The sequence below is a fragment of the Hibiscus syriacus genome, unplaced genomic scaffold (assembly GCF_006381635.1).
Source record: "Hibiscus syriacus cultivar Baekdansim isolate YM2019G1 unplaced genomic scaffold, ASM638163v2 tig00110984_pilon, whole genome shotgun sequence".
Classification (NCBI taxonomy): domain Eukaryota; kingdom Viridiplantae; phylum Streptophyta; class Magnoliopsida; order Malvales; family Malvaceae; genus Hibiscus; species Hibiscus syriacus.
This window is the reverse complement of record NW_024062938.1, coordinates 1,041,541-1,113,629: the sequence shown is the minus strand read 5'-3', so window position 1 is coordinate 1,113,629 and position 72,089 is coordinate 1,041,541. Positions and strand designations below refer to the sequence as shown.

At 34.7% G+C, this 72,089-nt stretch overlaps 2 protein-coding genes and 2 pseudogenes across 4 annotated transcripts; all 4 read left to right on the top strand.

The window, feature by feature from the left end:
* The first annotated feature begins 3,048 nt into the window (after window positions 1-3,048).
* LOC120148642 lies at window positions 3,049-6,300 on the top strand (annotated as a pseudogene).
* A 901-nt stretch (window positions 6,301-7,201) lies between these two features.
* LOC120148702 (CAX-interacting protein 4-like) lies at window positions 7,202-9,688 on the top strand. The gene is made up of 3 exons (XM_039161742.1): window positions 7,202-7,297; window positions 7,396-8,448; window positions 9,393-9,688. The coding sequence occupies exons 2-3, from the start codon at window positions 7,468-7,470 to the stop codon at window positions 9,495-9,497; spliced, it is 1,086 nt and encodes a 361-aa protein (XP_039017673.1). The 5' UTR covers window positions 7,202-7,297; window positions 7,396-7,467; the 3' UTR covers window positions 9,498-9,688.
* A 28,971-nt stretch (window positions 9,689-38,659) lies between these two features.
* On the top strand, window positions 38,660-42,806 carry LOC120148648 (annotated as a pseudogene).
* A 19,302-nt stretch (window positions 42,807-62,108) lies between these two features.
* LOC120148692 (myb-related protein 2-like) lies at window positions 62,109-63,919 on the top strand. Of its 3 annotated transcripts, none has more exons than XM_039161733.1 (5): window positions 62,109-62,384; window positions 62,481-62,557; window positions 62,659-62,714; window positions 62,782-62,880; window positions 63,002-63,919. In XM_039161733.1, the coding sequence occupies exons 1-5, from the start codon at window positions 62,213-62,215 to the stop codon at window positions 63,696-63,698; spliced, it is 1,101 nt and encodes a 366-aa protein (XP_039017664.1). In that variant the 5' UTR covers window positions 62,109-62,212; the 3' UTR covers window positions 63,699-63,919. The 3 variants fall into 3 exon arrangements, with proteins under 3 accessions (XP_039017664.1, XP_039017666.1, XP_039017665.1); XM_039161735.1 differs by having other exon boundaries at window positions 62,113-62,384; window positions 62,659-62,716; window positions 62,814-62,880; XM_039161734.1 differs by having other exon boundaries at window positions 62,142-62,384; window positions 62,659-62,716; window positions 62,796-62,880; window positions 63,002-63,910.
* Window positions 63,920-72,089: the final 8,170 nt, after the last annotated feature.

Sequence of the window (72,089 nt, the reverse complement as noted above, 5' to 3'; positions counted from 1 at the left end):
TATCAAATGAAAGTCCTAATCTAATTTTTTTTATGACGAATCCACTTAATCACTTTTTTAATAGTCTAGCATTATTACAAGATAATATATTGTTTGAAATATTTATTTGTCATTGACAAGGCATACACATCTATAGATACAGTTGTTTAAATCCGAATTCTCTAAAGAGAATAATATCTTTTACCACTGAAACCACTCAATGATGTCAACTCATGCAATAATTTTTTTTAAAATGAGTTGAATCTTCCTGTATGCAACCCTTTACCATATCTCATTTAAAAAGTAGAAGATAAATCTGTGTCAAACCAGGGGCTTCCTGTAAAGTTACAGTAGCTTGTTTCGTCACCTGGTATTTGCAATGACTAATCCTTTTTCTAACGCCTGAAAAAGACTGTAACATCAAAGGTCTAAAAAGAAAATCAGCCCATAGTATTGTCTTGTAAGCAAGCACTATTAACGTGAAGTTTTCCAGATGCTTACATATGTGAAAAAGAAAGGTGGACCCTAAACCAGTTGCCTGGCCTTTGCTAATTGTTAACAAGAAGAAAAAAAACATTTGTTGGTTATCTTGAAACGTTGGGAACCGACTAAATACATTTCTGCTTGAAATTTCATTGACCTTGTTGATGGCTATATGATTAGGTTTATTGACCCACCTTTGATGTCTAATATGAACACCTCTTTGTTTGTAATTACCTGATGTCAAATCCTAATTAACTGTGTATTTGTCAAATTCAGTAGGTTAGGTTGTTGAATATAAAGCACGAGCCCTCCTTAAAAAGAGAAACAATGCCGTGCCTGGACCTGTATATATACAGAACCACCCCGAATATTTTCAAAGCTCCGAATAAAAACTCAAAAATAAACTCTCGTAGATTAAAACTAGTTTATATTAGGGTAAAGTACATAAATGGTCCTAACAAAACAATGTCATATAGTCAAAAATAAACTCTCGTAATTTTTTAACGAAAAAGGACGAGTTTGGAACATATGAATAGTCGGATGACCATTTTATAACTTTTAATAGTAGGGAGACTCGACAAAGCAACGCCCTATAATCGAGAGACCACTTTGTAACTTTTAATAGTCAGAAGACTCAACAAAGTAGTACCATATAGTTGAGGACCATTTGTATATTTTACCCATTATATTACTACAGGCTAGGGATGGCAACGGGCCGGGTTCGGGCCCCCGTCCCCGTCCCCGTTTAAAAAACCGGTACCCGTCCCCGTTTAAAAAACCGCGGGGATTTAAACAGGGATCCCCGTCGGGTAATCGGGGAAAACCGCGGGGAAACGGGTATCCCCGTTTAGCATAAACGGTTATTTAAACGGGTATTGGGCCGGGTATTGGGTCGGGTATTGGGCCGAGAATCGGGTCGGGTATATATATATATATATTTAAATTAAATATATAAATATATATTTTTTATTTAAATTAAATTTATTAATATTATATATATATATAAATAATTATTTTTAATATTTATCGGGTCGGGTATCGGGGCGGGTAATCGGGGCGGGTAATCGGGTAATCGGGGCGGGGATTACCAAACCCGTCCCCGTCCCCGTCCCCGTTTAAAATAAATGGGTTTTCCCCGTCCCCGTCCCCGTCCCCGTTTATCATCCCCGAACCCGACCCGTTTAATTCGGTTTTCGGTTTTCCCCGTCGGGTTCGGGTTTTTTTGCCATCCCTACTACAGGCAATCAATTTAATATTTTATTAAATAAATAATACAAATATAATTAAATTTTGTGAAACTCATTATTTTTTATTATTTTATTAAAAAATTTAAATACAACTAAAACAATAATGGACAATCACTAACTTTCAAATATATTATTTTTATTATTTTATGAAGATAAAAGGTGGAAATAGGGATGGCATAGGACCTAAACCCAATGGTTTTTGACCCGATCCGATCCGATTGAGTCAGATTTTAAAAAAAAATTTAGTTCGGGTTGGATTGAGTCAGGTTTTTTTTAAGGTTATGTTAGGGTCGGGTCTAGTTCAGGTTTAGAGTGAAAAATACATAACCCAACCCAAAAAATTATAATTTTATTTTATATATTTAAAGATAATTACAATAAAATCCATATATATATTATTTTCTTTCAATTAAATCATGTTTTTATTGAATAAATAATATTTTTTAATAAATATATTATTTCGAGTCAGGTTTGGTCGGTTTGAATTTTATCTAAAAAACCCAGGCGGGGTTTGGGTCAGACGAAAAGTGTATATTTTTTGAGGTTGGGTTTGGGTCGGATGGAAGATTTATAATTTTCGGATCGGGTTGAGTAGACCGAAATTCCGACCCGACCATGCTCATCCCTAGGTGGAAACTTGAACGAGAGTACTCCTCCTCATAGTCCCTGTTTCTATATATTTTCAATACACTTTAGAATATGATGGCTGGCGAGTTGAATTATAAAATAATTACTTTCTTACATGTCTGCCATATAATTAATTCAGCTCTCACTTTGAACTTTAAAGGTAAAATTCAGATGGAGAATATAGCATCTGTAAATTCCAAATAATTGACAACCAAAAGTTGAATAAGCTTCGTGGAAATGGAAAAAGTAAAGGAAATTTTTAGTTGGTCTTCTTCATGTGATCTCATATGTTTTAGACTTGCATTGTTATCATCGATTTCTATATGAGCCATTAACTTTCGGCTCATAATATGAAAATCAACTGGTTTTCTCGAGAAATATTAATAAATAATATATGAAGTTAATCAATGAACATTGAATTAAGAATTAATTCATCATAATTAATGAAGCACAACATAGGATCAACAAGTAAATACCACTGTTTTGATCTGATCTCTCTTCGTTGTAAATTCTGGTTTCTATGCAACCTTATCCATAGCATGACGTTAAAGCACTTGTAAATGGAGCACATTGGTTAATGACAGTGACATAACTCAAAACTGCTAATCAAAACAACCCGTTAACGAAACCCAAGGTTTAGAAGAATCTAATAAGTTTGTCCCATCTGTCGTTCAAAAACAACCGGTCTATATATTTTCCATTGAGTTCTCCAGAACCGCGGCCTTTTTAATCAATTCTTCAAAACTCACATGCTACTTTTTGTTTGCCGAGAAACCAAGTGAGATTGTGTGGAGATGAGTGCCTTGACAGAGGGTCTAACCCAAATTCTGATACTTGTAGCTGCCTTGCTGGGCATTGGTTTTTCTTTGCTTCAATGGTTTTTTGGTCTCCAGGGTGAAACTCACATCAAATGATTCAAGCAATGGAGTTATACAAAAACTGATCGAATCCGATGAAGAAGAGGAGGGCGTTAACCAGCTTGAGATGTCCATCAAGTGTGCTGAGATTCAACATGCCATCTCTGTTGGTGAGCTTCCTTTCCTGTTACTTGTAAACTTTACAGGTTTTCATTTACTTTTCTTCGACTTATTTTCCCTTCTGCTGAATCTTTTAATCTAAAAACATTGATGAGATCGATACCATACCGTCTGTTGCTATGTTCCCAGGTGCAACCTCCTTCCTGTATACTGAATACAAGTACCTTGGTATCTTCATGGGTGTATTTGCTGCAATCATTTTCCTCTTCCTTGGTTCAGTCAGGGGATTCAGCACCAAAAGTGAACCGTGCGCATACAACCAGGGAAATACTTGCAAACCGGCCCTGGCGAATGCCTTGTTTAGCACGGTTGCTTTCTTGCTGGGGGCTCTTACTTCGGTCCTCTCAGGTTTTCTAGGGATGAAGATTGCAACTTATGCCAATGCCAGAACAACTCTAGGCGCAAGGAAAGGAATTGGTAAGGCATTTATAACAGCATTTCGTGCCGGTGCGGTCATGGGTTTTCTTCTCGCTGCTAATGGCCTTTTGGTGCTATTTGTATCCATCAATCTGTTTAAACTGTACTATGGTGATGACTGGGAGGGACTGTATGAATCTATTACTGGTTATGGTCTTGGTGGTTCTTCTATGGCCCTCTTTGGAAGAGTTGGGGGAGGAATATATACGAAAGCAGCTGATGTCGGTGCTGATCTTGTCGGTAAAGTCGAACAAAACATCCCTGAAGATGATCCGCGAAACCCAGCTGTAAGTTGCCACACTAGCTGAATATTTTAGGCTTCTTCATAAGAACAATGGTAGATACTTCTCGAACTCTAACACTGCATTTAAACAGGTTATTGCTGATAATGTGGGCGATAATGTAGGAGACATTGCCGGAATGGGATCTGATCTATTCGGATCTTATGCCGAATCATCATGTGCAGCTCTTTTTGTTGCATCCATATCATCCTTTGGAGTCAGGCATGAGTTCACGGCAATGTCTTATCCCTTGCTCATTAGCTCAATGGGAATTGTGGTATGCTTGATAACTACACTCTTTGCAACTGATCTCTTTGAGATTAAGAATGTAAGTGAAATCGAACCATCCTTGAAACGACAACTTCTTATCTCCACCGTTCTCATGACTGCCGGGATCGCCGTGGTTAGTTTCTTTGCATTGCCATCGGAATTCACTCTGTTCAATTTCGGAACCGAAAAGGCAGTGAAAAATTGGTGTGCAACCTGTAAACTGTTTTCTCTTCATTTGAAGGTCGCCTTCCCTTTGCTTTGTTTAACAAGTCTTGTTGATCATGTATAATGCAGGCACCTTTTCTTCTGTGTTGCTACTGGCTTGTGGGCTGGACTTGTTATTGGTTATATTACAGAATATTACACTAGCAATGCTTACAGGTAATGATGTTTCAGAGTCTTCTTCGGTGTTGTAATCGTTAGACTAAACTCATAGAAAGCCTTTGGATCTTTCATTCTCTATTTCCCATGCTTATCACCCTCTTCGGATATGTTTGCAGTCCGGTGCAGGATGTGGCAGATGCTTGCAGGACAGGAGCTGCAACAAATGTGATTTTTGGGTTGGCTCTGGGATACAAATCTGTCATCATTCCCATATTTGCCATTGCCATCGCTATTTACGTGAGCTTTCGCTTAGCTGCAATGTATGGAATCGCAGTCGCCGCTTTGGGAATGCTCAGTACTATAGCTACCAGCCTTGCAATTGATGCTTATGGTCCCATAAGTGACAATGCTGGTGGTATTGCAGAAATGGCTGGAATGAGTCACAAGATACGCGAAAGAACCGATGCTTTAGATGCTGCAGGAAACACCACTGCAGCTATTGGCAAGGTAAATTTTATGTTAATCCATTGATCTTTTTATTCCAATTCATTGTTGGTCCTTCCGCTGAAAAGAATGCCATGCTGTGCCCTTTTCGTTTCAGGGTTTCGCAATCGGATCAGCAGCCCTTGTTTCGCTTGCTTTATTTGGTGCATATGTTAGCAGAGCAGGCATCAATTCCGTCAACGTACTGACACCAAAGGCTTTCATTGGGCTCATAGTAGGAGCTATGCTCCCTTACTGGTTTTCAGCCATGACAATGAAGAGCGTGGGAACTGCAGCTCTCAAAATGGTCGAAGAGGTTCGTCGGCAATTCAAAACTATTCCAGGACTAATGGAAGGCAGGACCAAACCAGATTATGCAAATTGTGTCAAGATTTCAACCGATGCCTCACTCCGTGAAATGATCCCTCCTGGCGCGCTAGTTATGCTTACTCCGCTTATAGTCGGAACCCTTTTTGGAGTTGAAACTCTCGCTGGGGTTCTAGCCGGCTCACTAGTTTCTGGTGTCCAGGTACCAAATCTATCATCACTTTTTATCAGCCTTACTTCATCTGAACAACATTGTGATCATCAAGTGTCTCCATAGGTTGCCATCTCAGCTTCAAACACAGGAGGAGCGTGGGATAATGCCAAGAAATACATTGAGGTAATGCAAACGTTGTTTAGCTTTTGTAATCTTTGTTGATGTAAGTGTTCAGTGATGAACTGATGGACAGAGAGACGGTCGTCCCTGAAAATTTTAAATTCTCATGTATTTTAAATATATATATTTTGTGTTTGTAAAGGCGGGGGTCGGCGAACATGCAAAGTCATTGGGTCCAAAGGGTTCGGAATGTCACAAGGCAGCAGTGATAGGTGACACAATAGGAGATCCACTCAAAGACACTTCGGGTCCATCACTCAACATACTCATCAAGCTCATGGCTGTTGAGTCTTTGGTTTTTGCCCCTTTCTTCGCCGCTCATGGAGGCTTGCTCTTCAAATTCATCTGAATTTCAAAACCTACCCTTCTTTTACATACAAGGTACCTGTACATGTATAAAAATAAAATATTGTGCCAATAGTAGAGATGTAAATTAAGGAAATGGTGGAAGTTTTGTGTAAGAATAAGATGGACAATTTTTTCCCAAGTGACCCCTAATTATCATTGTTAATTTTTTAACCGTGGATGAAAAAAATGAAACCAAAATGTAATGTTAACTATGATTCTGAAAGAAAGAATAGTTGACTGATCAAAACGAAATAAAAGTGATAGTTGGGTACTAAATATATAATTTACCCAAAACATTATGTGTTTTTCCTCGTCGAATCCCATTCTTTACTTTATCTCATGAGTAAATTTCATCACATGTCCCGAACTATGACCTTAATTTTAATTTGACCCTTAAATATTTAATATTTCAATTTCATCCTCAAACTATTATTCATTCTAAATTAGTCATTAAACCTTTGAGCACTTCAAATTCATCCTCAAACTATGACTCTCATTTTAAATTGGCCCCTAAACTTTTAAATCTTCCAATTTCATCCCTGAAGTCATCCAAATATGTAATTAGTTTCAACCATAGTTTAACCTAAATTTTACTTTTTAAAACAAAATAATATGAATTACCCTAATGATTTTATTATCAAGAGATGTGATTAGTATATACATATAGTTTAGGATGAAATTGAAATATTTAAAAAGTTTAGAGACTAATTTAGAATAAAAGTTAGAGTTTAGGGATAGAATTGAAATATTTAAAATTTTAAGGACTAATTTAAAATAATAGTCGTAGTTTAGGGGATAAATTAAGATGTTTAAAAGATTATGGGTTGATTTAAACTAATGATCATAATTCGAGGACATGTAATGCAATTGACTCATATTCTTATTGATTTCTTTTCTATAATATTAAAATTAATTAATTATTTGATTAAATATTATAATTTTTTTAATTAATTTAGTTTATTTATAATATTAAAAATGGAATTTTGAATCTAATTTGATCGTTAGTGGGTTATTTTAACCATGAAATAAACGAATATAAAAAACAAAGGTGGAGATAAAACCTTTCAAAGCATCCTCCTCAAAATCCAATCTCTCTCTTTCAATTGCCATCTCTTCGATCATCAAGTCCAAAGGTGTGAGGTAAGAATTCCAATTTCTATATTTATTTAAAATTTTCTAGTTTTAATTAAAAACTCTAACTTGTGTGGTGGGCTTTCTTTTTGTTTCGCAAATTGGAGATCAATTTCCCTGTTAACATCAGAAGAAATCCTTGATTCCATCAATTAGGGTATTATCTCAATCGCTTTAAGATGCCGGCCACCGCAGGGAGGGTTCGTATGCCGGCGAACAACCGGGTGCATAGCAGCGCCGCCTTACAAACCCACGGGATTTGGCAAAGTGCAATTGGGTATGACCCTTATGCGCCTAATAAAGATGATTCCAAAAATCAATCGACTCAGATGACTGCCGCTGCTGAACCTGATGGCGAAAACGCGTATGCTAGCTTTCAAGGGCTTTTAGCCCTTGCACGAATCACTGGTTCAAACGCCGATGAGGCTCGTGGAGCTTGTAAAAAATGTGGGCGTGTTGGGCACCTTACTTTTCAGTGTAAAAATCTCGTCAGTTTGAAGGAGAGTAAGGAGAAAGACCCTGAAGCGATCCAGGCTGCGGTTCTTAATGGACTGGATAAGTTGAAGGGAGGGAAAGTGAAAGAGAAGAAGGAGGTGGAGAGTGAGGACGATGACGAGGAGAGTGAGGATTCGGATTCTGATGTGGATTCGGAGATTGAGAGGATTATTGCTCAAAGATCTGGGCAGAAGGTTACCAGGAAAGGGAGGAAGTCTTCAAAGAAGAAGAAGGATAGTGATGCGGATGATAGTTCTGATTCGGATCATGGGGAGAGAAAGAAGAGAGGGAGGTCAAAGAAAAGGAGTAGTAGGAAGAGGGGAATTAGTGAATCGAATGACGAGGATGAAGGTAGGAGGAAGAGGAGGAAAGAGAAGAGAAAGAAGAGGAATGAATCTTCAGATGAGGAGGATGATCATCGTCGTCACAGGAAAAGAAAGAGTAGGAAGGAGAAGAGGAGAAGAAGAAGTCATAGGCATTCTGATGATTCTGAATCATCAGATGTATCTGATGGTTCTGGTAAACGGCATCGGAGAAACAGCCATAGGCATGAATCTCCCTTCGATTCTGATGTTAGTGGTTCTGACGATTCACGGGTTGGAAGGCGTGTAAAGAGGTCTGGAAGCCCCATCATGAAGACGATGAGTAGAGGCTTGTCAACCAAGGTAATACTTGTTCATCAGTCCTCAAAGATTTTGATGATTTCGTCTGTATTATCCCAACACTATGTTTACACATAATATTCTATTTAGTTAACTACTTAATATATTTTAAGGTGCATTTGAATTTTATGTAGTTTTTCCTGTGGTTTTTTGGTTTCTTCCAAGTGATTGTTAGCTTCCAAAAGTTGATATTGGGTCTGGTTTAAGATGAACTCGATAATGGTATTTTCAGTGCTATAGGTTCAATGATGGGGTTTTATGCATGAATGATTCCACAGTAGCCCATCAATTAGGTATAATCTATATTTTTATGTTGGAACGCTAAAACTTGTATGGCAACAAATTAGTAAATAGAAGAGATGAAGAAAACAGTGTGTTTGATTTAGGCTTTACTACTTATATTGAACTATTAATGTGAGTTTCAGTTGGGAAGGTCTCAAGCGAGAGGTATGAGCTTTGCCTTGCAAGATGTTGAAGGGAATTGAATTGCTTGGGGTTTTCATTTTCCCTTGAATGACCTCCAAATTTGTCTTTTTATTGGCTTTGAAAACATCAATGACTCACTGTCATCACTCCCACATATCTAGATCCTTTGTAAAGCTACTTTTATTTGTATTCCCCAGTTTGCCTGCTATCCTTTGCTTGGTAACATCCCTTGCTTCAAATAATGTTGAATATATCACTTGTTCCTTTTGTGCAATGGATTCCTTTGGTAAAATTTATAGATCAGCATGTGTTACTCTTTTCGTTGTGCTTGTTAAATGCCTATTAAGTTTCTTTCTTGCCAAGTAAGGTCAATGGTTGAAAAATCTTTGATCATATTGTTTATGATGTGATTTATCTATTTATCTCGCAATGAGTTGAGAATCATTCTTTCAAAACCAAGATACGTGCCACTTTTGAAAGGAATTCAACATCCTAAATTGTGCTTTTTGTCAATTTTGCAGGGATTTAAAAGAGTGGGCATAATGTTTGTGCAGAAGTTGCTGATATCTTGGTGGACAAGATTCTATAAGTTATCTGTTATCGTGTGTGATACATCGAACATGTAACTTTTCTTTGAAACAAGAAAAAAAAGATGTAAAAGAATTTGCAGAGGTGTTTTATGTCTTGTGTTCAATTGCCCTTTGAATAAGGCTGAGGAGGTGTTCGATCTCGTGTGTGTGTGTTGGGCATAAGATTGTCATGGACAATTGCTTGTTCCTTGAAGGTGTTGCTATTTAATTTGGCCATCATTTTGTCGTCTTTGTGTAGCAGTTGCTGGGAATTTTGAGAGGGACAATCTGACAGTAAGAGTTTGGAGTTTGAAAAATCGAATTACAATCGAGACATAAAATAATGAACAGTTAACATATAGCGACTAAAAGAGTGCAAGGGGCTTGTGAAGTCTTCTAAATCATAATGTAGGTTGATTATTACACCAACAATTTAATTTGCGGTTGTAATTGTGGTTTCGGTTGTGTTGTATTTCTCACGGACTATTGCAATAATTGTAGCTATTGCGATCATATAATAACAGTTTCGGACGATATTATTATTACTGTATAGCGGGTGTTATTATGAAAACATATTGCTATTTTAATCCTTGTTATAAAGCCCTTGCAACTTAACCCCAATCCCCCTTCCCATTTCTAATTAAATGAATAAAATAGTGTTATAATCATCACCATGTTGGCGGCAAAATGATCAAATGAGGTGTTGAAAAAAAGATTGACTCATATAAAGTAGTGGGGGTTTCGGGAGAATTCTTTTTTAAGATAGGATGATTGCTACAGTACTTGAAGAAGACGCACGGACCACCTAACGGTTTTGGGAAAGACACTACATCTTTTGTTTTGCTTAGCGTTTCAACTACATGGATTTTAAAAGAGATGCATTGTGGTCATCGTGTTTTTTTAAAGACGTATTATGCTCCTGATATTTTCCAGCTAACGTTATAACACATGGCATTACCATGAAAATTTTTGAAGGTATTATTAGAGGAAAATTTTTCCCCAAATTCCTATCTCATCGATTTTGCCCCATGTAGGCATTACCATGAACTATAGACGGAAACCAGCGGATCTCATAACGTAAACTTCTCCAATCCCTTTCGAATATAGCTTAACACATGGCATCAGATAATGACATATCTTAATAGTATTTAATTATTTTAATTTTTTTTCCAAAAAAAAGCTAGAGCATACGGATTTAATAATTTTTTACTCGATCCAATTTTAAAAAGTTAATTCTTTTATTAAAATTTAGATTTGAATGAAGGTGAATTTTAAAATAGGAGAATTGAGTCGAGATTAAAGTTTACCATTAAAACTAGTTGATAATCTGACTCAAAATATATATATTATTTAATCTATTTATAAAGTGCCAATATATATATACATATAAGGTTTCTTCCTTCTTCTTTATTATCATTTCTCTCCCTAATGTCCCTAATTTTTCTGTCTAATTTGTTTTTCAAATATTTTACTTTCCTCTGTTTTGTGTAACTAGATTTTATTCCTCTGTTTTGTGTAACTAGATTTTGTTCTTCTTCATTTCTTCTTGGCTTATTGAAAAATTAAGCAATTAAACTATATCTTTTGATAATTTTAAGTTATTCTTTTAGCTGTTTGGTCCATAACAGCTGTTGAAAAAACTAGTTAAATGACATTCATGTGTTGTATTTATATTTAAAAAAAATTAAAAATATTATTATTTTAAAAAACCTATTTTTTAAGAGTCTCAAAAGAAAAATCCAAATCTTTAAAATCCTTCCATTGTTGGTTGTCATCGTTGTTATTGTCATAATAGCCCCAAATCAATTGTATCATTGTGTGTCAAAATTTTTGTTTTTTTACGCTGATTTTATTACACTTTTCCATTGTCAAAATGCATCATCCTGATCCAAATTATAATTAGTAATTAAATTGAATTTTATAGTAAATGATTGAAGATTGATTTTATTTAATAAGTAAATGTTTATTTGAGGCAAGAATTCTTATGAAATATGCGTTTTCCCCACAATTTCTGTAATAGGATCCGTAATAGGTCATCACAAGTTCTAGCTGATATGGTTGCTATTTTTCCACAATTGCCAAAAATTGTCGAGAATAAAACAACCCACTCAACATTTTCGCACGAAGTTCTGTTAGTAAGGTTCTGCAAAAACCAGTCATCAAACGGACATCAAAGGAATTCAATTAAATTATCAGCTCGAACAACCCTTTTCCAAACAGACTCAACCAATCTACAACGTCGCAAAAACATGGTCAATATCTTCCGACCCTTGGTTACAAATTTGGCACCTATCCATGGCCGAAAAATGTCTCCTAGTTCTCTCGACGTTTGTGAGTAAGCGATCATGCATAACAAGCCATAAGAATGTTCGAATTCTTTGTGGAATCTCAAGTTTACAAATACTTTTCCAATTTATACTCGCCACCTCATGTTGACAGAAAGAGCTATTGGCCGACTTAGTGGTGAACTCCTTATCGGTTTCCCAACGCCAACCGGGCACGTCATCCCCCAAATCTGCTCAAGGAGGCCTAACTATCGCTATACGCTGCAATATACCTGTAACACCCTAAATTCGATTGGGCCTAAAGTACTACACTGGGCTGCCGAGGCTACCCTTGGATTTCAAAACATGTTATTTTTTTAAATATATTGAATGTTATCATAAATAACCATTATAAAAACATTTTACAAAACCGGAACACTATGACACATAATTTTATATAAAACAATACATCTTAAAGGTTACAACTCAAATACATAAGCAAGGTCCTATAAATACATATGCCCACTAAAGATACAATACAATACTCTGTCGGAGATGCTGGAAGTCCTGATACGATGGTGCTCCACGAATGGTCCAGACTAGAAACATGCTAACGAAAAACATCTGAAGGTTGAGCTTACAAAGCCCAACAGTATAATCGCTAATCTAAAACAGCACAAGAATTTATAAACAAAAGCATGCTGAAGACATGACACTAAGGAGTAGGTACATACATGATCTAGGTCAAGTGCTACCTACTTGGGCTTTACTGTTCTAACTCAGACGTAGGGGTCTCACGCTTCCCTTAGTCCTCTTCTAAGGGCCATACCATGAGTACACCTATAAAGGGTCTCTAACCCTAATGATTGAACATGATACACATTATTTGAATGTGAACCTGACATACTGAGAATTATTTGAATGCAAACATGACTAGTAGCTGGTCTAACATAGCTCTCAGACACTAACTACTGAGGGAACCCCGGTGTCACATAGCATCGGTATAATTCTCGTGCAAACTGGAGCATTGGCTCGGTCTCACACAACCTTAAAGCCAAGCTTAAAACAACATACATATCAGACTAATGGATCTATACATGCATGACTAACACACACAAACATGTGAAAGGTCTAGTGGTGTGGTCAGAGGAATTTACGTGCATATCGGAGTAACACCCCATCTTACCCTAAAATAAGAAATAACCTAGAGGTAAGAACCAACATTTACGTGCATCAAAAACTTACCCCACTGAACTGAACTAATGTAACTACCCATGCATATCTAAGGCCCATAGGCGATATAACACTGACATCGCTAACCCACTCCTTGTGAGTGTTTGGGTCCTGCACCCTAGTTAGCCCCTGAGGCGCCATATACATTGACAATGCCCCACTAAGGCAACTAAGGTAACTTGAGTACATCTTAACATAACTAGACTCACCGAAGCGAAGTCGACGTCATCTTGGCTGCTAACTCGTTCGTTCTTTCACCTAGAACGTTATGCGAAGGCTTACATATCATATGAGGAACTAACTAGCCTTTTATCTGGCTTGAGTTCATTTTTGAGTAGCGATACTATATTTGATATTATTGTACTTCCCTTCGAAACTTTTTGAAATGAAAAGGACAACTTACTTTTCATGGGTTCACTGACATTCTCTAAGCTTATACTTTTTGCAACCACTGAATCTAACATAATCATCGTACTTTTTATTAGATGTCTACTGTAACAATCCTCAGTACTAATTATTTGTATATGTCCTCGATCAGAGATATTTTGGCGTATTACGCTTAATATGGTTACACAGTTTCTTTATCACATTATTCGTATACTACACCACCTCGGTTACACGCATATCATTCACAACGATTCATCGTTCGCAAATATTCAATATACTCTCTTTTAAGGGCATTTTAGGGTTTCTTACTCACTAAGGGTATTTTGGTAATTTAGGCCACCTAGGGGGTATTTAGGTCATTTCATAATTTAGGACCCCTACCTAAGCTTATTTGTACATTTTATTGCAATCTATAAACATTCGGATACAACGAGCGATGTTTTGAATATTTTTGTATTGAAGAGTATTGATACTCTACTAAGCAATATGAGTATTCCAACAATATTGATATCGGTACTCTAAGAACAATATTGATACACGTATTGGTACTACAAGAACAATATTGATATTGTTACCCTGAGTATTGATATTGTTACCCTGAGTATCGATATTGTAGGGGCAGTATCGATACTCTCTTTGGCAGTATCGATACTCTCTTTGGCAGTATCGATACTCCAAGTCAAAATCCCTAATATTTACCCCAATTCATATATTATCAATACTGTTCATCCTAGTATCGATACTCTAACTCTAAAACTGATATTTTAGGCTCGATAATTCACCCAAAACCATCCTAAATGACTTGGTTTAGTTTAAACTTTAGTATGAAGTTCTAGTAAGTTGTTTGGGGTCCTAAGGTATTAATTTAGATAAAATTTGATTTAATTTGCCATTGTTTGGCTTGCTGAATTTAGTTTTATTATATATATTATAATTGCCTTTATCGGGCTAGCTGAATCTTATCCATAAAGCTGAGGCATTTAACTAATTGCTCTAGAAGGATAGTTCAAGCTTTATTGTATACATATATAATTACATTATGGGTATACGAATTCAATTTCTTAAGCTTGTCAAGAAGAACTTGTTATAGTCTAGGTGTTGTTGAAAGTAAAAAAATCTTATCTTTAGAGTTCAATTTCCAAGCAACTGACCTAAACTAGATTCACCTACTCGATCATTTCATCTGTGAAGATCATGATCATCATTTAACATCCTCAACAGAAGTGTGGTCTAGTCAGTTTTGTAATGTCATACACAAGAGATGGCCCATGTTTCCCAATCCTATGCATACATGAATACCAAGCCTCTTGTTTATTCCCTTATGAAAGTAGAAGGCTATATCAGTCCCTGCAAGAGAAGGGTATGATGTTTGAGTGTATCTTCTAGGGTAAGGTCAAGAGTCTTTGTTTCAATTTTCAATCTTTTCACCTTGTCAAAGATCTATAACTCTAATCATTTAAAGAGGTTTTAATTCAATTGATATTTAAATAATTTCAAATTACAAATTCGATTCAATGCTCGCCATCTTTAAAGTAGCATAAGTTCATTTAAAACATCCTTAAAAAACTGAGAAAGGACAAAAAACAAATTCAAACAAGATGCTACAAATATAAAGTGTGACTGTGGTGAAGCACGACATTCACTTATTAAGCCAGAATACCCTATTTCTGCTAGAATGGTGGGTGTCCAATTGGGTTAGGGCTATTATCCTCACTTGCTCCCCATTTCTCGATCATTTCTCTTGTCAGGACTCCTTTGGATGAACCCTCGGATGCATTGGTAAAATCTCACTTCCTTGTTATTCATCAGCATTTTCTTCACTGGTTGGAAATTAGACCAAAAATAATTCTCCTTGGTGATGATAGTTTTGGCCTGATTCTGAACGCATATTGTAGCTGTGATTGGCGTAATATTCGTCAGGCTCTCTAAACTGCCCAAAGCCCCACTTACCTTCAGGAAATCTGATATAGGTGTTTGAGGTGTATTTAAGGTTGCATTTTCCCAATTTATTCTTAAACATATGGGCCAGTCTCGGATTACATCCACAAGAGCCCTTTTACTTAGATTTCTTTTCCCATCCTCTTGCACCCTATGTTCGTCACAGGATTTAACTATATTACTCTCTATTGAAGCAACGATTTCTGAGCATTGAACCTTAACTCCTTTCTCTTCTACCTTGCACCTTTGAATTACTTGCTCTAAAGGATCCTTGAATTTTCCCTCAAGGTTGCTAGAAACCTTAGCTGAAAAATTTGGGGTTCCAGTCTGGTTTATCCAATGAATCTCCTTATAAGTCCACTTCTCATTCGGATGTCACTGTGGATGGACATATCGTAGTGTAATCAATCTGGCTTTGTAGCATTTTAGAATGCAATTTTCACACTAAAAGTGGAAGGGAGGGAACTGAAAACCTTGCACTTTCTTTTTCTTCTCATCTAATCCCCCTACTGAGAGACTACTTAGTGATAGCTTTAGAGGTAAAACTTGGTTATCTTAACTGGATGATTGCAAAGGGTTAGAACATCTAATCATGAGAGATTGACCCTTCTTAGCTTTCTTGATCAACATTCGACTCTCATTACTTCTTCATTCATTATTGGTCCAGTAGGACCCTCTACGACCATATCTAATTTATGGAGCTGGCTTGAGATATCCTGCTCCTTAACAGGTCCTCGATCACCTGTCACTGTCATTTTGGCTCCACCACTAACATTCATAATCCCATTCAAAGCCTTTATAACGGGATCTTCTAGTGGCTTCTCTCCATGGATCACAACATTCATCATCTCCATTAATTTGGTCATCTGTTCTCTTGATTCATTCTGGGACCTTTTTGCTTGATCGATCATCTCTTGTTAGGTCTTTACGAGTTGCTCCTGAATTCTCTCAATCCTACCAACACGCGCTAATATCTCATTCATTGCTTTCTATCTTTCCAGAAGCACACTTCGGATAACTTCAATTTTCTTTCAGAGCTTTTTTTCACAGTATTCTTCACGAGTTACTCTCATGTTTTCATGATTGATACATGTAAAAATGCTTAAATTAAAGCACTATGAATGCAAATATGGATGCCAAATGCAAATGTAAAAGGTGTTAATTCCATAAGTGACCACAATAGAACAACCTTCATTTAGACAACAAAATTTCATTATACCAGGTAGTCAAAATAAAATTGTGATTCTTCATTTCTTCATTCCTTGAACTATACTCTTCCTGGAATCTAACATTGCACCCAAAGTTGTCGGTGTATTTTATCACATTTGATGACGCTTGATGTCCTTAAATTATTTATGGTTGAATCTTGAGATCTCCATTTTTACTTCCAATGCGAAGTGGTCTTCATATCTTTGTGAAAGGTCTTCTCGTCCTTGGTATGACTGTATCTATCTCTTGAGGAAACATCTTGGCCTTGCGCCTTTAAAGAAAGTATTCTATCCTCTTCAATTTTTTTTCATTCATCGGATGTCCTTCTTTATGGATCATTTGAACATCTTTGGATCTCCTGATTTTGACTACATGGCTAAAAATTTCTTATCTCATTATGAACAACCTTCTTATTTAGTCAATCAGTTGCGAATTAACACCTTTGGATGACATGAAGATGCAAATGCAATAAAATCAAAATAAAATAGACACAAAACAAAAATAGGTTAGTACACATAAGATAAATAACAAGATAGTAAATACTATAAGCATCAAATAAAACCTACCCTCATAGGTTAACTACCCATACATGGTATGATAAATCCTACCCAAACATGCTTTCTACCCACATACTTTGTTATTCACAAAATATCCTAACCGCATGATATCTAATTCACATGCTTGTTTGAAAAATAAACCTAACCGCATGATTTCTAGTTCTCATACATTTATTCGGAAAGTAAAATTATACTACAAAAATTAAAAGACTCAAAAGAGCTTTTCCTTGTGTACTCTTCTCACGTGACCCTTAAGGTTTGGGTTGGGCTTTACCTAGGTTCGGGTTCTAGGTTCACTATATGTTGGGTTTGACTCTAATGTAACATGTTCTTAAATTATCCTTGTCGGGCCCCCTTGGGCTGCCAGACCCTCAATCCTGGTCCATCACAGGCTTTTGGATCGAGTTCAATTAGAGGGAACACACCTCCTTATGTCGGTGCGGAGGTGAATACCATCACGAGGACCATAAGGCGTGAGCTCCATGAGCGATTCACTATCCCATGCGGAGGTGAAAATCAGACGAGGGAGTAGTTTATCACTCCTACTTAAATTGGACGAAGCAGGGTTTTAGCTCATGTTATGATAATGCAAGTGTACAGTGTGTGAGGAAAAACGAACAACAATATACAACACACAAACTCATTCCTCAAATCCAAAAACACATAATTAATCTAGAAACATTAGCAAACAAATCAGTACAACTATTTAGTGATTAATCAAATTACAAACAAAAATTTATTTAAAACAAACAAGGGATCAAAAACCAAATTAGAATGAACCTGTAATTTTCATTTGCAAAGACAATTAATTAATTAACTATCGGCCCGACTCTCTAAAAAAGTCTCCAACAGAGTAGCCAAGCTGCTGAAATAATTTTTTCTTCGGGATTTTAAAAAATACACATTTTTTAATTATCTCTTTTGATTATTTTTAATTAAAAGTAATGTGATTTTAAAAAATCTCTCGCTTCGAAAAATTTGGGATTCCTTTTAAATAAAATAAAATACGGTTTGAGGAGTCGCCACTAATCATTAATTAGGGTGTGATTGGGCACCCAAAAATATTTTGTCATTTTAATAAAAAATATTAATTTTAATTAAAACGACAAATTTACGGTCTACATTACCAAAATTTGAGTTCGGGAGTCAGTTACGTGCGGGGAAGGATTATCACCCCTACAGTGCCCTAAATCGATACCTAGTCGATTAATTAATTGTCTTTGCAATGAAATTTACAAGTTCAAATTTAATTTAGTTTAAGATCCCTTAAAACAAAAATCTTGAATGTTAGAACAGAAACGAGTAATATTTAATTATTTCCTATCGAGAAAAATCGACCTCTCATACCTTGAGATAATCAATTTTTACTCTAATCGAAATAAAGAAATATTACGGTTTCATTGCAATATTCAAATGAACGAAATTAAACAAATTAAGTTAAAAATTATCAAGCCTTTTAGAAAGAAGAACAATATTTGATTATTTAAAGAAATTGAGATCATACCTTAGATAAGTTCTAACAATATTTCTCGAAGAATTTAAATGAACGAACATTTCTTGTTCTCTCATTCCCAATTTTTAGGTGTGGAATCTTTTTTTGGGTTTCACTGTTGGGATACACTTTCAGTTTAAAATCATCAGAAGTGACTTTCTAATAAGTCAAGACAGTCACTTCTCAACAACCTTAAAATGAAAATGTATTAACCTTAGTTGAATTATTTGAATCGAGTCGATTTATGCTCATGAGGACATCATACATATCATGCAAAAAATAATGTTATGCGATTCGTAAAAAAAATCACTCGCATACACAAACATATGTAAACATGTCAACATGCAAACATGCAAACAAAATATGAACTACTACTTAAAGAAGGCAATCCTAACAATGGACTAAAGTAAAGAAATATAGATTTAAGGACTTAATCTAAAAAATAAAGTAATCTAAATCTAAAGGTTCAATTTAATGTCAAAGTTCTAGGACCAAATTTAAAAATGATCATATAGCTCAAAATAGGGACTAAACCTAAACTAAGCTTCTAATTAAATCATAATTATTTAAAAGAGAAGCTATTTAACCTAGGGATCAATTCTAAATATCTAGTAACCATAAAAACATGACAAAACATACATAAATATATTAATTTATTTGAAACAATCTAAAAGGAAAAAAAAACTAATCTAATTAATTACCAGGCCATAAAAAACTACTTCTAATTAATATTTAATCAAATTAAATAATCAAGTGACTAAATCAGGAAAAACAAAACCAACCAGGGATTAGATTCAAATTATTCACAAGCTCAACTAAGGACTAAATTAAAATAAAGTGAAAATTAGACACACAAATCAAGAATTAAAACATGGATTTAAATGAAAAAACATGCATAAATATAAGAGACTTAAATATAAATAATACAAAACAATAACCAAGGTATAAAGTTGGAAAATAATGAAATCAGGACAAACAAAAAGGGAATAATTGAAAACATACCCTACAAGTGACTGTAATGTAAATAAGCGGTAAAAGTGGAGGAACCAAAACCTAATTTTACCTCTAAGCTTCGGTGACCAAGAGATAATTAACCCAAAATTCCTAATATATATTCTTAACCCTAATATTAAACTAACCCTAATCCCAAATTAAACCAACAACCATTCCTTTCTCATCTTATCATCTCAAACTCTCCACTTTCATCTTCTCATGGCTGAGAGCCTCAAAGGATATTCATTTCTTCACCGGCCACCGCTCAACGGTGGCAATCTCACCTCTAATCGATTTCTTTCCGGTTGAGAAATCAAAACAAAAACCTAAACAAACCTACCAACTTCTCCACTCTACCCTAGATTCATCACTCATGGCCAAAGATCGGTGATGTCACTACTTATCCCGACCACCACCTATTAGAGTATGCCCAAAGACCAATCATATGATGATTGTAATAATACTTTAATTTACCGATTTTATTGAATAAAGGCATTGCTGCTATTATTTTTATTTATATATATGTGTTTAACATAAACTGGAAGATAATAAAGTCCATATAATGACATAATTATTATTATTAAAAGATCCCTAGTCAAGTATTATTATGGGCATGGACAATAATAATACGCTTAAGACTAACATGTTATTGATTGATGACAACACATTGTCATTGACATAGAGATGTCAGATTTGATACATGATTATATTGTTAGAGAACAATGTATTGGATTGACCGACCATGAGCATATGTCTTGGATTATTATGTGACAGTCATAACATTGCTCATGGTGATGACTATATGTATGATCCTCAGACTTGAGATCAATACTATCCCAACATATATTGTTGTATGTTTTGATGTAGCTAAACAAGCTCCGTAACTGGTTGCTCTATAAAGACTGTTATTGAATATATCTCAATATATGTAGTGGGTGTGTATGATTAAGATAGGATTTGTCCTTCCTATATAATAGGAAATATATCACATGCCACTTGATTGAGTAAGACTAGAAACACATGGCCATACTCGAATAAGTTGATATGAGATATCATAAACTATTCATTAATTACAGTCTACTCTAGATATCAAGAAACAATAGATGGGATATACAAGTGTAATTATTCCAAGACTTGTGCCTATTCTAGATATAAAGGACATAAGGATGTAATACATAAAAGAGTTAATCACCAAGATGATATGTCGAATCATATTTTCTTGTAACTTAGGTGACAATGATATATTGCTAGATGTCACTCATTGTATGTAATATTAGAATTGTTCTAATAATTACTGCTAACGTTACAAGAACCTACAAGGTCACACCCTAGGATTGAAATGAGCAAAGATGTACAATTTGTTGTACGTTACTAAAATATATATATCTAGAGTTAATTAAATATATGTTTTAATAATCCCGAATATTTAATTTCAATTAATTAAATATATATATTTTAATTAATTTGAAATAATAAAATCCCTAATATGATTAGGGAAACTTGGATATAAAAGGATTATTAAATTCTAATTAATTAAATATAGATTTAATTAATTTGAAATAATAAAACCCTAATATGATTAGGGTAACTTGGCTATAAAAGGGTGTGTTAGGTCTAGCAACCATTTTTAGAACACACACACAAAACCTTCAGCCGTTTTTCTCTCAAAACTGTTTTGGGGAAGAAAAATATTGCTCTCAATCGGGTGAACTGAGTAAAGGCTGAGACGTGATTTCATGGAGGCTTACGATTCGAGCCGATCTACACCACCAGTATTCACTGTTGTCCTTGCTGTTTTTTAAGGAACCCGCTGTAAGTATTCGCATCCCTTCCTCCCGATTTCAGTTTTTTGTACTTGGATCGCTGGTGAGACCGTCGAGTTTTGTTTCCGCTGCACCATGGGGTACGCCAACAGTCCCAACACCACTAGTGGTGGTCGGATGACCTAGCTCTAACCAACTCCCAAACAAACCAAAACAAGCCAACTCTTTTCTATAACCTTTTATCTTATGACCGAATCCACATTGGCTATAAATCAACCCATGTTATGACATTTGATCGCCTCTATGCTCGTCTCCGGTGACGCCATACCAATGATGACAACAACTCCGGCAAAACCAGCTACAAAATCTGGTAACAAAAAATGACTCATTCTCTTTTATATTTCCTTTTGCTTTTGATTGCAACAAAGATTCACTCTTTTTTTTACATGCACAAACAGTGCACTAAAAGTAAAAAGGTAAAATGAAAATACTAAAAAAATCGTGTTGTTTGTTATTGCTAAAAAATATGGAATCGAAATTGAAGAAAATTTGTTCTTTTATTGCTCTGTGAAAATCGAAGGGGAAGAAGAATATGTATTGCTCTGTGTGAAAAAGAAAGGAGTAGAAGATCTGTTTACACTCTATTCCTCGAATATGGGGGAAGAACCCTCTACACTCCTTAAATCGAATAAAAAAATAGGGAGAAGAAGCCCCTGATTACATCCCTTTGTGGGTTTTTATAACTATTCCCTTGTATAAATCAAATAAAAAAACAATAACAAAACAACTCATAGTTTGTTTATTCTTCTGAGCATGCCCTCTATATGGGAAGTTCTGCTGTGCGGCGGTTAAAAAATGGCGTGACTGGTTAAACAAGTGATCAGTTATGTTGTATCATTTAACCGGAAATATCATCAAGTTCAATAACATATTAGGTAGCGCTTATATAATGTAATAGGTAGCTCTTATATAATAAAATAGGTATTTAACCGGAAATATTATGAAGTACAATAACATATTAGGTAGCGTTTATATAATGTATAGGTAGCGCTTATATTGACCTATTTTCTAACTAAATCGGTTTATTTATACCGATAACATTGCAAATTTACCTATTACATTATAATTATCGTTTTCGATGTTTTTGGGATCGATATAATTTTAAATGTATCGACACTTTATGCGTGCACCTCGTTGGGCATTCATTCTAGAAAAAAGTATCGACACATATTTAAAAAGTGTCGATACATTATGTTGATCTATTCTCTCATATAATCGGTATATTTATACCGGTTATATTGTAAATTTACCTATTACATCATAATTTTCGGTTTCGATGTTTTTAGGATCGATACTTTTAATAAATGTATCAGCACTTTATGTGTGCACCTCGTTTGGGCATTCATTCTGGACAATAAGTATCGACACAAATTCCAAAAGTGTCGATACATTATGTTTGCCTGTTTTGTAATTAACCGGTATATTTATACTGGTTACATTGTTAATATACCTATTACATTATAATTATTGGTTTCGATATTTTTGGGGTCGATACTTTTAGAAAATGTATCGATACATATTTTTACATATTCTTTCATTAAACCGGTATATTTTACTTATTACTTTATAATAATTGGCTTCGATGTTTTTAGGATCCATACTTACAATAAATGTATCGACCCACTTTTTTGGAAACTTTATGTTTGGGAACCATACTGGACAAAATGTTGGAAAAAATCTTTGTGTTTATTAATTTTGTCATTAAAAAAGTCCATTTTTACCACCTAAATTGTAAATTTACCTATTACTTTAAAGTTATTGAATTTTGTGGTTATTGTACATATCTAAATATGTCCTACGAATTTAATGTTGTACCCACCCTTTAACTACCACTACCAATACCACATCCTATTAAAAGCACAACTGAAACATGTTGTTCAATGAACCTTTACTTACATCTCCATCAACTCCTTTTAGGACCACTGAACTTTCACAACAAATTTTTTGCCACGGATCATACTGATGCAGACAATGTTAAGCCAACCGAGGAATGCCATGAAGTACATAATGTTGATGAATCTGACAGATTGGTTGGTCAGCTTTTCTCTTCACGTGATCAAGCTTGGTACTTTTACAAGGGATTCGCACGGGAACATGGGTTTAGTGCACGTCGGGGAATAACACGGCTTGACGTGGAAGGGAATGTGAAGACACAAGAATTTTGTTGTTCCAAAGAAGGGTTTCGAGTATCAAAAGTCAATACTGTTGATCGTCAACGTGCTCATACGTTACTAACAAGAACAGGATGCAAGGCTAGAGTCGTACTTACAACAACAAATACAAACGATCATTGGGTTATAAGTAAGTCTTATCAGAAACATAATCATACATTGTGTACACCTGCTATGACACCATTTATGCATTCTAATATGTAAGTAAGGCTGATATCGACGAGGCAACAATATTGAAAGAAGTCGATGTTGGCACATCACAAGTAATGAACTATTTAACGCAGTAGGCAAGGGCTATCATAATATTGGATTTATACATAAAGACCTCTACAATGCACTTCAAAGAGGTAAAGCAAAGAAAATCGTCGATGGGGATGTGAATGCGCTTATTGCTTACTTTGATTATAAGAAACGTGATGATCCCAGGGTTTTTATGACATACTCGGTAGACGAATCAGGGGCATTGCATAATCTTATCTAGTTGGATTCTACATCGAGATCAAATTATACATGCTTCGGTGATGTAATTGCATTCGACGCAACGTACAAAGATAATTTGTATGGTCGGCCAATTATGCCTATTGTCAGTGTCAATCATCACCATAACATAATTGTGTTTGCTACCACCATAATCGCTGACAATACGTCCCAATTGTTGAAAACATTTTTGTGTTTCGATATAAAAAATTAGTTTAAATGAATTTTAAGATTTTACAAATGATTTTCTAAGTATATTCGATTCAATTAATCGAATATCAAATTATTACTCCAAGTCTTTTAAGATCAATTTCAAACCTTACTAGATGTGTAAAATTGTGTTTTATACTTAATATATTTTTGAAATAATTTTCACAAAGTATTTTGAACCAAAATCAAGCCTAAAATCAATTTTTCAGAGTGATGCACTGATGCACAAATCCATGCATCGATGCACTATGAATTAAATTGAACATCGAATGCATTTCATGCATCGATGCACATACCATGCACCGATGCACTGAGGATTTTATGAAAACATCGAATGCATTTGATGCATCGATGCACTCTTAGTGCACCGATGCACTGAGATTCCAACGGTCAAAATATTTGAATTTACACTAATGCACCGATGCACCTAGGGTATGCATCGATGCACTGACGCTCCCAACTGCTTTAATTAATTGTTTTCACACTTAAACGGCTCTATTGACTCCACTAATCATCCCCAATGTTCAGAATCATTTGAAGGTGTATTTAAACAAGCTTAGAAGCCATTGATCAACAAAAAGAAACAACAAGCAACTAGAATCAAGAGAAAATCAAAGAAAAAGCATCAAACCTCAAGTTTGAGCATTTCAAGCCTATTTTTCATTCAATATTCATTTTGCTTTCAAGAACACTACTTGCACTCAATTGTATTCATTCTTGAGTGTTCTTTTCTTTGTTCTAGAATCGTGGAAACAATCTACCTTGTGAGGATTTCCTTGTAAGTTTGCAAATTTGTATTGTTCTCTTTGGGAGAGAGTGTTATCAAGAATTTGGGGTATAATTCTTGAGGGTTTGTAAGGTTACTCTTTGTCCTCAAAAGAAAGACAAATTAGTGAATTTGTGGAAAATCCTTAGTGTGGATAGCTAAAGTAGTGGACGTAGACTTTGGTTGAGAAAGTCGAACCACTCTTAATCGCTGTGCAATTACTTTCAATTTTCTGTAAAAGCTTCCACCAAATTTTTAATTGCCAATTCACTCCCCTCTTAGCCAATTCCGTCAATCGATTAACTCAACAATTGGTATCAGAGCCTAACTCATTTGAAGGTTTAATCAACTCTTGAGTCAATTCGGGAAGAGTTACATCGATAATCAAAGTCATCAATGGCCTCCACTTCAAACTTCGACTCCGGTCTCGATTCGATGCCTGTCAACAAGACTCCTTTCTTCATTGGGGCTAACTATGCCTATCGGAAAAATAAGATGATGTACTTCATTCAAGCAAGTGACATGGGAGCATGGAATGTTGTAGAAGACGGATATATCAAGCCTCTTAGTCATCCAAGAATGTGGAGTGAATGAGAGACAAGATTGTTCCAACTCAACTCTAAAGCCATCCATATCATATTTTGTGCTCTTGGACCAGATGAATACGGAATAGTTTCATCTTGTACAACCGCCAAAGAAATATGGGACAAGCTTCAAGTCACTCATGAAGGTACCGATGAGGTAAAAAAATCTAAAATTAGTATTCTAACGCATAACTATGAAAATTTCAAGATGAAACCAAATGAAGATATCAAAGCTATGACGGATAGATTCTCAACAATTTTCAATGGTCTCAAATCATATGGAGAGATCATTTCAAATGAAAAGCTTGTGAGGAAGTTACTTTACTCCCTTCCAAAATCATGGCAATCAAAGAAGACGGCAATCATCGAGTCTAAGGACCTAACGTCCTTAACTCTTGAAGAACTAATCGGTTCCCTCCTCACTCATGAAATGATGCTTGAAGATGAGCTGAGAGTGATTCGAATGAAGATGAAGATGACAAGGAAATGACATTGTTTGCCAAACGGTTCAAAAAAATGATGAGACCTTACCGAGGAAGAAAATTCAAACGAAATGAAGGCCTAAAAAATGAACCAAAAGAGAAGGACCTGATCATTTGCTATGAATACAAAAAGCAGTGGTATGTCAAATATGATTGCCTAAAATTGAAGAGAAAGGGTCAATCAAAGAATAAGCATAAGGCTCATGTGGTTACATGGAGTGATGAAGAAGGTTCTGATAAAGAGGAACAAGAAGTAGCAAACTTGTGCTTGATGGCATTCAGGGAAGATTCTAAGGTAACCTCTAACTCATCTGATTTTGATGATTTATCCTATGATGAGCTATTAGAGGAACATAATGGGTTGGCTTCGGATTATGAGAAATTGTTTTTAAAATATAAAAATGATGTTTCAAAATTGAAAAATGAAAACAAACTCATATCCAAAACCAACAACGATCTTGAAAGTAAAATCAAAGATTTGCAAATCAAACTAGAAGAGTTTGAAAAGAAAAATTTGGATTTACAAAATTTACTTTCAAATGTCAATGATGACCATCAAAAGAAAATTGATGATCTTAAAACTTCTTTTGATAAAGTTGGAACAAAACATTTTGAAAAAGGAGAAAATTCAAAATCCAACTTTGTTAGAAAAGATTTTAAAAACTACAATCATAGAGGTCCCCAAAGAACCTCTAATGGAAAATTTTTTAGAAGTATGTGGGTTCCTAAAGAACTCATTACTACTAAAGATAAAGATATCCTACACAAATGGATACCTAAGGGGACTAGGATTTTGGAAACTAATGAATATGGACCCAAAAGAATTTGGGTACCAAAAATCAAAAATTAATCTATGTTTGTAGTGAAAGGAGCATTGCTACAAGGCACGAGAAACAAATTCAAATTCATGGTACCTTGATAGTGGATGCTCGAGACACATGACCGGGGACAAAAATCGGTTCATAGAGCTTAACGCCAAAAATGGAGGAGAAGTGACTTTTGGTGATAATTCAAAAGGTCACATTGAAGATATAGGTACAATAGGTAATACCTCTTCCATACAAATTAAAAATGTTTTATATGTGAATGGATTAAAGCATAATCTTTTGAGTATTAGTCAATTTTGTGATGAAGGATTCAATGTCATGTTTGAAACTAATGGTTGTAAAGTTATTGACATTGCATCTAATCGGATTATGCTTATTGGTCATAGAATAGGAAAAATTTACATGGTGCATTTAGATTCTATTAATGTGACTAATTTATGCCTAGTTACAAAAGATGAGCATGATAGTTGGTTATGGCATAGGAGACTAGGACATGCTAGCATGAGTGTTTTGCAACAGTTAGTTCGAGGAGAATTGGTTCGAGGGCTGCCTAAACTAAAATTTGATAATGATAAAATCTGTAATGCTTGTGCTAAAGGAAAACAAAATCAAGTTTCTTTTAAATCCATTAATGATGTGTCAACTAGTAGAGTATTACAATTGATCCACTTAGATCTTTTTGGGCCATCTAGAACTACTAGCTTGGGTGGAAAACAATATGCATTTGTCTTGGTAGATGACTATTCTAGATATACTTGGGTTCTATTCTTAAGTACTAAAGATGAAGCATTAGAAAAATTCTTCATGTTTTCAAAAGTAATCCAAAACGAAAAAGGTTACTCTATAACTAGTGTTAGGAGTGATAATGGAACTGAGTTTGAAAATCTTGGATTTATTGAGTTTTGTAATTCTAATTGTATTAGCCATAATTTTCAGCACCTAGAACCCCTCAACAAAATGGAGTTGTTGAGAGGAAAAATCAAACTTTAGAAGAAATGGCTAGAACCATGCTTTGTGAAAATAATTTGCCAAAGTATTTTTGGGCGGAAGCCACAAATATCGCTTGTTATGTTATTAATCGAGTAATGATTAGGCCTATTTTAAAGAAAACTCCATATGAACTTTTCAAAAATAAAAAAGCCTAACATTAGTTATTTTCATCCTTTTGGATGTAAGTGTTTTGTTTTAAACAACGGTAAAGACAATCTTGGCAAATTTGATGCTAAAAGTGATGAAGGAATTTTTATGGGTTATTCCTTAAATTATAAAGCTTATCGAGTATTTAATGAAAGAACTTTGGTTGTAGAAGAGTCTATACATGTTGTTTTCAATGATAATCTCCTTCCGAGGAAGGATTCTTGTTTGAATGATGATGTAGGTATTATAAATACAAATGACGTTAGACATGACGTTGGAGAATCATCATCAAAGGAAGAAATGAAAGATGAGGAAACTCATGATCCTCTCGAGAATCCAACCATTGAAGAAAGGGAAGTATCTTATCCAATAGAGTACAACTATGTCAAGGATGGTGAGATTATAGGTGATCCATCCAAAGGGGTAACAACTAGATCTTCTCTTAAAAATATTTGTAATTATGTTGCATTTATCTCATGCATAGAGCCTAAGAATATTAAAGAAGCATTAAATGATGAACATTGGATTATGGCTATGCAAGAAGAGTTAAATCAATTTGAGAGAAGTAAAGTATGAACATTAGTTGAAAGGTCTAGTAATAAATCTACTGTAGGTACTAGATGGGTATTTAGGAATAAGCTTGATGAGAGTGGTAATATAGTGAGAAACAAGGCTATACTTGTTGCTCAAGGGTATACTCAAGAAGAGGGCATAGACTATGATGAAACATATGCTCCCGTAGCTAGGATGGAAGCAATTAGAATGTTATTAGCATTTGCATGTTTTCATGAATTTAACTTATATCAAATAGATGTTAAAAGTGCATTTTTAAATGGTTTTATAAAAGAAGAAGTGTATGTGGAACAACCTCCAGGTTTTGAAGATTTAAAATTTGTGGATCATTTTCTTAAATTGACAAAAGTACTTTATGGTTTAAAACAAGCTCCTAGAGCTTGGTATGAAAGATTGTCAAACTTTTTAATTGAAAAAGGTTTTTCAAAAGGGAAGGTTGACACTACATTGTTTTTAAAGCATAAAGGTAAAGATTTATTAGTAGTTCAAATTTATGTTAATGATATAATATTTGGTTTTACTAATGATGTTCTTTGCCAAGAATTTTCTAAGCTAATGCAAAGCGAATTCGAAATGAGCATGATGGGGGAGCTCTCATTTTTATTGGGACTCCAAATCAAGCAAAGAAAATATGGCATCTTCATCAATCAAGTTAAGTACGTCAAAGATATGCTCAAGAAATTTGGACTGGAAAATGGCAAGCCTCATGACACTCAATGAGCTCTTCAACAAAGCTTGACTTAGATGAAAGAGGTAAATGTGTAGATGTTAAATTATATAGGTCATTGATTGGATCTTTACTTTATCTAACTGCAAGTAGACCGGACATTATGTTTAGTGTTTGCTTATGTGCTAGATTTCAATCATGCCCTAAGGAATCACATTTACTAGCTGTTAAGAGAATCTTTAGATACCTTAAGGACACTCCTAGTTTAGGACTTTGGTATCCTAGAGACTCTAGCTTTAGCTTGCATGCCTTTTTTGATGCGGATTATGGAGGATGCAAATTAGATAGGAAAAGCACCTCTGGTACTTGTCAATTCCTTGGAAATATGTTGATTTCTTGGTTTTCAAAGAAACAAAATTGTGTTGCATTATCTACCACTGAAGCGGAATACATTTCAGTCGGTAGTTGTTGTGCACAAGTTTTATGGATGAAACAACAACTTTTTGATTATGGAATTGAAGTAGGTACTATTCCTATCAAGTGTGACAATACTAGTGCTATTTGTCTCACTAAAAATCCCATCCAACACTCTAGAACTAAGAACATTGAAATAAGACATCACTTCATTAGAGACCATGTCACTAAGGAAGATGTAGTTCTAGAATTTGTTGATACTTTGCATCAATTAGCAGATATCTTTACAAAGCCTTTAGACAAGGAAAGATTTTGGACACTTAGGAGAGAATTAGGTTTGGCCAACCTATCTTCACTTAGTGTTTAAAATAATTTTAGCACTTTTAAGAATAAATAAAAAATGCATATAATAGTAATTTTTTTATTACATATATTACTTTTATTTAGGGGGAGTTTATGATTTTTGGTGAAAATTAACTTTATGTTAAAATAATTTTTAATTATAAATTTGATTGATTGAACATGATTAATTTTCAATAAATGAGTTGCCAATACCACTAGAGAAAATTAATTTAGCATTTTGAGTATTTAAAAATCAAATTTTAGCATTTTAGTGCAGAGGGAATCGATACCCCCTTGAAGGGGAACCGATTCCCCCTTTGAAGGGGAACCGATTCCCCCTTGTAGGGGAATCGACACCCCTATTTGGTTTTTAGCACGGGCAGAACACCCAAAAACTCAAACCCTCATTTCTTCTCTTCACGCCGTTTCTCCTCTCTACACTCACCCTATCTCCATATTTCATCAAAACATCATTTTTAATCGGATCTCTCTTCAAATATCATCTCCTAAACCTGTTGAAATCATCAAAAACGTGCAAACTTCATCTAATCTCACTCAAATCCGAAATTCTTCAAGGTATTTTTCTAAAACCTCTATTTCATCAATTTTTGATTTTAGAACTAGTTTTAATTAGTTCTAGGGTGAACTTTAGATCGGCCATTGATTGTTTAGTGATTAGAAACTAGATTTTACAACTAATTTCATCAAAAACACAAGAATTTTCCAAAATTCTTTGAAATTTTTGAAAAAAAAATTGTTTTTTCAAATTATTGTGTTTTGATTGAATTACGTTGTTGTTATGAAAACTATACATATATTGATTTTCAAAACCTTATTTTTCAATAAGTTTTTCAAAAACTTTGCCCATTAGGATTGGTTTAGAGAACCTTGAAATATTGAGAACTCAATTGAGTTTTGGGATTGATTATTTTGCATACATATGTTTTTAAAAATGCAGGTTATCTTTCCATTCCGATTATCTTAAACCATGTCTCATAAACGTTCTAGGGCCTCCTCTAGTCGTTCTAGCCAACCTCCAAACTCACCTCCAAATCCTCCACCTATCCCACAAATTCCTATTCCTAATCCCGATGATCCAAACATGACCATTAGCAATTCTTGTTTCAATGAACCCGGTCGTAAACAAAATCTCTACCATAGGTTTTGTCAATACTTTGAGTCCTACAAAATCTGGGAAGAAATATCCCATCTCTTCAAGCCATGCTAGACATCAAATTTCGTCATCTTCCTACTCTTCATGAGTGGAAATTTGACAAACTCTTCGAGCTTGAACCAATTGTCTACCATCAACTTGTTCGTATCTTATACTCTAATGCTGTTTGCATTAAAAACCGAGAGGAAACCTTAACCATAAGGATCCGATCCTATCTTCTAGGACGATTCTTTCATCTTGACTCGGAATCCATTGCCAAAGCATTAGGATTAGATAATGAAGGGTTAGACAATGAAAAACTTACGGTAGGATCTCAGTATAAACGAAGGGATAGTGCAAGTGTTCTAGACCTTCATGACCGTTTTCTTCACCTAATGATCTCTTGGTGGTTTCGAGCATCCGGGGGCCGTTACTCTACTCTTCGCGCCTTAGATCTATTTTGGCTTCATTGTGTCCAAAATAATCACAAAATTAACCTTCCACAGATTATTTTTGTTGAACTTGTCGAAACCGTAAATCTTGTTCCCAATAAGAAATTATGTTCTTCTTTAGTTTACGGTTGTATTCTTATTATTCTGTTTAAGAATGATGGGATTAGAGTTGGTCTTGATGCTTTATTTCCCCTCAAAAACCAAATCAATCTATTCTCTTTAACTAAACAGGGATGAAAGATCAATGAAGAAACTGGTCTTTGGGTTCGTACCGGTGAGAAACCGCATGAAGTTGACGACTCCGACAATGAACCAAAACAGCACGAGGAATAAGCACGAGCAGAGGAATAAGCACAGCGAGAGGATCAAATGCCTCCATACTTTCGATCCTTTATGGAGACATTCGATTTCCGATATGCTTCCATGGATTCTCGCTTCATTTCAATAGAATCTCATTTATCCACAATGGGAGCTCAACAATTGGAAATTCTCCGGGAGATACGCACAAACAACGCTTCTGTGAATGAACGCATTGATGCACTCTCACATGAGATGGCCGCTATGCGAGCTGATTTTCCTCCTCCCGATCCTCCTACGGATGCTTGATTCTGTGTTATGCTTTAGTACTTTGAACTTAAAGCTTATTGTTTCAACATTTTGAATGTTTTTGGATTGTTTTTACTTTGGTTGTTGAATATTTGAACTAATTTGATGAATTATGGATGTTTGAACTTATATTTCTATATATTTGGTTTGGTTAAATTTATTCATTATTGCATCATTTACATTAATTAGATATATGACCAATTTTGTCATTTTACATTTTATTATGAATATTGATTATGAAACTAATGGCTAATCTCTCTTTTGATCTTTGATCTTAGCAGCTTAATCTTTAAGTTTCTAAATATAAATTGGCTAAGTTGTTCAAAACCTTGTTTAAATTGATTTTTAAGTCTTTTTGATTTAACAAAAAGGGGGAGAAATGTTAAGTGTTAAAATGTTTTAAAAGGGAGAAGTGTTATAGTAAGGGGGAGTAATTTTTCAAAATTGATTTCAAATTTTTAGAAAATCTTAAAATAACACAAATGTTTTGTTATATCAAAAAGGCGGAGATTGTTGAAAACATTTTTGTGTTTCGATATAACAAATTAGTTTAAATGAATTTTAAGATTTTACAAATGATTTTCTAAGTATATTCGATTCAATTAATCGAATATCAAATTATTACTCCAAGTCTTTTAAGATCAATTTCAAACCTTACTAAATGTGTAAAATTGTGTTTTACACTTAATATATTTTTGAAACAATTTTCACAAAGTATTTTGAACCAAAATCAAGCCTAAAATCAATTTTTCAGATTGATGCACTGATGCACCAATCCATGCATCGATGCACCATGAATTAAATTGAACATCGAATGCATTTGATGCATCAACCATGCATCGATGCACTCTGGCTATTTTGAAACATCGAATGCACTTGAAGCATCGATGCACTCTTAGTGCACCGATGCACTAAGAGTCCAACGGTTAAAATATTTGAATTTTACACTGATGCACCTAGGGTATGCATCGATGCACTGACGCTCCCAACTGCTTTAATTAATTATTTTCACACTTAAATGACTCTATTGACTCCACTAATCATCCACAACATTCAGAATCATTTGAAGGTGTATTTAAACAAGCTTAGAAGCCATTGATCAACAAAAAGAAACAACAAGCACCTAGAATCAAGAGATAATCAAAGAGAAAGCATCAAACCTCAAGTTTGAGCATTTCAAGCCTATTTTTCATTCAATATTCATTTTGCTTTCAAGAACACTACTTGTACTCAATTGTATTCATTCTTGAGTGTTCTTTTCTTTGTTCTAGAATTGTGCAAACAATCTACCTTGTGAGGATTTCCTTGTAAGTTTGCAAATTTGTATTGTTCTCTTTGGGAGAGAGTGTTCTCATGAATTTGTGGTATAATTCTTGAGGGTTTGTAAGGTTACTCTTTGTCCTCAAAAGAAAGAAAAATTAGTGAATTTGTGGAAAATCCTTAGTGTGGATAGCTAAGGCAGTGGACGTAGACTTTGGTTGAGAAAGTTGAACCACTCTAAATCGTTGTGCAATTACTTTCAATTTTTTGCAAAAGCTTCCACCAAATTTTTAATTTCCAATTCACCCCCTCTTGGCCGATTCCATCAATTGATTAACTCAACACCAATCTTTCGAGGGTGTGCTACAGAATCTTTTAGAAGTCATGATGAATAAATCGCCTATTTTAGTTGTCACCGATGGGAATAGGGCAATGCAGAGGGCTATCAAATATGTTATCCCTTATGCTAAGCATATATTATGTTCTTGGCATCTTTCTCGCAATGCATAAGCTAACATTGGTGACCCAAAATTTACAGCAGCATTCTCAAAATGCATGGCTTCCTGGTGGAAAACCGACGAATTTGATATTCAATGGCGTTCGGTTGTTTCAGTATTCAATGTTGAAAAACATCCATGGGTGATTGAAAAGGGAAATACTCGACACTTGTGGGAATAAGCATATCTAACCAGTCATTTTTTTTCCAATATTCACTCAACACAAAGGTGCTAGTCTATGAATGCTTCACTTGCAATTGCATTGAAACAAAGGAGACATATTTAGATGTTCGTGCAATTGAAGATGGAATTAGTAGAATGCGTATGAATGAGTTGAAAGTAGATTACTCAAATTCCCAGACGAAGCCCTTCCAAATCACAAAATTTGTTGACCTTGAAAGCCATGCTGCTGAGATTTATACGTGCGAATCTTTTCGTGCGTTCCAAGATGAACTTTAACGGGAGACATTGTACCGGATTCATGAAGAGATTCAGTCCTTATCAGATGAATGTCAAAATTATATTTTGACAAAGAACAAAGAAAAAAATATGACATTTGAAATTAGTTTTGATTCTCGTACAGAAACCTTAAATTGCTCCTACAAGAAATTCAAACCGTCGGACTTCCGTGTCGCCATCAACTTCACGTTTTGAAGCACTTGGATTACACATATTTACCCGGGTCTTTGATTCAAAGTAGGTGGACTAAGTACGTGAAGGCTTATGCACCCAATTTTGTTGAATTGAATGTGCCTCCTGAAGTAATGCAAATGGCAAGGTTCGCTGCTCTACGTGCAACGTCAAGTAGGTTATGCTACATTGCATCAAAGATAGACGCGTCTTTCAAAACCGCAAGAGATGAGATGAAAAGACTAACATAAGAATTTGAAAACTCGTTTGGTTTGAATGATTCAGTCAACCACAACAGTGTAGTAAACAACGTTCGCGACCCTCAATGAAAACAACACAAGCGAAAAGAAGTACCAAAGAACAAGGTCGAGAAGAAAATTAGGTGACGTGGGTTCTGCAACGGTGAGGGACATAACAAACTAACATGTCCTCAAGTAAAGCTAAGTTTGAATACAAGCACACAACCTACATCAACTGATTTTTTCGAAGACAGAATGGAATGACCATTCAGTCCCGCACATGATGACAATGATCTCCATAAATATATAGGAATCATAGACAAATAAAAGTCAACAAAGTGTAATGACATTCATTTTACCCAAATGAATAGAAAATGGTCAGACAACAAAGGTAGTTTCTTAATTACACGGTCAATGTTATGCTTGAGGTTGTAATCAAGTTTGAATGTTAACATTTAATTGTATATTAACGATTTTGGCTATAGTAATTCAATTGCTCAACAGTTCTAACCTCATCTTGGAAGACCAAATGGCAACAATAAAATTGTCTACACAAAAATGCATAAATTCATATAATCCTGTTCTGAGGATAACATCTGTAACATGAAGAAAATGAGATTAAAGTTGTCCGCTTATATGTTAAAATAATGGATACAAAAGAATAGAATTAAAACCTTTTGGATAGCTTGGGAAGTAGGAAAGGACACAATTGACATAAAAAATTACAAGTTTTCTTGCAGACGTCGTTGTAGACACGATATACTTGTTTGGATCATCATCATCTTCATTGATCGCTTGGTTGTCCACATCTGTTAAAAGAAAAGAAAATACATTTTACAACGTGTAAATGTTTAGAAACATAAATAATTAATTACCTAACTCGTTTGATTTCGTTGACGTAATTCGTCACGCAAGATGGAGACTTCATCGCGCAATGATGTAATATCGGCTCGCATTCCGCTCAGAAGGGAATCAATATGCTCCCGAAAATTGACCATGTATTCCATCATTGTCTTAATTGTGACATCATCTCCACCTGGAGCTTCTCGAGCTTCTTCCATCATTGCGTCTCCATTGGTTGGTCATCTTCATGGCCAATGGGATCGATTTCCTCCTTCTCTTGATCTAATTCAACATCCTTGACACGCTTCCAACCAACCTTTTCAACAAAATCATATCCCGCTTTGGTAATAAATAACATGTCAATCTTGCGGGTTAATCGAACATGGGCGTCAAACGAAAAATCAACTTTTTTTATTCAACAGATGGGTGATGACACATCCATATAGTAGTGAAGTTGAAATTGATGCTCCATTTGTGACCATATACATAATTGAATTATATATCAGTTTAGCAATGTTTAAAACCGTTTTGGATCTACACTTTGCTATCCACCAATAATCACTGTCTCGAATCGTTGAATGTTTTCCCCAGTAGGCCGAATAAACCAAGTGAGTATTTTGTGAAACACTCTCGACTCTACATCTAGGTGAATTAGGCTATTTCTAGCAACTCGTTGTATTGTAGTATCTAAATCATTTTCATCTGAATCCCCTTTATTCTCTACACCTATACCCTCCGCAATAGTATCCGGAGATATATATATATATATATATATCCTTCCCCATGACATGTGTATTAAATCCTATTATATTACTCTTATTAGGCTCACGCTGGAAGGAATCATTGTTATAGAATACTCTAACTAGATTGGGGTAATATTTTGGTTCTACACCAAGGAATTCAAGCTAACCCCAAGATGTAAATATAGATTTAAAACTAAAACCATATTTATCTTCGAAAAAGAAACCCAGGTCAATGACACGTTTGGGATGAATCTTCCTTACTTTGAAACTCCTCTGCCATCTATCTTTCTCCTCATCAGATCTAAAGTTCAGAGTTTCGAATGACCTGATTTGATCAGATACTTTAAGCAAGATCGCGCCTCTGACGCTGATGTTTTGGAACCATTTTGGGTGTGGATGCTGTTACATTGGAACACAAACACATTAAGGGAAAAAATAGTCTAATCTAGAAATCAATCAAACCCTAATTTATGGCAAAACATCGATAAATTTTCCTGAATATATGATCGTAACTGTTATGAGAACGTTGGTATTCATCAGAGTCGAAGAGTTCTCTTATGCCTTTAGGTTTAGGGTTTTTCGATTTGGAGGTTGTATCGATTATAATCTATAAATAATGAAGGTAAAACAAAAACGCGAAATTTAAAAAAGTATCGACACAAACATAAAAAGTGTCGATACATTATGTACACATATTCTCTCTTAAAACCGATATATTTATACCGGTTACATTAAAAAAGTACCTATTACATTATAATTATGATTTTTGAAGTTTTTGGGATCGATATTTTTTATAAATGTATCGACACTTTATGTGTGCACCTAGTTTGGGCATTCATTCTGGATAAAAAGTATCGACACAAACTTAAAAAAGTGTCGATACATTATGTAGACCTATTATCTCATAAAACCGGTATATTTATACCGGTTACATTGAAAAATTACCTATTACATTATAATAATGGGTTTTAGTATTTTTAGGATCGATACTTTTTATAAATATATCGACACTTTATGCGTGCACCTAGTTTGAGTATTTATTCTGGACAAAAAGTATCGACACAAACTTAAAAAAGTATCGATACATTATGTAGACATATCCTCTCATAAAACTGGTATATTTATACCGGTTACATTAAAAAATTACCTATTACATTATAATTATGTGTTTCGATATTTTTGGGATCGATACTTTTTATAAATATATCGACACTTTATGTGTGTACCTAGTTCGGGAATTTGTTCTGGCGAAAAGTATCGACACAAACTTAAAAAATGTCGATACATTATGTAGATCTATTCTCTCATAAAACCGGTATATTTATACTGGTTTTATTGAAAAATTACCTATTACATTATAATTATGAGTTTCGATATTTTTAGGATCGATATTTTTTTATAAATATATCGACACTTTATACGTGCACCTAGTTTGGGCATTCATTCTAGACGAAAAGTATCGACACAAACTTAAAAAGTGTTGATACATTATGTAGACATATTCTCTCATAAAACCAGTATATTTATACCGGTTACATTGAAAAATTACCTATTACATTATAATTATGGGTTTCGATATTTTTGGGATCGATACTTTTTATAAATATATCGACACTTTATGCGTGCACCTAGTTTGAGCATTCATTCTGGTCAAAAAGTATCGACACAAACATAAAAAGTTTCGATACATTATGTAGACATATTCTCTCTTAAAACCGGTATATTTATACCGGTTACATTGAAAAATTACCTATTACATTATAATTATGAGTTTCGATGTTTTTGCGATCGATACTTTTCATAAATGTATCGACACTTGATACGTGCACTAGTTTGGGCATTCATTCTAGACAAGAAATATCGACACAAACTTAAAAAGTTTTGATACATTATGTAGACATATTCTTACATAAAATCAATATATTTATACTAATTACATTAAAAATTATCTATTATATTATAATTATGGATTTCGATGTTTTGATACATTATTTTCTCTCTAAAAACAATCTTTTTTAACAAGTTCTCATCCTCTTTCTCTCTATAAAACTGTCTCTTCTTCTTAATAATAATACTTTCGGGTCACTGTTTATTTGGCTTCTCCTAGTTTCTTCTTAAAACCTATTAAATTTAACCTCTTTTTAGTTAGCTACCTTCAAGATTATTGTTTCCACACTTTTTCCTGAAATTCGAAAGCTCCCAAATTCAAAGCGGTAAAAAGGGAAAGGTTTTATGATTTTCTTTGCATAGTGAATTCTAGCTTATCTTTGTGTGTGAATTATTAGTTTAAGTTGTGTATTGAACAATTTCGTGTGACTTGATCATGCTTTGCTACAATTGCTTGATTCATGGTATCTAATTATCTGTTTATTATATAGTGATTTAAAAGCAAGACCCAGATTAGAATATGTTGAGAAATGGGGTGTGTTTTGGGAAGAGAGGTATCTTCAGGGATCGTTTCAGAGTCCAGAAAGAATAAAAATGGTAGTTTTGAATCCAATAGGGAAGTAGATAATGTTTCAGTTCCAAGGACTGATGCCAGTGTTGTAGAATTTGAAAATGAGGGTACCCAGGAGGAGGAAAAAGCTGATGGCAAAAGAAAACAAAGGGTGGAAGGGAGAAAGCCAAAGCCAAATCCAAGGCTTAGTAACATACCAAAGCATTTGCGCGGAGAGCAGGTGGCCGCTGGATGGCCTTCGTGGTTGTCGGATGCTTGTGGGGAGGCCCTTAATGGGTGGATTCCACGAAGGGCTGACACATTTGAGAAGATTGATAAGGTGTGGCTGTTTTAGCTTTTGTTCAATGTTATACTTTTCTAATGATGATGTCAGAAATGCAGTTTTCATTGATATGTTAACTGGTTTTAGTTGTGTTCTTTGTTCGATTTATGGAATATAGACGGTCAATTTTGTCGCAGCAGCCTTTATTTACATTGTCCCGGATACTGTTTGATTCTTGGTCTTATTCTCGATGCCGATATTGTTTATTGTTCAATGTTATGCTTATTGAATGATGATGTAAAATAATGTAGTTTGTCTTGAAATGTAGGTGGATTTAACTGGTTGTGCCATTTAAGTTGTGTTCATTGTTTACTTTGTAGCATGTTGGTGGCTGATTTTGTTGCATTTGCCTTTAGTTGCATCATCTTCAATGCTTTTGGATTCTAGGATTGGTGTTCGGATTCAGATACTTACCTTTCCTTGCTATGATAGATTGGCTCAGGAACATATAGCAATGTGTATAAAGCTAAAGATATGATGACAGATAATATTGTTGCACTAAAGAAGGTCCGGTTTGATAGTCTGGAACCTGGAAGTGTGAAATTCATGGCTAGAGAGATTCTCGTATTGCGGAGGTTGGATCATCCCAATGTTATAAAATTGGAAGGTTTAGTTACTTCGAGGATGTCGTGTAGTTTGTACCTGGTATTTCAGTATATGGAACATGATTTGGCTGGGCTTGCAGCAAGCCCGATAGTAAAGTTTACAGAGCCACAGGTTAGTCCCAGCTCCTCTTGTGATTTAAATTGGTAGTAAAATCTGTGATTACATCCTTGCCAAGGTGGTGACTCAGGAAGTATGCTTAAAGTATATGATACCATTGTAGGTTAAATGTTACATGCATCAACTACTCTCTGGACTCGAGCACTGTCACAACCGGGGAGTGCTTCACCGTGATGTTAAAGGATAAAATCTTCTTATTGATGATGAAGGTGTACTTAAGATTGCTGATTTTGGGCTGGCAACATTCTTTGATCCTAACCGTAAGCACCCAATGACTAGTCGGGTGGTTACTCTATGGTATCGAGCCCCTGAGCTTCTTCTTGGGGCTACAGAATATGGTGTTGGTGTGGACCTCTGGAGTGTGGGATGCATTTTAGGTGAGCTCTTGGCTGGGAAACCCATTATGCCTGGTCGAACAGAGGTAGGCTTTTTCTTCGTTTTGCTGTTTTTCGGTATATTTGTCCATATCTGTGTGCAAGATTTTAGCCGGAAGGTATTTCGGCATCACTGGTCATTTGGGAAGTTAATTCTTTCTCACTTGCTCGTTTAACGTAATTTCTTAGAAGCTTGTTGTATTATGTGTTTAGTGCCAAAACGACTGGAGGGTGATATTTTGCAACCAATAAATTACAATATCATATCTTGAATATTTCATTATTTTTGTTGTTGTTCTGTTGCATGTTGAAAATGAACATGTGAAATTCGGAGTAGTAGTACTAACGTTTTAGTTCCGCTAACTGTTTCTGTTTTGATCAATTAGGTAGAACAATTGCATAAGATATACAAGTTATGTGGTTCACCATCAGATGAATACTGGAAGAAGTCAAAGTTGCCAAATGCAACATTGTTTAAACCTCGAGAGCCTTATAAACGATGCATAAGGGAGACATTTAAAGATTTCCCACCATCATCGTTGCCCCTCTACTTGCAATTGATCCAGCGGACCGTTTGACTGCTAGTGCTGCATTAAGAAGTGAAGTGAGTTCTTTGTTTTCAATGAACATTCTATGCATCTCTATATTCTTGGCATCCTTTTGACTTTTTATTGGTAACGATTGGTTTATCATGGGGATGCCCTTTTGAAAAGACCATTTTTATCTCCTCTACAGTTCTTCATGACAGAACCTTACGCTTGTGAACCTTCTAGCCTCCCAAAGTATCCACCCAGTAAAGAGATTGATGCAAAACGACGAGATGATGAAGCTCGGAGGTCAATTCTTTTGTTTTAATCACTGACTGTTTTACAGAACTCTGCTAGCGGATTAGGTTTCAAGAAATGTTTTAGTTTGATGGAATGTCATGGAAAAAGTGGTATATTCAGTCATATGCATCCATAAGAATGTGAGATAACCTTTAGTGCATGCTCTGTTGGAAAGCCCGAACATGGTTTGCATGCTCATATACAAAGACTCAGGTCTTTCTGGATTTTTTGCCTCAATGTCTTAAATGATTCTTTACTAAATTTAGATGATAAAACCTGTTATGACTTGAGAAAATTTGAATTTTGCTGGTTGGTTAGATCAATGTATATGTGCAGTGTTTAGGATATTTTCGAAGTGGTATTGTTTGAGTTAGTTCTATTTGAGTTTTAACCACACTGTTAATGTTGTGGGAATTTGTTTTCTACCATGGTTATCTACTTAGAAAATTTTCTCTGTATTTCATTATGATTTTTGAAGCTTGTACTTGTCTCCTGCTCTCGATTACACATGCATAGGCAAATATAGATTTGAAAGCATTATATTCTATCTATAATTGACAGTGACATCTAAATTTGCAGAAACAGAGTGGCCGGTAAAGCCGAGTGTGATGCTGCAAGGAAGACAAGGACACAAAATCGTGCAAGAGCAGGTCCGGCTCCAAAAGCCAATGATGAGCTTAGGTTTAATCTTGATGTAAGTCGGATGATTTGCTTTTGTCAACAACTGCTACCTTCAAAGATGAACTGTCTGTTTTCTTCTTGTTTCGTGTTTCTTTTATACTATGCTTCCCCTAAGAAAGCGAACAACGATTTTGAAAGCAGAGCTTGTTTTGTAGCTAGTTGTTTTATTGTTGAATATGTATTAAGTGCACTATTACTCGTATTGCGATCCAGCATTGAAGGTTTGTGTTTTGTCTTTCTTATAAGGGACACTGTCTAGTTTTAGTTATGCTGAAGTTCTTTCCGTTCTTTTCCGCCTACGGAGTACGAAATAATATTTGATAGCAGACTCGTCTAGTCTGTCTGCATCTAGAGCTTAGAATATTTGTGACTATTAAGGCTTATTATGATTACTAGAACAGGTTCTGTGTTTAGCCATGACCGACATAGTTAAAATCTTCATAACTAATTTTGGGTTTCCTTGTGAAGCAGAGAAGGCGCCTAATATCACACGCCAATGCAAAGAGCAAAAGCGAAAAATTTCCCCCACCACACCAGGATGCAGCTCTCGGCTTTCCTTTAGGAGCATCACATCGCATTGATCCCGCACTCGTTCCTCCAGATATCTCCTTCAGCTCTACGTCATTCACTTATTCAAAAGAACCAATCCAAACTCGGTCAGGTCCATTGGTTGAGCCTGCCAACACTGGTGCTCCAAGGCGAAAGAAGCATGTTGCAGGCGGCGATTCACACGAATCGTCAAAGCGTTCAGAAGGATCCCAAAACGGAAAAAGCAGCGATACCAGGACTAAAGGAAAGAAAAGCATACTTTAAACTTTGAAAGCGTATATAAGAAAACGATTTATGAAAATAGACGATGGAATTCGATCAGTGTCTACAGTCAATGCAGGTATATTCAATAGGTTCTTGTTTGTTTTCTCATGGTAACAGAAGCATGTATTGTTTTGTTAAAAATGTATTCAAGGGTTAAAAGAAACTGTTCTATGTATATATACACTCAGGCATATATATAACAAATCATTTGTTACTGTTGGGACCAAAGAAAAGGTCATATGTGTATGATACTAAAAATGTACCCAAAAAAGAGAAAGGAAGGAAATCATATTCTAATGTATCCATGACGTGGTGGTCCTTTGTAACTTTCAGATTCCTCAAAGAATATTTTTGACATATATCAAAACACAAATGAAAATTACATCTTCTCTTCCCCCAAATATCAAGCAAATGAGACAAACATAGATCTAGTAAGGGGAGCGGGTGGAGTGGCTCCCCTAAATTTTTTAAACTTTCTTATATTTCAGGTTTTTTTTCATTTATATTTTCTATTGATAACTTGTTTTGCCTCTTTAAAGTTTTATAAGTTTCGTCTCTTTAAAGTTTTATAAATTCATTCCCTCTAAAATATTTTAAATTCGCTGAGTAAAATAAAATTTTACGTTCGTTCCTAAAGACAAACATATATATATCAAAGAACTGATAACTCATCAAGTACTATCATGTCACAATTCTATTTAAGGTATTTTATAATAATTCATAATTTTGATTTTTGCAGCAATCATCTTGTGTACGTATTGTTTTGTGTGGTCTTTTTCTTTCAATTCCGTATTTGTGTTATGGTTAATATTGCGTAGTAACGATGTAGGATTTTATATTAAAAAATGATTTATAGTTACAATGTATTTTATGATAGAAAAGGATTTATAAAAATTTAAGGGAAGAAAATAAATTATCAATAAAAAATATAAAAATGTACTTAAATTATATAGAATTTAAAATTTTAGTAGAGATGACCACCGTCCAGTCAGCCTCTCTGTCAATTTCAAGTCGTGTATATATGTATTAGCAAAGAATCATGGAGTTGATGAAAACAAGCAATGCTTTTAAGTTAGAGATAGGTTATTGTTCCCATCTTGTTAAGTGGTATAAAATGGGATTGAAACCTTTTTGAGGAAATCTCTATAAATTGATGGTTGGCAACAACAGAATTGGACCCCAAAAATAATAGAAGAAGATGCGGTTGGACCATGCATGCCTACAGAACAACTTAGGTCGCCCCCAACAAATGAAAATGATTAAGAATATATGCTTAAAATAGATATTTTTTTAATATAAGGTGTTACAAAGTATGTTTCAAAGGGTAGTGGTGAAAATAATTAAGTAAACAATGTGTTTATGGATTGACACGGACTTGAACCTAATAGGTTTCAACCTGATCAGATCGGATCGGGTCGTTTTATTTATAATAAAGGGTTTGAGTTGGATTTTGTTTTTTAGAAAATATGTTCGAGTTGGATCGGGTTAAATCCAAAACCTAAACTTTAAACCCTAAAATGAGATTGAAACCTTTTTGAGGAAATCTCTATAAATTGATGGTTGGGAACAATAGATTTGGACCCAAAAAATAATAGAAGAAGATGCAGTTGGACCATGCATGACAACTTGGGTCGCCCCCAACAAATGAAAATAATTAAGAATATATGCTCAAATAGATAATTTTTTTTAAATATAAGGTGTTACAAAGCATGTTTCAAACGGTAGTAGTTAAAATAATTAAGTAAACAATGTGTTTAGGGATGGGTACAGACTTGAACCTAACAGGTTTCAATCTGATCAGATCGGATTATTTTTTAAAGAGTTCGAGTTAGATCTTGTTTTTTAGAAGATATGTTCGATTCAGATCGAGTTAAACCCAAAACCATAAACCATCAACTTTAATCCCTAATCCTAAACCTTAACCTTAATTCCTAACCATAAACTCTAAATCACATCTATGAACCCTAAACCCTAAACACTTACAACATAAACACTAAACCCTGAAACCTATAATCATAAACCATAAAAATCCTAAACCTTAAAACCCAAAACCCAAAACCCTCAAACCTCAAACTCAAACCATAAAACTTAAACCCTAACACTTATAACAATAAACCTTAACCCTAAATTGTAAACTATAAACCCATAAACCTTAAACCTATAACCTTGAACTTTGAAATAAAACCCTAAACCTTAAGCCATAAAACCCTAAATTCTAAATACTAAAACCCTAAACATCAAACCCTAAAATCTAAACCCTAACTCTTAAACTCTAAACCTTAAATAATAAAACATAAAAACATAAACCCTAAACCTAAAACTCTAAATAATAAACTCTAACCCTATAAACCCATAAATCTTAGCCTATAAACCATATATAATAAACTCTAAAACTTTATATACTAAACCTTAAAACTCTAAACCTTTGTTAGAAATCAAACTAGATTTCTAAAATGTTGGCAAGATTGATAGGTGGAATTCACAAAGAAAAAGGGAAATAAAATATGAAAGTAGAAAGTTAAACATAGAGGCAAACACTTGGCAATGTGGAAAACGTGGCAAGCAACCATGGATGGAAACTTCATGAATTACTTAAAAATTAAGCTAATAATATTATAATATGAGTGGGCAGCATACAAGGAATTTACACCGCAAACGTGGAAAGGAAAAACAAACCACGACAAGCAAATTCAAAGCGGCAAGAAGATTGTAGAAGCATATGAGGTCGTTTATTATATCTATATATATGTGTATCCTAAGCTTAGTTATATATGGAATGTAAGGGAAAAAATACGAGTGAAAGAAAAAAATTAGAGAGAGCTTAGCAAAGCTATAAGGAGTTTGTAAACTAGGCGCAGCTAGTATTATAATATTGGGGTAACGTCGTTGTAACGTATTTTGTTTCGTATCAATAATAGTTCGAGTGTTATAAATTATTGAGTGCTCATCTATGCTTCCGACAACCTTTAAACCATACACTTTTTTTTTGCTTGGTAGCCAATTTATTTATTAAAAATTGAGAAGTTTATGCCGCCCCGGTTATGGCCTCGTTAAAAACTTCCCTACCCTACGCCTAAATGGAGGAAAAGAATACTGATAACCGAGGAAAAAACAAACGATCACTATCTCCGAAGCCATAATATAACCACTATACTATACTGCTTACAAACAAAGGATGCAGAGCACAACCAATCTAAACAGAAAACAAAAAACTTAACTATGCTTCTCACATCATAGAATCACCCATCAGGAAACAACCCCTTCAGGTATGACTAATACTGACATCGCCAACCACAAAAAGATTGCAACGGACCAGCGGAACGGAAAAAAACTACCACCATGCTTTAAATAAATCAGTCCTTGACATACCTTGTTTTGCCAGAAAGACTGCCATCCCATTACGAGCTCTTTGAACATAAAGAAACTTCACTTGACCAATTGTTCTTACCAGTATGTCCACCTCATCGAAATACCCCCACCGATTCCACGGTCTTGTTAAAGGAAGAGTGACCAATTAAGAACTGTCTGAAATCCGATTCCACCTTATTTAATTCAAGCACAATTCGATTCACCTTGTTGTCTAAATCTTCGCAGCTACTAAAATTCCAACATTTTAAATCATTCTTCAAACTTCTAAGCTTCAAAGAAATATCAGACTTGTTAAGACTTTTACCCCTGAACGCCTGCTTTACGATGTCCCTACACCCATTCTTGGATAACCAAGAGTTGAAGAACTTGAAAGGCCTAGGACCCTGTCCGAATTCTCAAACAATAATAAAACCGACGTATGGTCCGTCACTGATCTAGGTAGCCCAATTGGTACGATATCTCTGAACGCCAATGTTGCACCCCTAGATGAAACAATTAAATTCGGCAGCACCTCTTACGGAGCAAACTCAACCCCTTCTTTCTCCAATGTTCCTTACCGCATTAAAATCACCTCCAATTATCCAGTTCACCTGACCTGCAGGTTTTTAACTTGCCAGAACGCTCCATAGTTCAACTTGCTCTGCCGATTCACAAGGAGCCTATACATTAATCGAGGTGTCGTCCTCATTTATCTCAATCCATTTACCTGAAAGCACGATAAAACTCTGGTTTTGAATTGAATTTACCACTGAGAAAACATATTTATCCCAATCGGTAGTAGTCCTCCTGACCTCCCATTTGACTCTACAAAACGTCACTTCAAAAAAAAAAAAGACTCTACAAAACGAAATCAAACTCGTCATTTAACCAAAGGCTCGAAATTCCTTCTCTAACATCACAGTCTTCTCTATCTCATTAAAAAAATATCGTATCTACTCTTTGTAAGCTAATCAACCTTCTGACTGCAGCGACTTATACCTCAGATCCTATCCCCCTAACTTTCCATATCGCTATGCACATTTTTCCCACCAGGAAGAAACAAAAAAGCTGATATTAATCGAGAAGAACTATGTCCCTTACCGCTGCAGTTTCGTTTCCCACGATTTGGATGCCCAAGCTCTTGCCCAGATCAAGCGCCAATGTCGTCTCTTTTATTTTCATCTTCCACCTTTATTTAAGGTCTGAATCCAATAGAGATCTCCCCGAGAGTTCTGAAGACTCTAAATCGACCGTCTTCTTCTTTGAATTTTTTTACCCCTTTGAATCTCACCTTTCTTCCAGCCTCTGAAAGAGCCTTATCCATTAGAGCATTCAGCGATCCATATATTTTCCTAATGCAATTTTCCTCCAGAAGCTCAGGGAAAGACACCATCAAGGAATCCTTTAAAAGAGCTTTTCCCCTTCTACAGCTTTGGACGTTTTAACTCTTATTGCCTTAGATTCGAAGATTGTAATTTAGAGTCTCCAAAAGCAGGTGTGGATGCACGTCCTCCTAACTCCAAAAACTCTATATCCTCTTGTGCCCGACTCTATATTGGCCATTTCTCCTCTGATCCCAGACCCTCTTCATCAGCAGAGGCCATTACATTATCCTAGCCCACCTCTTTCCTGAGCTCTCGATAATCTTGGGATCCCCGTGTCTTCTAACACGTGCTCTAAATTAGCACTCATTGAACCTAAGTTCTGCTTTTCGAGGAGAAATTTGACGATGTTCGAGATTTGGTATTGAGTGAAGAAATTCGACGGAGAGGATCGGGTGAAGCATCAAGCTCCTCAACCTTGCACACGAAGTCTAGAGTGAAAACTTTAGAAAGAAATTCAAATTGTGGTAGATCGAAATCCAGAAGGGGAAAATCAAGAACGAGAAATAAAGATTTTAACTGTTATAATATTGGCAAGAAGGGTCACTTTAAAAGAGATTGTCGAGCACCGAAGAAAGATACCGGCGCACAGAAATCTGCCAACATGACAGAGGAGACATGTGATGCCATGATTCTAAGCGTCAACAGTCCGATCGAATCATGGATCTTGGATTCAGGGGCATCTTTCCACTCCACCTCATGCCAAGAAATTATGGAGAACTATGTCAGTGGTGATTTTGAAAAGGTTTTTCTAGCTGATAATGAAATATTGATAATTGCACTTTAGTCCTTACACTTTAAGGTATTTTCAAGATTAGTCCTTAAGCTTCAACTATAAATACCTTAACCCATTTAGCTTCAAAATCATCCCAAATTATTTTATTTTTCCCAATACTAGAGAACTTTCTTGTGAGTTGTGAGTGTTTTGTAAACACTTGTAAATTTTTTCTCTTTAGTAAAATATCTACAGCAGTCCGGAGACGTAGGCAAACTTGACTGAATTCCGTTATCAATTTCGGGTATTATTTTTCTGCTTTTATTTTGCATTCTCACTAATCTGGTTATAGAGAAATTACTCGTTTATTTCCCAACAACTGGTATCAAGAGCTTTTGGTGATTAATTTTGTCGGTTTTTCTGTGATGTTACTATGCACATGAATAGTAAATTTTGTGAATAGTAAAATTTGGTCGACGATACGAATTTGTCGACGGAGGTGTTCTAATACATAGTGGTTCGCAAGAATTGTCAGAAATGATCCAAAAGAAGCCATATTCGAATGGGAGCGATGGTTGCAGACGAAGGGAAGGTGAGAATTGAAAAGTTCGATGGTGCAGACTTTGGCTTTTGGAAGATGCAGATTGAAGATTTTATATACTAGAAAAATTTATATCAACCTCTCTCAGGAAAGCAACCAGAGGACATGAAGAGTGCAGACTGAGCTTTTCTTGACAGACAAGCCCTCAGAGTTATCCCGCAATGTTGCTTTCAACATATAAAGGAAAAGACCACGGCGGGTCTTATGGCGACTCTCTCCAGTATGTATGAGAAGTCATTGGCCTCAAACAAAGTTCACTTGATGAGATAATTATTAAATTTGCGGATGGCAGAAGGGGTATTAGTGGCTCAACACCTAAATGAACTCAACACAATCACAACACAATTGAGTTCCGTGGAAATTGATTTCGATGATGGAGTTCGAGCTTTAATTCTCTTATCATCTCTACCATGCAGTTGGAAAGCTACTGTTACAACAGTCAACAACTCGTCGGGAAATAGTAAATTGAAATTCGACGATGTTCTGGACCTGGTATTGAGTGAAGAAATTCGACGGAGAGAATTGGGTGAAGCATCAAGCTCCTCAGCCTTGCACACGGAGTCTAGAGGGAGAACTTTATAAAGAAATTCAAATCGTGACAAATCAAAATCCAGAAGGGAAAAATCAAGAACGGAAAAGAAAGATTTTAACTGTTATAATTGTGGCAAGAAGTGTCACTTTAAAAGAGATTGCCGAGCACCGAAGAAAGATATCGGCGTACAGGAATCTGCCAACATGACAGAGGAGACAGGTGATGCCATGATTCTTAGCGTCAACAGTCCAATTGAATCATGGATCTTGGATTCAGGGGCATCTTTCCACTCCACCCCATGCCAAGAAATCATGGAGAACTATGTCAGTGGCGATTTTGGGAAGGTTCATCTAGCTGATAATGAAACCTTGAATATTATCGAAAAAGGTGACATCCGATTAAAGTTGCCAAACCAGACCACCTGGAAGCTGAAAGGAGTGAGACATATTCATGGCCTCAAAAGAAATTTGATTTATGTAGGAAAGCTTTATGGAGAAGGATATAGTACAACCTTTTCAGGCTATGAATAGAAGATTACCAAATGAGCACTCGTCATTGCTCATGGTAAGAAGACTGATACTCTCTATGTAACCTCAAATTTAGAGAATATCATTACAGTAGCAGATGCTGATGGAAAATCAAACCTATAGCACCAAAGGCTTGGCCATATGAGCGAGAAAGGGATGAAAACACTTTTGTCAAAAGGGAAACTGTCGGATCTAAAGAATATATATGTCGAACTATGTGAGGATTATATCTTTGGCAAACAAAAGAAAGTCAGTTTTGCAAAGATTGGTAAGACACCCAAGGCTGAAAAGTTAGAGTTGGTTCATACTGATGTATGGGGATCATCTCCAGTTCCATCTCTTGCAGGCTCACTATATTATATCACCTTCATCGATGATTCTACAAGGAAGATGTGAGTTTATTTTCTGAAGAATAAATCATAAGTCTTTGATACCTTCAGAAAATGGAAGGCCATGGTGGAAAATGAGACTGGTTTGAAAGTCAAGCGGTTGAGGTCTGATAATGGAGGAGAGTACAAAAATAGTAGAGTCAGAGATTTCTGCGCAAATAATGGGATCAAGATGGAGACAACAGTTCCCATGACACCACAGTAGAATGGCGTAGCAGAGTGCATAAACAGAACTCTGAATGAATGTGCCAGAAGCATGATGATACATGCCGACTTGCCTAAATTGCTATGGGCTGAAGCTATCAACACTGCAGCTTACCTGATCAACCGTGGGCCCTCAGTTCCCTTGGATGGTGGAATACCAGAGGAAGTTTGGAGCAAGAAAGAAATAAACCTTTCACACTTAAGAGTGTTTGGTTCTATTTCTTATGTACACATAAATTCTGATGAAAGAAGAAAATTTGATGCCAAGTCCAATAAATGTGTCTTTTTTAGTTATGGTGGTGATGAGTTCGATTACCGGTTTTTGGACTACGAAAATCGAAAGATCATCAGAAGCAGAGATGTCATTTTTCAATGAGAATGTGGTGTACAAAGATAGGTCAACCATATAACAAGTAGCTCCTATACCAAAGCTGAAACAAAGGAATTTGTTGAGTTTGAGGAGATTTCTAGAAATGGTGTTCAGATCAATCCTGAAGAAGTTCAAAAAGAACCAGGCACGCCAGAATTGAGATGCTCCTCTAGAATTCCTAAGCCAACGCAGGGTTATTTGCCTTCTTTGCACTATTTGTTGCTGACTGACAATGGTGAACCAGAGTGCTATGATGAAGCAATGCATGTGGAGGATTCAGTCAAGTGGGAGTCTTCCATGAAAGATGAGATGGACTCGCTCATGTCAAGTCAGACGTGGGAATTAGCTAAATTACCACCAGACAAGAAAGCGCTCCATAACAAGTGGATTTACAGGATCAAAAAAGAGCACGATGAGAGAAAAAGCTACAAATCTTCAGTTGGCATGCTAGAGTAACAAGACCAGAAATGCTACTGCATTGATCGAGGTATGAAGACAAATTAAAATCAGTCTTCAAGTGGGAGATTGTTAAAAGTCAAGAATGGGGGGCGTTAAAATTCAAGAATGGAGGCGTCGAATTCGGTGGATTGGGCACTGAATTCGATGTAATTAATTTTGTTGAATTTTTTGAAATAGGATAATTAAACTTTAGTCCTTGTACTTTAGGGTATTTTCAAGATTAGTCCTTAAGCTTCAACTATAAATACAATAACCCATTTAGCTTCAAAATCATCCCAAAACATTTTCTTTCTCCCAATACTAGAGAGCTTTCTTGTGAGTGTTTTGTAAATACTTGTAAATTTTCTCTCTTTAGTAAAAAATCTACAGCAGTCCAGAGACGTATGCAAAATTGGTTGAACTCCGTTATCAATTTCGGGTATTATTTTTCCGCTTTTATTTTATTTTCTCACTAATCTAGTTATGGGGAAATTACTAGTTTATTTCCTAATAGGATGTACGTCATCCTAACTCCAAAAACTCTATATCCTCTTGTTCCCGACTCGATATTGGTCTTTTCTCCTCTGATCCTAGACCCTCTTCATCAACAGAGGCTATTACATTATCCTAGCCCACCTCTTTCCTGAGCTCTCGATAATTTTGGGATCCCCGTTTCTTCTAACACGTGCTCTAAATCAGCACTCATTGAACCTAAGATTTGCTTTTCGAGGAGAGCATTGCCTACTTTGTTGGTCTCCTCCAGATGTTTTACTTTTGCATCTCCAGCTGGACTGACAGTGTAATCCTTATTCTTCTCGGAATTCGAAATAGTATTTTCTTTGTACCTTACCAATTTTTTCATACCGTTGGATCTCTGAACTTCCTAAATCTCCTCCGACGAAGAGTCCAAGGGGCTTTCTTCACCGTTGTCCTTGTAGTTGACATCTTTTGACGTAGTGTCAAATTCTTTACGATAATCATCAGTTGTTTCCGAGAACCCTTTTTCCACCACTCGAACCACATAAACTTTATTGTTGATCTCTATTTCCACCGCTTCTCGAAAAATGTAGTACTGATTAATAAAGAAACCTTTTCACAATCAATCAAGAGAAATTTGTTTTCCCCAAGAGCTTCAAAACTGCCCCATAGCTCGGCTAATTTTCTACAAGTCGTATGGTTCCAGCAGTGAAGTGGTAAGCAATGAACCTCAATCTAGGTTTCTCTTGGCACTTGAGTCAGCTCGTCGGACCATAATCTTACCTCTGTAAAAATATCTTTGAGGTAAGACCAATCAAGCTCTTTCAACGTCAAGAAGTGATCTTCATCTTCAATGACTAACAAGAACGTTTTTTCCATAAACAGAAGAGATATCTGTTTTCCCTTAAACCCCACTTGAACAATCTCTCCCTGATACTCCGAGTACTACAAACTATTGCCATTTTTCCAACTAGACATCTCTTCATCTTCCAAAGTTCCTCCTTCTGAACATGACCCATTATCCTTCTTTTCTTAATCTCCTATTGTAGATTTGGCTCTCCAGAAACAAGTATATTCGACTTACCCTCAACTTCCTTAAAGTTTTCAGATGGCACCACATTTTTCCTTTGGAATATCTCCCATACTTGTAACCATCAGTCTTCTTGAAACTCTGTCGATGAGCTTGAGTCGACTTTCTCCAAAACGCCTCTTTTACTTTATACTTAGCTAGAGTCATTGAAAATCAGAATCTGTAAAGTCTAAACCCATTCAGCCTCTCTATTGCTCTAAAAGAATATGTTCTGTTAGAAAATCTCTTACCTAACTTATCCACCTTGCTTGCAATGAAAGAGTCGACAACGAAACCATGTCTCTCAAATGCTTGTCTCAGTCCGCTCTAATGAAGTGTTGGTGGAAGATTTTGGACAAACAGAGTTACCAGCTTTTCTGTCCCTCCATATCCTTATTTGTCGATAGCTGAGTTAAAGCTTTGTTTGTGGAGGAATATCCTAAAATCCAAAACCATAAATCTTCAACCCTAAACCATAAATATTAAAGCATAAAACCCTAAACCATGGAATCATAAACATTAAATTCTAAAACTTTAAACTATAAAACCATAAACTCTAACATTAAATCCTAAATCCTAAACCTTAAACCCTAAAACCATAAACAATAAACCTTAATCTTAATCATAAACCTTAATCCTAATCATAAACCCTAAATTCTAACTCAAAATAATAAATCATAAAACCAAGGTTTCAAATTACGGTCCGAAAACGTGATAGTGGCCTTGATATTGTGTTAGCGCCGCCATCCAAAACATGTTTTCATGGTTTTTACGGTGGGTCACAGATTCACACCAATATAGGTCGATTACGCCCGTAATTTAATGGGAAACGGTCGATTGTGCCGATAACGAGACGCAACAACCGTTATTCCAACCGTGATTCCAAGACTAAAACAAAAATCAACATATGCAATCAACCATATACAAAAACAAAAATGAAAATGAAAGGAATATATTCCTTGCAAGTTACAGTCTGCAAAATCTAAAAGCAATCTCCAATTTATTTATATTAAAGCAAAAAGTATAATGAAAAGTGAGAAGAAAGAAAAAATTGAGTTACAAACTTACAAAACAGAGACTCTTTAAGAGTGACTATAACCACAAGTCCAACATTCAACTTACCAAAAATCAATCGGGAATAGGAAGAGCCGAAAAAACAAAGCTCTTGGGTGAAAGTCTTCTGTCCGTCGAGCTTCGTCGTCGGTGAAGGAGTTGAGATCAAGCTTCTCGCTTCCGTTTATGAAGGTAAAAAATAAAATAATCAATATAAGTTTTTTTTGCTGCTTAGGATTAATTGTTTAGAAAAAAAAACTAAAACTAGTCATCTAGGTTTAGAAATTAGAAGAGAAAAACGAATTGTGTTCTTCCCTTTCCCACTGAGTCAATGACTGTTCCGACCGAAGTGAGGGATGGTTCCGGGCTTCTGGCCTCCGGGTTTCTTTTTTTCGGCAGACGTACTAGCTTGGAAATGGAACATGCAGATGGGGAATGGAGATGAAGAAGCAACTTGCAATCTTTCATTCTACCTGGCTTGGAGAATACGAGAGTCAGACTCGGGGGACTTTGGAAATGAAATGAGTGAAGAAGAGTGAAATGGGGGTGAAGAAGAGTGAACTGGGGATGGGAAGAACCGAATAAGAAATGGTTTGAGAGAAATGGGCCGATCGAATTGAGAATCTCTCATCTTTGACTAGGGAAGAGTGAACAGGGCCACGTCCCACTTCCATGATCCATCAATTTTTTTTAAATAAGTTTATAATATCCTAAATTACTAATTATAATTTTAATATCTCTCATCTTTTTAATTCTTTAATTAATTCTTAATTTAGATAGTAAAGTTTAATTTTTATTTAATTTAGTTTTAATTTGAGTAATCAAAATTTCTAATATTTAAATTTTACACTTTTATTTTAATTCTATTTGATTTAATCATTTTATGTTCTATAAATTTATTTAGATTCCATTCAACCTTCATTTTTCGTATTTCATTACATTTTTATTAACATGTTAAATTATTATAATTAAATAATAATTGAAGTTTAAAATTAAATTAGGTTTTTGTTTAACTTTACGTATATATTAATTTCAGTTTTATTGAAATTGAAGCATACCATCACGTATTGAAAAGTTCCCGACTGAAGGATTAGAAGGTGCACCGAGTAGAGATATAGGTTGGTACTTTGGAGATCCATTTCCAAATACGAAAGGAAATGTTGTACGTAAACTTTGTGGCAAAGTTATAAAAGGAGGAATAACACGGTTTAAAAAGCACAATGCTCATAAAACTGGTGAAGTCACACCATGTCCTAATGTCACTGGTATGTGAATATGTGATAGCGATACTTTATAATTTCTTTATAAAAAGATACTTTATAATTGTTTTTAAATGTTAATAATAAAGATTATACATTATTAATAGTGTGAATTATATTTATTGGATTACATGTATCATTAGAAAAAGCATGATAAAATTACTTAAAAAAGCCAAGGAAAAGAAAATGGACAAAAAAGGGAGAACAAATAAATTCTTATCACAATTAAGGGAAGAAGAGGATGAATTCGTAGATGATGTTTCTTCTATGAGACAAGCCACTCAAGAAAGTATCCAATCATAACACTGATGACATATAAGAGAATAATTCAAATAAAGTAAGGGTGGTTGGGATAACATTTATAAAGAAGGACAATCTTTTTCTCTTGGATCACGTGGAAGATACCGTGAAGAAAGATCTGAATTTAGTTTAAGGGAACTATACTTGAATTGGTTAAGAGCAAAAGATTAAGACAACCAAAGGTTAGCGGGTCTATTTTAAATACATTGTGTAAAAATATAGGTGAAGCGGTCTCAAAATTTATAATATACGATCGCATTCCTTTTTTATTAACAAGCTCGCCTTGGTTGTATAACTTAATTCAAGTATCAATGGAAGTTGGACAAGGTGTAAAGCTCCCTTGGACAAGGTGTAAAGCTCCCAACACCTTATGAGATTTCAGATGTGTATTTGAAATCGGAGTATGAACAAGTTCGTGAATGGGTAAATGAACTGAAGACGCATTGGAAACAACTGGGTGCAACTCTGATGTGTGATGGTTGGACCAATAGTTAAAATCAAAAGCATATCATCAACTTCCTTATTTATTGTAGTAAAGGAATTGTATTTTGGAAATATGTGGATGTCTCGAGCGTTCGTAGTAGAGATGTTGAATTCTACAATAATTTCTAAAACAAAGTTGTTGAAGAAATTGGGAAAGAATACATTATCCAAATAGTGACAGACAATGAGGCAACAATGAAAGCCACTGGGGAAATATTAATTTGATGAAGAAGTCATGTGTAGCTCACTGCTTAGATTTATGTCTTGAGGATAATGGAAAAAAGTCTAGTGTAGCAAAAGTGTTAGAGGAAGCGAAGAAAGTGACATCCTTTATATATAATCACATTTGGACCGTTGATTTGATGAAGAAGTATACTCACGGTCAGCAAATTCTCCGCCCTGCTCTTACTCGATTCTCTACTCATTTCATACAGCTTGAGGTGATAATAAGGCAAAAACAAGGTTTGAGAGAGATGTTTAAGTCAAAGGTCAGTATTTTATAATTAGTTAATACAGTTACTCAAATATAACAATATTTAATGGTTTTATTATTTCCAATTTTTAAATAAGTTAAATTATGTTATTGATTTTTTTCTTATTAAAATATAGGAATTCAGAGAATCAAAATGGGGATAACAAAAATCAGGGTTTGCTTATGAAGCCAAAAAAATTATTTTGGGAAATTTATTTTGGAAAAAAGTCGTTGATATCATAAAAGTTTATGAACCCCTAGTCAAAGTGCTAAGGCTCATGGACGGTGATGAAAAACTAACAATGGGCTTTACTTATGAGGCCGTTGATAGATCTAAACGATAAATTAAGGAAAATTGTCGATATTCCATCGAGTATGAAAGAATTATTGACAATAGATGGAATTTTACGCATTCCGAGTTGCATTCAGCTGGTAAGATAAAATATATCATATAATTAAGAGTTATTTTTTATTTTTTATTTTTTATTTTAATTTTTAGAATTTATATTATTATCATTTGAGCATAAATTATGATTAGGTTATTTCCTCAATCCTCAATTTCATTTTGGGGTGGAGCATTCTGATAATGTATTAGCAGAAACATTAAAAGGAACGGGATCAATGATTGAAAAATTAGAACCTTCTATTGATAATCAAATCATAATGGTTAATCAGGTTATATTCATTCAAGTACTATTAATTGTAACTTAGTTAAATAATTTGAATTTGAAATATTTTTCTCATTTTTACTTAAACTTTTATTCATGCAGTTGTTACTATTTCGAAGTAAACACAAGACATTTGGTACTCCACAAGCACAAAGGGCTTGGAATCAAATGAATCCAGGTAAATAGTTAATTAAATTATTTACTTTATATTATTTAATTATATTTGTACATTTTGATGTTAGTTTGAAATTTAAATAATATTATGCAGCTGAGTGGTGGATGATATATGACATATATACTCTTGAATTACAATGATTAGAAATTAAAGTGCTTAGTCAAATAACTTCTGCATCAAATTGTGAATAAAATTGGAGCACATTCAACTATATTCACACCAAAGCAAGAAACAAGTTGAAGTACAAAAAAACTTGAGAAACTAGTGTTTACTTATTATAATATAAGACTTAAAATGAGGCATAAAAAAGAATGAGTATTGATGATATAAACGCTAGTTACAATCCTATTAGCCTTGATCATATCTTTGAAGATGTTGATTCACTATCAAAATGGCTTCAAGAGAAAGAGAATCCATTATTAGATGGTGAAAATGTTGGTGTATTGCCTGTGGATACCTTAGATGATGAAATAAATATTGATGATCAATCTCAACAACAACATTTATCTCATTCAAGTTCTAGGGCAACACTAAGTCAGAGTAGTGATGGGCCCGATGGTGGTGGTTAAGTCCAATTGATGACGATGATAGACAGAGTGGTGATGGAGGTTTAGATTTTCTAATCGGTATGGAGAATAATATGTTTATATTGGTAGTGGACATTTCCGTGATAGGTCAAAATTCGAAGGAAATATGTCTGCTGCATCTAGTAGAGAAATAAGTGAATCAAGAGCTCGATCAAAAGGAAAAGAGAAAGACACCAGAAAATATAATTCTGAAGGTTCTTCTTACGATAGAAGATCGACTTCTAGTAACCCTTGGTATAACAATTCATCTACTAGCACTCATGGTTTTTATCCATTAGGACAATCTTTATATTTCCAACCTTCACATGATTTTTATCCACTATTTCCTAATTATGGTATGTCATATCAGCTTCAAATGTACCCTCCGCCACTAATGTATCACCCACCTCCACCTCACATATATCATCCTCCTCAAGTATATCCTTCATCTCAATTATTTGAAAATCAAGGTGAAAATGTTACAATTTTTGGATATATTGTTGGAAAAAGACCACAGAGATCAAGTAGAGATCACTTTCAAAGTGAAGGTGAAGGATCTGATCTTCCTCGTTATTCCACTAATTGGTGAAATTGCTACCACCCCATTTCTAAGGTATGTTTTTTCTACTAAAAGAATCTATTTTTCTTTGAAATTTAATTAGTTAACATTTTTTTTGGATTTTAATTTACTTTGGTTGATTGGTTTTAGATTAAAAGATAGACATCCATAATGAAGATTGTTGAACATCTTGACATAGTTAGGTTGCTTGCATGAGGTATGTGTTGTTTTAAGTATTGTACATCTTAACATAGTTAGGTTAAATGAGGTATGTGTTGTTTTAATTATTGTACATCGTACTTTTATGCTCTTGCTTTAATGAAGATTGTTTTCTTGCTTTAATTATTGCATGAGGTATGTGTTGTTGTTTTTTGCTTACATTTGTTATATATATATACACACACACACATTATTCTTGAGTTTTTTAGTGAAGAATAACTCTTTGATAAAATGGTAAATAATTTCTTATCTCATAGTTATAGAAAAATTTATTTTTATCCATTTTAATTTCTTAGTTTTTTCCTATGTTGATAGTCTTATTTCTTTTAAATAATAATGTATTTATAATGTCATTGTTAATTAATTATCTTATCCTATCATCAGATTTTTAAAGTCTTCTATTTGGTTAAACTATATTATATATATATGTCAATTTCGCTTAGAAAACATTTTAAAAATCATTAAAAATGATTTCTTATAATTATTTTTATTATGTTTTAAGATAAGTTGTGCAAAATTTTTAAAATTTCACGACCGTGACACCTGCAGTGAACGCGATGGCATCCGTTATGTTCGCAACCGCGATAAACGCGACGCGAACGAAAACTTGACCGCGAACTCTATTTGATACCCTGCATAAGCCCTTAAAACATAACCCCTATACCCTAAAAACCTAAACCATAAACGATAAAATCCTAAAACTTAAAACCTAAACCCTAAAATCATAAGCCTTAAACCCTAAAAACTTAAACCTATAAACCATGAACTCTTAAACCTTAAACCTTAACCTTAAACCTTAAACTTTAAACCCTAAGACTTAAATTATAAAACCCTAAAACCATCCACTTATAACACTAAACCTAAACCCTAAACTTATAAATATATAAACCCTAACATATATGCTATAAATATTAAACCTTAAAACCTTGTACACTAAACCCTAAAACCCTAAACCACAAACCACAAACCAAAAATGTTAAACCTTAAATTTTAAAACTCTACACTCTAAACCTTTAATCCTTAAACCATGAAACTTTAAACCTTATAGCCTACACACCTTAGACCATGAAACCTTAAACCCTAGACCTAAATACTAAACTCTAAACCATAAACTTTAAAACCTTAAACTATAAACCTTAAACCCTACACCCTAAATCACAAACCAATCTAAATCATACATCCTAAATTTCTAAAACCTTACAAATTAAATCCTTAAACCTTAAAACCACAAATATTAAATCCCTAAAGTTTAAAATCATAAAACCTTTAAATCATAAAGCCTAAACTCTAAACCCTACAACCTAAACACTAAATACTACATTTCTACACGAGTCTCTCTATACATAATAGAATTATATAAATTAATATATGATAAAACCCTAAACCTTAATTCTCATTATAATTTGAATTTTCTTTAATTAGTCACTTATTTTATTGATTGTACCCACCCTAAAATTTTATTTGTACTCACACTATACAATAAATTTTTGTTGTTAATATATATGTGTCCACCATGTTCACAAATTTTATGTTGTTATTATATATGTATCCACCCTAAAAAAAATATTTCTAAATCCACCACTATACATTCCCAAAACTGCATTAAAATATCATTTCCTTGACATTTATGAATCAATATTGTGAAGGCATATTATAGAAACGAATTTGGGTTTTAATTTCCTTATAATTGCTATGAAATGAACTCTTCTAATCTCTGCATACACTACCATGACCTATTTTCATTATGGATATTATTGAATGGTTGAAACATGAATTTTTTTTACACGAAATGAATAACTAAATGGTTTTTAATTTATTTAAAATTTGATATTATGAGTAAGATCTTCTTATATATGTACATGTACACAATTATTGAATAAGTTTTAATTTTCTGCCTTGACGGTTTTTAGATGATATTACAGATTTGTTGTTTATAATATAATATACGAATTTATTCTGCATTAGCTGATGATGATCATGTTACATGTGGATATTATTATTTTTAATTATTAATTTAAGTATTTAAAATAGGCATATAGTATAATTCCTGGTTATCTCCATGATTGGATATCACTGTGCAAATGCTAGCTATGATAGCAGAAGCATATTGAACTTAGACTTGACACCTTGCAAGAGCCTATTGAACTTACAAGTCTGCCATAAACAAACGCCTTAATAAAATCATACAAATTTACCCTTTAAAAAAACAAATGCCTTATTATAAGCAAATTCTAATTTCGAACACCATATGAATTAGGTAATCTTATCTTAAAAGCTTATTCCAATAGGATTTGTTTCTTAGGGTTCAAATGACGATTTGAAATTTGTACAGACGTATGACTTTATGTTAAGGTGAATTTTTCAAATTTTAGGAGGGGACGAATTTATGAAATTTTAAAGGAAAAATAAATTATTAATAAAAAATACAAAGAAAATATTTAAAATATGTGATAATTTAAAAGTTTAATAGCGACGTTTGCTCCAACCCTCGATCCATCACTGATTTGAAACCACATGGCATGGATGAGTACATGCAAGGCATATATAGTCAGTTCCATATATGTTTTCTACGTGCAGATCCATGCAGGTAAAATCCGGAAGAATTTGCTTGTTGTCACAATATTTTACATTAATTTAAGCTGCCATTTCTGTTCAAGAAACCTTTTCCAATAATATCTTTATTAAGATAAAGAAAGTAATAAATTAAAGAGATTTTGGGTCCCCTTTCTTCTTTGTGAAAAAATACTGTAAAGGCTTGAATAAGTACCAAACATGCTGAAGGAGACAAAATGGAATGAATTCCTTATTCCCATTCCTTGCTTCCAAACAATCTCTAAGAGCATCTTTCCCCTCATTTTTTCTTGTATTTAACTAATCCCAATGCTTTCTTCATATAAGTGATTTAGTTCAAAGAGTCCCATTTTTCAAAATTTAAGATTATAAATATCGGGATTTAAATTTTAAATTTATTAATGGTAACTATTATTGAAAAAATGATTTTTTATAAATTTTAAAGTATATTTTTAACGGATAAAGGTAGAGATACGAATTATAAAATTATAGTTTTATATTCTATTCTATGAGACATTTAACAACCGTATATCATATGTTCAAAGTGTGAAAATAATAAGCAAAGTAAGCTACTTATGAATTATATTAAAAAAATGGAAAAATTATACCTCACGTTGGTGAATGAGAAAAATGTTTAAACTAAGTATGGATTTCGATATTAGACAAAGATTAGTGATCAAAAGCGACTTGAAGGGAAGAAAACCATAAGAGTTACGCAGGAATCTTGGTTGAAGTTGAGAGCCCTTTTTTGAAGGTCTCGAGAACAAAGATAGATAGTGGATTCCCTCAAAACTTTATAAAATCCGTGGAATAAGATTCCCGGCTTTTGCCAGTGGGGACGAATATGATTAATTCTCACAAATTAATGGATCAATTCCAATACCTATTGCAAGTTAATAATAAATGTGTTACATAATTTCCAGGAAAGTTGCTTCTTCAGAGCCATTCGAATGGCTTTTGCACTGCTTTTCCAACATGGTCTGGTCATGTTTATCATAATTATGATGCATGCATATGTATCTGAGTGTGGGGCCCGCAGGAGGGACAATATTACCTTTTTTTAGTTTGTGTGAATATTGTTGTTTCATCAGTTTCAGTCCCAGATTCTATGCTTTCCCTCCCTATGTTGCTTTATAAATCCATGGTTGGGGCTCACCTTTTGCTTGTAAGAAGTGGCCATACGAGAGGGGGTGAGAAGAGGTGTTGATCGATCAAATTTGGGAAGAACATGAACCCGAGTTCGAGAATGGGACTTCATAAAGAGAGGCATTTGTTCCTGCAAGGTGGCCATGGAGATCCCGGCCTTGTAATTTCAACTGATGCCAAGCCAAGATTGAAATGGACGCCTGATCTTCACGAGCGATTCATTGAAGCCGTCAACCAGCTCGGCGGAGCCGACAGTGAGTACACACAGAAGTCTCCAAGAATTGCCATAGCAAACCATATGCATATATATAAACTGTGATAATTGTATACTTGTTCTCTACTTGTTGCAGAGGCCACACCTAAAACGGTGATGAAACTAATGGGAATTCCAGGCCTTACCTTATACCATCTCAAAAGTCATCTTCAGGTAGTTTACCAAAGCTGATAGCCTGATATTGAGTTGCAGACAGAGTTCGAAAATATCGATTTTTCGATGATTATGATATATATCTCTGGTTGTTCCTGCAGAAATACAGGCTTAGTAAAAATCTCAACGGACAAACTAATAATGGCTGTACCAAAATAGGTAAAAATACAGTGTTAATTCCTTGTCTATCAAATTTTCAATTGTCTATGAAGATTGTATTTTGATTCAATGAATATTGGTGCGGTTGCAATGGCAGGCGAAAGAATATCTGAAGTAAACAACACCCCAATGAATAATTTAAGTATTGGACCTCAAACAAATAAGTAAGATGATATATCTTCATTTTTTATTTTTTCATTCAATCATCCATGTGTATATCAGTATATGTGTGTGTGTGTGTATATATATATATATATATATTAACTTCGATGTTCATCGATCCAGGGGAATACAAACTGGCGAAGCGCTGCATATTCAAATTGAAGTGCATAGAAGGCTGCATGAGCATATCGAGGTTCAGCGGCTTTTACAGCTTGGTATCGAGGCGCAAGGGAAGTACCTACAGTCGGTGCTGGAGAAAGCTCAAGAGACTCTCCATAGACAGAATTTGGGCACCATGGGGCTCGAAACGGCCAAAGTTCAGCTATCGGAACTGGTGTCGAAAGTGTCTAACCATCGTCTGAACTCGGCGTTTTCGGATTTGAAAGAATTGCAAGGTTTATACAGTCAACCGAACCCCGCCAATGATTGTTCAATGGATAGTTGCTTGGCATCTTGTGAAGGGTCTTTAAAAGATCAAGAGATACACAACAATGGAATGTGTTCAAGAAGCTACGGTACTCACAAAGATCCATTGATGCAGCAAACCGAGCCGAAAGCGTCCGAAAACAAAATGATGGGCTACGACTTGTTTACGGACAGGAGCTGCGGTGATTTATCGATGAGCGTGGGATTACGAGGAAGCTTTTCCGAAGGAAAATTCGAAGAGCATAGTTTCACAGATGAAGGAAACAAAAGGGTGGATTCAGTTAATAGATTGCCTTACTTTGCAACGAAGCAGGATTTAAATGTTGACGAACAACATAATGTTGGATCTTCAAGTTGCAGAATGTTTGATCTCAATGGTTTTAGTTGGAGCTGAAGATTGAGGTTCTTCGTCTTCAAGATTTCAGAATAACCCTAAACTCTAGGCCCTAAACCCTAAACAAATAAAATCTCATTCGATTCAACATTGGATGTCGGAGAAGAAAGTTCCTGTCTTTTTATGATTGCTTCTTACAAAAATATTAGATATTTGGAGCAGTATCATGTGTGGAGGAAACATAGGTTCAATTTTATGTGTTCAAAGACTTGTTTCATTTGTATCAGAAAACAAGTTAATCAAAAGTGTGGAGGAAACACTGACGAACTTATCCTTCCTAAGTAACTTGTAAATATTATAATATATACTCCAAAATAGACATATTAACATTGATTAGCAAAATAAAGTGAATGAAAATAATTTTATGTCGATCGAGCTAACAATACGATATATGTTATGATGTTATAGCACGATGTATGAAATGAATAGTACGGATGTTCATGATATGCAAATGATATTAAGAATAATTATGATTAATGAAGTAATGAATAACAAATGAAATCAAGTTTTATCCAATCAAATAGTATTAATGGTGAATGGGAATATTATTCTTTCAAGTGATTCTAGATTCAAATAATTATATTTGTAGATTGTGTTCGAGTTGTCGATAATAAAAAAAAATTAAACCTTGTACTCATCTCGGTTTTTTCAAGAAAAGATTATGATATTATTAAATTTAGATGAATTAATGTGTAGTTGTTTTCACGTGTAGGTTAAAAAAATTAATCAAAAGATATTTTTGTATGAAAAACTACCACGATTGAAAGGATCACACATGACGTTTTTTTTTTGAAATAGTGTACAGACATGACATGATTTATATGTTATGTGCCATGAAAAAGCATGGTAAAATAATTTTTTGGTTTTGATCTTATTTTTGTTTTGATATTCGATCATGATAGCTTTAGTGCGATTATGCATATAAGAAAATGTTAATTAATAAATAAACAATGTATGCCGGTCCAAATACAAATTCATAATGACGATGCCTAACTAGCTTGATTCCAGAAATTGTTCGTTTGTGTGGAGATTCTTATCTAAGGTTTGGTGCTTCATTCGTAATAATATTTGCTGGCTCATTGGAAAAAGGCAAAGTATGAGGTTTTGGACCGATGCCTGAATTACTGGGGAAAAAACATCCCCTGGCGGCCGGTATCTATGACAACCGCACTTGCAATCTGGACACCCCCCATCAGCGACATTAGTATTATTTCTGGCGATTGGGATATTTATAAGCTTAAGCAACACTTGGACGATGAGATGGTCCGTGAGCTCATTGTTATTCCCCCTCCCCGCAACGATGCTGGAAACGATCAACCGACCTGGCAGTGGGAGGCTTCGGGGAACTGTATGGTCAGGTCTGCGTATCACGATCTCCGCCACAGCAGCTGGAACGAAAATGATAACCTCTGGAGTCTGGTTTGGAGCTTTGACGGCCCCCAACATGTCATAAATTTCATCTGGTTCATTCTTAAAAATCGTTTAATGACCAAAATGGAGAGATCTTGTTGCAAATATTGAAAATTAGGGTTGTAGTATGATAATCTAAAAAAATTCGTTGCAATAATAAAGTTAAACAAATTGTGAAATTAGAATAGAATCTGTAGTCGGATGGACCTGACTAAATAGAAGAAGAGTTTTCTTGAGGCATTTATGAATAATTTCCTTAAGACAGATTCGTCATCTCCTCGGTGCTTTGAGTAACGTTGGACGTCAGTCTCTCAGGATACAACAACCAACGTTCACAACAGTAAGCACAACCGTAGTGAACAATCGAATACAATTTTTGTCTTTATCTATCTCTAGAAAATGACTTTAAAGAATTGAAGATTTAAAAGGAAAGTATTTGAAAGAAAAATGAAAAAGTTGTGTATTGAGATGTGTCACAAATTTTCCTTTATATAGGGAGATGAATTTGTATTGAAATGTTAAGATCTTTAAATGAAATGACTTAACCATTTGATTAAAAATTATAACCTTTTGATGAAAAGGTTAACATGAAAAGACTTCACTTTTTGAGTGAAATGAATTAATTTTTTTTTCATGAAAAGACTTAACTATTTTTCATGAATATAGATGTTGAATACTCATGATTGAATAAATCAATTCATTCATATTTTTCCAACAATCCCCCACATGAATGAATTTGATTGTTTAAAACATTGACTCGATGTAGTGATAGATTATAAATTAGATATTTGCATAGGATAGGTAGGCGTCCCCCTTTGAACCTTCCCTTATGAAAATATGTTTACCTTATTGGCTGTCCAGTAGACATGATGTCCTTGAACTGTCCTGTCGTTTGTGTAAGCGATGACATACCTCACACAAATATCTCACTAACAAGAGTTTGGTTCTTATGGTTATGTTCATATAGCTGTGGACATCTCCTGGTTCTGCAATAGCTTAGAGAACTATGCCTCAATAGTCTCTTTGAAGTGGCTCCACTTCACTCTCGCATAGGTGACTTATGTTGTTTGGTTCAATGAAACACATATTGGTCATTAAAAGAATTGTTTAACCTCATCCACATTTTAGTCACTGTTTTCATCATAGGAATAGGCTTGGGGATAAAACCCCCACAGTGACCTCACAAGGCCTATGCAAGTAGGTTGTCCCATTGAACCTAGATCTTGGGGATCTTCAATCAACTAGGTTGGTGTAACATCCTCAATATCGGGTTAGTGACTAAATTGAAATATTTCAAAATTATTTGGTCAAAGTAGATAAATTGAAAAGTTTGGGGACTTATATTGAGAATTTTGTATAGGATTAAATATCAAAGAAGGAGAAATGGGCGGGCAAAATGGTCATTTGACCTAGAAATGAATTAAAAATGAATATGAAGGATATATATATACATGTGGGAAATGAAGGTTAAAGGAAAAAGTTTCCAGAAAACTCTCTTCTTCATCTTCTTCCTGCTGTGAACTCAAGCTTGATAAGGTGAGTTCTTCTGTTAGTTAATTATTCATTTAATTTAAGTTGGGTTTATGATCCTTAAGCGCTACGTAAGCTTAAAGAAGACTTAAGTTAACTTTAAAACAAAGAATGAAGGAGTTAGGAGAGATTAAAGTTAAGGGGCTTTTAAATAAAATCATGAAGAAGAGTTAATAAGTTGACTTGTCAATGGTTGAATTAAGAGATATGAAGTGATAGAATTAAATTTAGAACAAGTAGAAAATTTGGTATGATTCTTGAATTTCATATGGAGGATGAGAATTTGAGGATATAGATGTGTTAAATGTCTAGGAAATTGTTTGAGTATGTATTCTTGAGTTATGGGTATTAAAGGAGCTAAGTTATGAAAAATTTGAGTTAGAATAAGTAAATTTTTGGGCTTAAAAAGGAAAATATGGGCTATGTGTATTGGTACTGCTTCAATAGGTATCGATACCTCAAGTCTGGAATTAACAAAGGCTTTCAAAGGGTATCGATACATGGGAAGGTAGTATCGATACCATAGGTATCGATACCATAAGGGAGGTATCGATACCTTGAAATATCGAATGTAATTTTGGTACCGATACCTAGGCTTCGTATCGATACCCCAGCTAGGGTAGTATCAATACCCAGGCTTGGTATCGATACCCCAGCAAGGGTAGTATCGATACCCTATAGTGGGTACCGATACTACTTCAAAGGGAAAATGAAAATAGACTTTTCATTTAGTTTAAGGGATGAGAAATTAGAGTATGCTAATTGGAATACTGATATGTATAAATGTATGATTATGTAGACCTCGAATGTAAGCAAGTTCCAGAACGATCACCAAATTAGGATTCGATTCAAAGAAAGAAATCATAGAGGTGGAATTGGAAACTAAGTGAGGCCAAGGTGAGTGCATACTATAGATATAGTTGAAAGGAATTATGACTTGTGATAAGTCTATTCCTATGTTAGTATTTATAGCATAGTAATTATGAACGCATACATGGTGATTATTATAAATACATGCATAAGTTATATATGTTTATAGGATTTGATAAATAATATATGATTCATATGAATAGATGCAAATACACATGTTATATGATACGAGATTGATAATTGTATGTACATGTGCTATATGATAAAAGAAAAGACATATGTGATTACATGAGAAATGATATGAATACATGAACATATGAAGAATAACAATAATGCCCATGTTATGTGATATGAGAGCTAGGGGTATAGTTGGCATGCCAATAGTCGAGGGTTGCATAGGTCATTCGGGACATATACAAAGGTCTTTCGGGACAAATTTCGCATGCCCCTAGTGGGACCCTATACGAGTTGTGGTAACAACATAAGTGCACAACCTCAATGTACTCGCATACCTTAAGTTCTCAGTAATGTACATGGGCCTATAAAATATATCAAAGGTATTTACATGAGTATATGTTACCATATTATAATTGTTTATATTGTATCATATGTGTGACATGACTAAATTATGATATGATTGTAAATGAGTAATCAGTTTGCACGTTCATATTTATAGGAAATACATTGTTATATTTTTATGCCTCACTAAGTATATGACTTACCGTGTAAGCGTTTTTACACGTAGGTTCAGAAGAGCAAGAGGAGCAAGCTTAGAATTTGCAAAGCAGCATACTTCCACTCCAAGATCAGATCAGAAGTAAATTCACAGTATGTATTTTGTTGGGTCAAAAGTGTTGGCATGTAGAAAAGTGTAATTTACGCATGCTCTGATCAATTTTGTAATGTTTTAAACTTAATTATGTAGATATAGCTTTTGTGTTAATAAAAGTTAAATTTCATATATAAATGTACATGATTTGAAAAGTCAATGTGACACATCGAATTCGTATCCGGGTTGGATACGGGTTGGGGGTGTTACATTTAATAGTATCAGAGCTAAGGTTTAGTCGATTCTAGGCGTAAACCGGAGTCTAGAATGTCTTTAAATGTGTACATGCCAACATAGTAGAGATAACTTCTGATCTGATATGATTAATAAGTATGTTGTTATTCTAATAGAGTTATTTGGTCATATCTTATTTGATCTCTGGACAATATAGCTCCCAAAGTAAAGCGGGAAATGATAGATTAGCTGAGAGCAATAATTCACCTGCCCTGGCCAGGTAGAGTGGAGGACAGGTACCCTCTGGAGTGCCTGTACAATATCAAGACGTATTTTTCAGGACGTTGGATGCGATCTTGACGCGTTTCCAACCTCATGTTCCCTCTGTTCAGAGAATGAATATAGCAAATGAGTTAAAGGGATTAGGAACTCATGAATTTAAAGGTAAAACTGAGTAAGGTCCTATTGCTGCAGACCTTTGGCTCAATAATGTGAAGATCATGCTAGAAGTACTCCATTGTTCTGATCTGGAAAAGTTAGACGGAATAGTCTCCTTGCTTCGTGGGCAAGCGAGAATTTGGTGGACGAATGTCACTATGAGAATTACAAGTGACCAAGATCATGGTATTTATTTTTAGAAGAGTTTAAGAACAAGTATATAGGAGATCAGTTCATCAAGAAAATGAAGCTAGAATTCTTGAATATGAAGCAGATGAACCGCACCGTGTATGAATACGAGTGCGAGTTTAATAAGTTAAGTCGTTTGCGGCTGAGTTAATTCCAACAGAGAATGATGCGTATGAATGGTTTGTGGAGGGCTTGCGCCCGAGATTAAAGGAGATGTTAATTGTATTAAATCTGTCCTCATTCCAAGAGGTAGTGAATCATGCAAAAGCTCTTGAAAGAGCTTTGAATGAACGGTTTGGGAAGCAGAGAGCTCAATCTTCCAAAAGAACGGGGGCTTCATCGAGCTCTGTACCACCCAAGAGAGGTAGAGATCCTGGTTTCCGATCTCAAGCACGGTCAGAGTCGTTGGTATCCTCCGCTAGAGGATCAAGTTATATGAGAGCTAGACCGACTCAATCTGGAGGGTCTGGTGATGGGCGAGCACTACAGGGTTAAATTAGATAATGTCAGCTTTGTGGAAGAAGCCATAGTGGAATATGTAGAGTAGTCATTAGAGCTTGTTTCTGATGTGGGGAAACAGGGCATTACATGAATGATTGTCCATTGATGGCTGGAGAGCCTGCACAGTCGGAGCGATCTGTTTTGATGTCTCAAAGAGAACGGGGTAGAGGAAGAGGAAAAAATCAGATAGAATCTTCTACTCAGCAGGAAGTATGCTCCACTGCTCGAGTATATAATATCAATATCAATGAAGATGGTGATGATCTAGAGATAATAGCAGGTACATTTTATTGTATAATAAATGTGTTATAATATTGATTATTCTGGGGTTTGCATATTCATATATGTATCAGTAGTAAATTGGGAGGAGAATTGATTAGAAGTTACTAGTAGTGATATTGTAGTGACAATTCCATTTGGATTTAGGGAATATAATTCCCTGCTAATTTGATGAAATTACTCTTCGAGTGATTTGAAGTAATATTGGGAATGGATGGGTTATATCGCTATCATACAAATATTGATTGTGGAATGAAAGGGTAACGCTAATCATTTCAGACAGATTGGAAATTATAGTTTTCGAGGATCTTCATCGTTCTGAAGTAGAGTAGTTCCTTTGCTACACTGACAAAATAGAGTAGAGAGGATAGATGTTAACTGGAGATATTAAAAGAGCAAGTGATGGGGATATTGTTTTGGAAGAGTTTAAGAATATGTACATAAGTGATTAGTTTATAAGACAAAGGTAGATGGAATGTTTGAATTTGAATCAAGGAAATTGCATTATTTATAAGTAAGAATAAAGGTTTGATAAGTTGAGTAATTGGAGGATGAGTTATTTTGATTGGAAAATAATATATATATGAAGAGTTTCACGAAGGTTTAGGCTCTAGTTTGACAAAGTAATGTGATAGTGAGAGTATTAGAGTTAAAGAATTACTATGTTGACGGAAGTTAAGGATTGACAAAAAAGTTTAAGACTATAAAAAAGATATAATCTATGAGACAAGGAGATATTGATTTGTGAAGGATTAAATAGATAAGTAAATTAAATGAAAAGGGGAATTTAAAAGAACTAATATGCCAAAGATTATATGGAAGTGTGAATTATAAGTTTGATATAGAAGTAAGTAAAGGGTGTAAAGTGTTGTAGAAAGATTGTTTAATTTCGGAAAGAGTATGTCTTAATCATCTATGATGAAGATATAAGGTTGTGTGTCTTAGTCAAGTAGATGTAGTCAGAGAGACAAGGATTTAGTTATATGTATTAAGGAAGTTTAAAATATAAGTAAATTATTATTTTCTCTTGGTTTAAGTAGTGAAAGACAGATGTGTTATGTTTAAATGATATGGATGTATAAAGGAAAAAGGTAATGGAAGAATTAAAGTAATGTAAGTCAAGTTTATGATAACACGAGAGATTAATTGAAGAGGTAATATGTGAATATGAATAGGAGATGTGTAGACAATATCTTCATCTAGTAGTATAATGAAAATTCGAGGACGAATTTTCTTATAGGAGTGGAGATTTGTAACATCCTCAATATCGGGGTAGTAACTAAATTGAAATATTTCAGAATTTGTTGGTCAAAGTAGATAAATTGAAAAGTTTGGGGACTTATATTGAGAATTTTGTATAGGATTAAATATCAAAGAATGAGAAATGAAAGGGCAAAATGGTCATTTAACCTAGAAATGAATTAAAAATGAATATAGAGGATATATATATATATATATATATATATATATATACACGTGGGAAATGAAAATTAAAGGAAAAAGTTTCCAGAAAACTCTCTTATTCATCTTCTTCTAGCCGTGAACTCAAACTTCATAAGGTGAGTTCTTCTCTTAGTTAATTATTCATTTAATTTAAGTTGGTTTTATGATCCTTAAATGCTACTTAAGCTTAAGGAAGACTTAAGTTAACTTTAAAACAAAGAATGAAGGAGTTAGGAGAGATTAAAGTTAATGAGCTTTTAAATGAAATCTTGAAGAAGAGTTGATAAGTTAAATTGGAAGCTAAATTTGAATTGTCAATGGTTGAATTAAGAGATATGAAGTGATAGAATTAAATTTAGAACAAGTAGAAAATTTGGTATGATTCTTGAATTTCATATGGAGGATGAGAATTTGAGGATATAGATGTGTTAATTGTCTAGGAAATTGTTTGAGTATGTATTTTTGAGTTAAGGGTATTAAAGGAGCTAAGTTATGAAGAATTTGAGTTAAAATGAGTGAATTTTCAGGCTTAAAAAGGAAAATATGGGCTATGCGTATCGATACTGCTTCAATAGGTACAAATACCTCAAGTCTGGAATTAACAAAGGCCTTCAAAGGGTATTGATACATAGGAATGAAGTACCGATACCATAGGTACCGATACCATAAGGGAGGTATCGATACCTTGAAATATCAAATGTAATTTTGGTATCGATACCCAGGCTTGG

Coding starts and splice junctions, on each gene's coding strand:
- LOC120148702 (XM_039161742.1), top strand. CDS start 7,468: ATGCCGGCCACCGCAGGGAGGGTTCGTATGCCGGCGAACAACCGGGTG. Junction 8,449..9,392: donor GTAGAGGCTTGTCAACCAAG/GTAATACTTGTT, acceptor TCAATTTTGCAG/GGATTTAAAAGAGTGGGCAT.
- LOC120148692 (XM_039161733.1), top strand. CDS start 62,213: ATGAACCCGAGTTCGAGAATGGGACTTCATAAAGAGAGGCATTTGTTC. Junction 62,715..62,781: donor AATAATGGCTGTACCAAAAT/AGGTAAAAATAC, acceptor ATTGTATTTTGA/TTCAATGAATATTGGTGCGG. Junction 62,881..63,001: donor ATTGGACCTCAAACAAATAA/GTAAGATGATAT, acceptor TCATCGATCCAG/GGGAATACAAACTGGCGAAG.